Source organism: Convolutriloba macropyga, chromosome 4, assembly GCF_964194025.1.
Source record: "Convolutriloba macropyga chromosome 4, txConMacr16.3, whole genome shotgun sequence".
Lineage (NCBI taxonomy): Eukaryota > Metazoa > Xenacoelomorpha > Acoela > Convolutidae > Convolutriloba > Convolutriloba macropyga.
In genome coordinates this window covers 1,374,636-1,446,724 of record NC_134471.1, presented here as the reverse complement: position 1 = coordinate 1,446,724, position 72,089 = coordinate 1,374,636, and the positions used below count along the sequence as shown (strand labels likewise).

Below are 72,089 nucleotides of genomic sequence, written 5' to 3'. Positions count from 1 at the left end.
TGGACTCAGTGGAATCCCCCGAGAGGGCCCTCATTAGGTCGAAGGAATTGGTACATCTTCTCCATCTAGGTGGGTTCAAGCTTACTAAGTTTGTAAGCAATTTACCAGATCTGGCTGACCGAATTGATGGGTCTGCTCAATCCACTGAACCGAAGGTCATCGTTTCATCAAAGGAGGAATCAATGCACGTGCTTGGGCTTAAGTGGGATCACAACAACGATACTCTTGTTGTGAGTAGGGGCACTAACAGCACCATCACGAAAAGTTTAACACAGCGCTTGGTCTTAAGTCTTGTGTCAAAGGTCTACGACCCAATTGGTCTTGTCGCACCTTTCACTGTTGGTGCTCGGTTAATCTTGAAAGACATTTGGCGTGTCAATGGACAAAGTTGGGATGACGAGTTACCTAAGGACACAGTTGATAGATTCCTTGCCTGGTGTATTGAACTGCCGCGGTTAGCTGAGATCACTATACCGAGAAGTTTCTTTTCAGGACCATTCCAACATCTTGAACTCCACATGTTTGGTGATAGCTCGCAAGACGTATTCAGTGCAGTAGGATTTCTTAGGGCTCAAGTAACTTGCCCCTCCGGGGAGATTATAACAGAGCTGGCGTTTGTCTTGGGCAAGGCCCGTGTTGCACCTATGAAGGTAATGACAGTTCCTAAGTTGGAATTACAAGCCGCTCTCCTCGCTGCCCGTTTAAAAAGGGAAATCTGTCGAGCATTAACGGTTACTGTGGACAAAGTCTTTATGTGGACAGATAGTACCATCGTCTTGCAGTGGATAAACTCAACGAACAAACACCCCATCTTCATTGCAAATCGTGTTAGTGAAATCCTGGAGAACACCAGCGTTGACCAATGGAACCACGTCGCCACTTGTGATAATCCGGCAGATGCTGGCACGCGTGGCATGTCCGCTGAAGTTTTGCAATCAAGTAGCTGGGTGAGGGGTCCTGACTTCTTGAGAACTAAGCAATTCCCTTTTGTACCAAATACCGACGTCGTTGACAACATCAAGCTCGGCGTTGTAACTAAGGAACAAGATGATGACTCCATCTCATCTCTAGCCGCATCCGTAACCAAGCCCCCTAAGGAACAAAGCATCAATCTAATCCCGTTTGATAAGTTCAGTTCTTATCAAAAGTTACTTCGTGTCACCGCATATGTGCTCCGTCTTTTACCATCTCATGAAAGTTACCGTACCGTAGACGGCAGCATAGCCAACCCTGTTGAGCTTGACGAAGCCGAGCGTCATCTCCAGTACTTGGTTCAGGAAGAGTCCTTTAATACTGAAAGAAAGGATCTTCTTGACAACAAATCCTTTAAGAAGAGCAGCCGCATTGCTCAGTTCACTCCGTTTATTGGGCCTCATGGTCTCATCCGTTCTTCTGGTCGACTCCGACGGCTAGTGGAAATTGACTTTGACACTAAGCATCCTATCGTGCTGGATGCGCGTCATACTTTTGTTAAACTGTTTCTGCGGCATACTCATTTGAAAAACCATCACCAGGGCATCGATTACTTACGGTCAAAGGTACAGGAACGTTATGCCATCCTTAAACTACGTTCCACACTGCGTTCCATCAAATCAAACTGCGTCTTGTGTAGAAAGTTCCGTGCAGCAACCATTCAACCTATCATGGCAGACCTCCCAAAGGAGAGACTCGCATACCAGTCTCCTCCCTTTACCAACACCGGGGTTGATTACTTCGGCCCATTCTACGTCACAGTTCGTCGGACTACCGAGAAGAGGTGGGGATTTCTCTTCACTTGTCTCACTACTCGTGCTGTCCATGTTGAAGTTGTCCCGTCCATGGACACTAGTTCTTGTGTAATGGGAGTGGAGCGGTTCGTCTCCCGTCGGGGTACTCCTGCTATGATTTGGTCGGATAATGGTACGAACTTCATTGGAGCGGAGAAAGAGCTCCGTGAATGTGTGGAAAAATGGAATACGCTTAACATTGCCACCGAACTTGCACATAAGGGCATTAAGTGGAGGTTCAATCCACCCAGTGCGCCACACCAAGGTGGCATCTGGGAGAGGTTAGTTCGGAGTTTTAAAAGAGTACTGTACACTATCCTCGATACGGGTCGCCTCACAGATGAGGTGTTGAACACTACTTTTTGTCTGGTCGAATACGCACTAAACTCACGTCCTTTAACGCCCGTAAGCGCCGACCCGTCCGACCTAGGCGCTATAACACCTAATCATTTTCTACTCGGTAACCAAGCAACCAGAATTCCGTCTATCGTTGGCGTCGACGAGTTCGATCATCGTAAGCGATACGCCCGTGCACAGTCGTACGCCAATGCAATTTGGGCACGTTGGCTCAAGGAGTATGTACCTGCGTTGAACCGTAGATCTAAGTGGCAGACGCCTGCCGAGCAGCACCTCAAGGTCGGTGATTTAGTTTGGATCGTTGAAGAAAGCAACCCTAGGGGTTACTATCCAACCGCTCGGATTGAGGAACTTCGGTACGGCTCCGACAGCGTCGCCCGCTCCGCCGCCTTACGCACGTCATCCGGATCGCTCGTCCGCCCACTCCTTAAGCTTGTGCCAATCCTCCCAACATTTTCTTCCGGGCCGGAGGATGTTACCGAGTAAACTAAATGAACAATGCGCTATTTAAATAAAGCAGCGAGAAATCTATCCAGCGAGAAAACTATTACGTAATCTCTTAACCATGTAAGCCTTATAAAAAGATTAAATGCACACAAAATACGTTCTATTTGGCATAGAAAGCTCGGAAAAAGTTCGTTAAACATAATTTTCGTTGAGCCTACTAATATACTGAATCGATTGCGCTCTTTTTAGGCTTAATATTTTTATGTTTCGAAAACGTATCGGTGACCAATCTGAGTCGAAAATCGACTCAGACAAAATACCTGCTAAAAAAGATCGAGCTAGATTTGCCGGGCCATTGAGAGGGGCCGTTTGCCTTAAAACGTTGTGGATTTACAGTTGCTTATCTATATGAATTGAAATTCCGATGAATTAACATTATCGAGCGAAAGAGTGTTTTCCGTCACCTTTACGCGTTGAGTATGTTTTAGTGATTTCAGTTCTTTTGGTTTCTAAAATTGGATAATTTGGATGTTGATAGTTTGGCGGTACAAAAAAAGGGCGGTTTAAAATGGATTTTAAATTAGGACGTCTTTTCAAAAGAACCAGTTTGAACATATCACACGTGATTTATGGCATAAAATACATGTATTAAATATGTTCTACCAGAAACACAAAACGACAAAAGCAGAAAAGCAAAAAAAAAAACAAAAGTGAAAAAGTGAAAAAAATGCAAGAGCCTGATTTACTGAGATTTTTCATAAACCTAGAGATGCTGATAGGAAAACTGTCTTCGAAATAAGAAACTATACTTCCTGATGTTGCAACATTTAGTTTGATATAATAAGCGCAGTTTGAAATAACAGGTTTCATAGCCCGTGCAATACACTTTTCCACGATCAAGTTGTTTTCCAGCATTGAACATGGTGAAAAAGTTGCCACCCAAGTGGGTTTATCGTTTATAAGCGATAGTTTTCTCTTTTTTGTCATGAAAAATCCTGCCATTGTTTTTTTCCTGCAATTCACAGCCACCTTTTAAACTTCCAGCAGAAACAAAAGTGTGCATTAAATATTGTGGATACGCAAATTGTCTCTTTTTTTGAACAAAAAATCACTTTGAATCTAGTTCGAAGCTTGTTCGTGTTCCAAAAGTTTAAAACTATCAGCAAAAAAAGACTATTCAGGAAATAAATGGTTACTTCGTGACAATATTCTACAATGAAAGGCCTTTTTACAAGTGCTGGAAAATGCAGATTTGAACAGGTTTGGTGGACCAAATGGTCCCATTAATTGATAGATCCCAAATGCTATTCAAGCCCGGAAGAGCAAAAAAATCTATTTTTAAGGTTATGTTGGAATCCCGCTGAAGTTTTGCTTTCGGCACGAGATCTTTCGATATGGCTTACTGCATCTTTAGGTGCGTTGGGTTGCACAATCTTGCACTCACGTGATCAGCCAGCTTGGTTTCGGTCGGGGCAAACTCAGGATTGTGGGAGGAAGGGGGCTGACGAAGAAATTTGCCATACCGCCAGTGGGCAAAGAGGCAACAATGTACGTACTGACGGGTTATCAAATTAAAACTCAATTGGCATTCCCCTGGTTCATGCTCTGGATTATTTGTGGAGAAAAGCCTTGGATGTGTCCGGATGCAGATGGCCAGACATCAATCAGTGGAATCAGATGATTTACAAATTATGAAAATAATACTGTTGACTCCTTTACATTACAGTTCATTGATCATTTTTCCAACCCCGCCCACTGCGTGAACAAAACTTTGGTTATCCGTTTGTCAATTTTAAACACTCTATGAGTTTTTGCCTTGTTACCCAGGTCTAAGGTGAAGCAATGATCAGACAATTAGAAACGCACGGGGGGGGGGGGGGGGGTTGCGTTTTTGATCACATTGAAATTAACGCGTATGTGAGAAATTAGAATTTGCATATAATGTAAGCGGCAGTTGAATAATCCGTGTTTTTGTAAATTCGATGTATCTTGTCCGAGCACAGTTTTTATCAATCTATTTTTTTATGTAATTGAGAGCAAAAATCCCTTCAATTTAGCTCTGATGACAACATATTACCGATAACAAAACAAGTATCGATATGTAACAAAAGTTGAATATCTGGGGGGGGGGGGGTGCAAACAGATTGGCTATATGAGGCTGGAGGCGGGCTATAACAGAAAAGAGCCGTCTGATGATGGCTGATTATCGTCTGATTGGTTCTGATCATTAACTTCCACTTCGAACTGGGTAATAATTTTTTGCAGCCTAATAATTGTATGGCTACTAAGAAATCATACATGATCCTTGTATGATTACCAAGAATCATACATCTATTTCTCAAAAATCTTTTTACCATTTGTTTTTTTTTAGATTTTATTTAGTAAGGCAACAACTATGTGGTTCTCCGGCATCACATTGTAATCCGCCAGAATACCCTAACGTACAATATCAATTGAAAAGTTGGGCAAAAAATAAAAGAGTTGTCCAAAAAAATTAGTAAAATTTTTATATTATCTGACGCCGAGAAACATTTATAAGAAACAATTTAAAAAAGTTGCGGATAACCTCAAATTCGTATCGTGAATATGTTCTAATTGCAAAGTTAACCTTTTAGCGCATACAAAGAGTCAAATGTGGATTTAAAATTGCGATACAATCATTTACTTTGTCTGAATTCAAGTTACTCTGCAAACGCTCTTCATATTCCTGAGTTAAACTTAGCAGTGGATTCGCACCGCGTTTCCAATAATCAGAATTCGTAAAACACAATTATTTGTGTATTCGCTCAGCAATCCCTAACACATTCTTGAGACAAAGTATTCGCAACGCAAATCCTAAACTATTCAATAAGATAAAGTATAACATGGCGCAGTCAGCGACAAAGGACAGCGGCAAATCCCCACTTGGAATTCAACCCTTTTGGGAAAAGGCGACACTAGAACCCCCAATTCGCTGGGAGTATTGGAGAATACAATTGAAACTCGCAATCCTCGCCCGAGAAGGAATTGAAGTGGACCTCCTCTTGGTGGACCCTCCAGAACATGTTCTCTTGCCTCCTGAACCAGCATATGAGGACGCAGTTGACAACCCGACGGCACATACAGAGCGAGACCGACGTACCCGCAATGAGCAGGCAAAAACAGCGTGGAAAAATCAGTGTCAACGTGTTATGGCAGTCGGCATACTTTGCGGTGACAAACCGTGGAAGTTATGTGATCGGAAAGCATCTTTTTTGATGTACTTGAGCTTAGGCATGGAAGGGCGGCGCGTATTCAACTCAAAGAATTCGACAGTCAATCTCGAAACAATCTCAACGAAGGATCTTGGGATGTTCTAAATACAACTTTCATTCGGATCCATAAAATAACCTTCGATAGATACCTCTTCCTCACACGAAAACAGCAAAAGGGAGAACCTATTGAGAAGTTCTATGGACATCTCAAAGAACTTTCGGAAAACTGTGATCGAGGAGATAAAGGAGACACTATCATCCGGGACGTTTTATCGCGAACATGCAAAATGAAGACATTCAAAAGGAGCTTCTTAAAGAAACAGTAGACCCGGAAAAAGCATTGGCAATAGCAATTAATATCGAGATGGGTACGCTCAACCAACTAAAAAGGAATGCAAGTAAAACCGAGTCACATTCAACTGTTAACCAAGTGCAACGGATGCGCATCGCGAATGCTACCCCTTTCTCCAATATGAATACAACAGCATGGAAAAAGCCTACAACCTGTCATTTCTGTGGATCTAGTTGGACCTCTGACCACCGTAGTAAATGTCCCGCTCGGGGAAAAAGATGCAATAACTGTGGTATTGAAAACCACTTCGCAAAGGTTTGTCGCAAACCTAAAGATCCCAATTCGTACCCAAAACCTAAGCCGCGGTTCAATAACGTAGAAAAAGATGATCAAAATGAAGATGTCAACCACATTTCGGCCAATTTGGATCCTGATTTGGAGTCAAACTATTCTTCAGATGAAGATAATTGTGTAGCAGTAGTATCTTCAACAGATTCCACAACTTTGGTGGACGCAATCTATCTTCCTGTAATTTTCGGCAATACATCAGCAAATGTTTTGGTGGATTCGGGCAGCATATGCACAATAATAAATGAATCCTTGGCGAACTCCATCATTTCCCATGACTCGAAATCGAAGTGGATCTGCGAAGCGAATCCTAAACAATTGAAAAAATTTTCAAACGAGCCTATTCATACGGTGGGAATTCTCCAAACTTCCATTCAAAGCAGCAATTGGTACGCGAATCCAATAGAAATTCAAGTAGTGGCGGATGGACATCGTTCTCTATTAGGTAGAGATTTGTTTCCAGCTCTTGGACTCTCAATACAACAATCAAATAATCATATAACAATCAATCAGGTAGATCAAGAATATTGCCCAATCAAAAAACAGATTGCTACTGATTATCCTGAGCTTATCTCCAGAATTGGTAAGTCCAAAGTACATACAGTTCGTTCAAAATTCCACAAACATTATACACCATCACACCAAAAAGGCCGCCGTGTTCCGATAAACTTATCAGACAAAGTATCCGCTGAGCTAAAGAAACTTTCTGAACAAGGACACATTGAAAAACTACAAGAATGTTCGGATAAAAACTTCTTTCTCCCTTTGTGATTACGGTCAAAAAGGAAAAATCTGTAAAATTAGCTCTTGATTCGAAAATATTAAATAAAGCGATCCACAAAAACAAGTATCAAATGCCAAATATAGATAGTCTTATCGATTCAATTTCACAACATATTAATAATTCAAATCTGGGAGATAATGTCTATTTTTCAACGATCGATTTAAAATATGCCTATAGCAAACTAAAGCTGCATCCGGATACCGCACGTCATTGTAATTTTAATATCATTTACGGCGAAGCAACAGGTACGTATCGTTTTAAAACGGGATTTCATGACCGTACGGATATGCCGGCCCAGTTTCAAAAGGCAATGGATTACACATTGGTTGGGCTGACTAACACATACTGTTTTCTGGATGACATAATTGTAGTTAGCAAAGGCACCAAGGAATCGCACCTCAAATACGTGTACAAATGTCTACAAAAACTCGAAGCGGATAACCTGAGAAATAATTTAAGCAAATGTCACTTCGCAAAACATCAAATAAATTGGCTTGGCTTCACATTCTCACAAAGTGGTGTTAAACCTATAGAATCTAAAACAGCGGCAATTGCGGAAATCAAAGCTCCAAAAACATTGAAACAATTACGGTCATTCTTAGGTAGCGTTCATCATTTAAGCAAATTTATACCTAATCTTGCCAAAATATGCCACCCTCTTCGGCCCTTATTAAAGAAAAACGAAAAATTTATTTGGAATGAAAATCATCAATTACATTTTGAACACATCAAAACTGTTATTGCAAACGCTACAGAAAATACTCATTTTAACCTAACACTGGAAACGCGAATCAAATGCGACGCATCCCGCCAAGGCTTAGGCGCTGCGCTTGAACAATTAGATTGTGAAGGGTGGAAAACAGTAGCTTTTGCATCTCGTTTTCTTAATAGCAATGAAGAACGCTATAGTATAAATGAACTCGAATTACTTGGGGTGGTTTGGCCATTGAATATTTTAAATATTATCTATTTGGGAAGACTTTCACAGTTTTAACAGATCACAGAGCATTTCTTTCAGTCTTAAAATCACACCGCTCTAATAAATCCTACAACAGTAGATTAACACGATGGATGGACCGTTTGTTACCATTTGATTTTAACATCGAACATATTCCTGGTACTAGAATGGGCTTAGTTGATTATCTTTCGCGACAACCAAATCAAAACGCTAAAAGTGTCAATCAATACGATGAGGAATTCATGGTAGCAACAATTTCCCGTATTCGCGACGCAATTACATCTTTATTTAGTCACGCGAATAAAATTCCTTTCCAAAAGCGGCACATAACCAGTAATTATAAGCAACAAGTAAACAAGACGCACGTCCACTATTTCAAACCTGCTAAAATTAGCACGAATAACTCAAATGCCTCAATTAATCCACTCATTACTCGAGCACAAGTAAACAATTACAATTCCGAATTCATTTCTAACTTTAATTGCCGTGCAAATCAATTGATTCAAAACACTACTGCATCCGCATCGCAAATCCAGTCAAATAATTTTAATTGTAATTTGGCCGCAAAAGCAGAAAATAAAGTAAACCACATAATAATGTCTGCAAAAGAAGTGCCTCAATCTAACCCCCCAACTCCTACTAATGCTCCCAATGTAACTTTCCGCACTCAATCAACCCCAATAGCGACAACTAGCACGAGCCCTAACATTCATACCCCAATTTCATCATCACCCGAAATTCAAGACATTGAATTGTCCAAAGAGGAAGTCTTTGAAAGTAATTTAAATCAACTCTTTACAAAATCATTCCTAGCGGTTCTAACAAGTAAGGACGCAGTATTAAAGGAAATTAGAGATTGTGTCCTCCAAGACGACGAGAACCGCTGTAAAGAAGTCAGCCCTTACATATATTCGTTTTGGAAGGACCTTCACGTGAGGTCCGGTTGCTTGTGTGTTGACGAGCGCGTCGCCATACCCAATTCGATAAAGGAAGCGGTACTGGAATCCATTCACATGACCCACCCTGGTAGTTGGGGCATAATTTCACTATCTCAGTATGCATGGTGGCCATATATGCATAGAGAAATTCTAGCCAAAGCATCAGATTGCGTTCCGTGTACAGACATTGGTAAGAATTTAAAACCTGTTATACCAAAATCTAAGTGGTATCCGCATAAGGCTTGTCAAGAACCAAATGAAGAAATTCAAATTGACTTTGGGGGTCCGATAACAAATGACAAAGATAAAGATATTTACTTTTTGGCATGTATTGATCGTTATTCAAAGTATCCGACAGCTCGAATTTTTGAACATGCAAATGGGACAAATGTGGTAAAATTTCTCCGCGATTACGCTTATACTCATGGAATTCCGCGAACAATCCGTTTAGATCAAGCCACTTGTTTAGTAGGTAAACAAGTTACAAACTACTGTAATGAAAATAATATTAACATTCTCGACGCGCCGGTCAGAGATCATAGAGCAATTGGATTAGTGGAGCGAATGATACAGACAATTAAACGGCGGTTATCCTGTATGAAAACTGAAAATAAAGATTCATTTTCAACATCTAAAGCAATTAAACAAATAATTTCTGACTTACGAATAACAAGACAGAAAACAACACAGATAACTCCGTTTGAAGCTCATTTTGGTCGTCTGGTGAATACTCCTTTGCGCAATATTAGCACATGTCTATCAAGTTTAAACTTAACATATGAAAAAATAATTAATCACAATTTAGATGCTGATACAGTTCCTGTAGACAAATACCTCGATGATGCTGGATGGGTCAATCCTGAGAGAAGCGATCTAGAAATTGAGACAGCGATGAACAAGGCACAACAAGATGCAGGCTTCCGATATCGTGACTCCGACAATAAGGAATCGCGGTTCATAATGCACCCCAAACTCACGAACCCCATTGCGAGAACGGAAAAGTCATTAAATGTGAAGCTAGCGCGAAAACTACCAAACAAAAAGAGGGCGAAAATTCAGCTCGCTGGGCTATACGAAAATTTAAAACCCGGATCATTCGTCACTAAATCCTCCCCCACGACAACAATAATTAACGAACCGGGGCGATCACCAGTTAAAGTCAGAGATAGTGATTTGGCAAAGTTTGGCACCAAAGCTGAAAGATCCACTAATCTCTGGGCATACGCACAAAGGCGTCCTGCGCCCTATGAGCAAACAACAGAAATAAAGATAGCCAAACACAGCAACGACATTAAAAAGCAAAAGCGAGGGGAAATCAAAATTCGACACCGACATCGAGATACTACTTCAGTTGTTTCCTCTGTCAACTCAAACGTTTCTCGAGCCCTCACCGTACGCAAACCTACAAAACCGCAGCCCAAACGACGTCGAAATGCAGCTTCAATCAACGACAATGATAACGCGACAGCTCAGGAACAACAACTGATATCAATAGTACCCGTTCCACAAATGTCTTCTCAAAACCAGCAGACTCATGACAAACATTCCGACCCGCAAAAACAACAAGGAACCCGAAAACGAAATCGGCCCCAATTTTACGGCTTCACAGACGCGGATATTTCACCAACCAGTTCTCTGACCTCTACTAGTTCAGGCAAAGAGAAAAAACGCAAATCGAAAAAAGAGAAGAAGGATGCAGCAAACGCGAATACAGTGGTAGCCATGATTCAAAGTGCGGAACATTCAAGAATCCCCTCTCCCCCAAGACCGGACATTCAAATTGGCCAAGTTTCGCCACCAGATTCAAGAGTTAGATATCACGAATATGAACAAGAAAGAGAACTATCTGTTTGGGATACAGAAAATGAAATTTAAGCTAAAAACTCAGTAAAACTCTCATAAACTACAATCACTTATTTAGTCTTGTTCCCGCTTCTTTAATCTAATTTTAATGTTAACCTTGCTTTTAATTTTTTTACAGTTGCTCTTCAATTGTTAGTCTTAAATTCATTCAAGTATTCGCCCTGCGAAACCATTTATTACTGTGTGTGCACTTAAATTATTCAGTGTAATGTATTCAGTTTACATGTTGAGAATTTTGAAGCGTATTCGCTTTACGATTCCAAAATTATTGAACATTTAGAATTTTATGTGCTGTAATTGTCTGTCAAGTGGTGATAATTTACATTCATTAGCATACACAACCCATGTACGATTGAAAGTCCTCAGACTCATAAGCCTCGCATATACTTAAATTTTAATCGTTTTTATTCTTAAATTAAACATTTGCAGTACCTCTACAATTTTGTTAAGTTATGTTCATCCCACTCGTTTGCATGTTTTGTGTTGATTCTAAAAAATTGTAAATACATTAAATTTTTTTTGTCACGAGGGAAATGTGATACGTATGGATACCTAAATATATATCGAAACCTTTATGTGTACTAAATTAGTTATCCTCTATATCTTAAACTATATCATGTGTTTTTATAACTAAAAGTTATGACTTCTATTTATTCACCTATATTAATATTCCCGTTAGTCTACTAAATTATTTCATATTTTGTTCATGCTAGTTTATTATAAGTAATCATAATCTCACTTAGTCAGTCTGAATTCAAGTTACTCTGCAAACGCTCTTCGTATTCCTGAGTTAAACTTAGCAGTGGATTCGCACCGCGTTTCCAACAATCAGAATTCGTAAAACACAATTATTTGTGTACTCGCTCAGCAATTCCTAACACATTCTTGAGACAAAGTATTCGCAACGCGAATCCTAAACTATTCAATAAGATAAAGTATAACAATGACCTAGTAAGATTTCCAAAAATTTTTTCAACTTCGTTAGAAAAAGGAAATTATACAATTTTTAGGCTTTGAATTTTGTGTATGATCCCTGTATGAATTCTAGGTGATCATGTATGATCCTTGTATTGCTACCAAGAAATTTTACAAGTCATATATGACCTTTTATGACTACTAAGAACTTTGTATGATGAACAACCCGGGAACGGGGGATAACGTGAGCATAGAGCAGTACTCAAATGTATTAAAATTATATAGTCTACACAGATGAGGATTTTATCCTAGGTGGGGAATAGTTCGCTAATAACTTTCCACTGGGACAATATTTGTAACTCTAGCGTTACGTCGACTTGAAATTAACGTGTCCGGACAAAAAATTCACAGACAAAACAGTCCCAGACAAAATAGTCCTGAATTGCAAAAAAAAGTCCCAGAAAAAACAGTCCCAGACAAAGCAGTCCGAAAAAACAGACAAAACAGTCCCAAAAAACAGACAAAACATTCCCAGACAAATTAGTCCCCAATTTTTACAGATTTCGACTCAACGCATTAATTAACGGAACTTAATCCGACATTTAAGCTAAACCAAATTAATTAATCAAAGTATTAAAAATGGACGCAAAACTAGTTCTTTAAGTCAATGACAGGTTTTTTTTTACTGGAGGGCATATAAAGAGTGCTTCACGATGTTAGGCATCATAGTTTTGACGAAAATTGTTAATATGGAATTCTTTCTGACAAACAAAAAATTGGAATTGCTCGTTTTTTGAAGGCTATGGCTGTATTAAGCACCGATAACTTACAGATGGGGCAATTTGTTGGCGCTGCTGTGCTGTATTACAAAATTTAATGGCAGAGTCAGGCTACGCAATGAGCTTAAAGAAGTTATTACAGTTCATAGCCGTTTACCTGATACAACAGACATTGAAAAGAGAAAATTCCGCTCGGCATTGAAAAACAGAGAAGCAATGTCTGATGCGACTCATCGACAAACAATATTTGCAACCCAAAAAGACATCAACAGAGAAACAACAGCCAATATCCTAGCTTACATCTCAAAACAAAGGTCAGTTAACAGAACGTGCCAGCAAAATCGTCCACAATTGAGTGAGCCCTCGTCGCTGAGAGGATCATTACAGATGGCCCATAGTGGTGAGAAGTTAATGTATTATGATTGAGGGCCCCAAGATGACAAAAGAGTTTTTGTTTTTGTGAGTCTGCCAGCCATTGACTTGCTAGAGCAATCAGACAACTGGTTTTACGATGGCAATTTTTCAACAGCTCCGATCTTCTCTTATGAATTCTACTCAATTCAGGCTTTGGTTGACGGCATCAACCTTCTATTCGTGTATGCTCTTCTTCCTGATTAAAAAGAAGACAGTTATCGAAAACTACTCTGTTACCTTCCGGAAACATTACCGAATCCATTTCGAAATTGCAGTTTGGAACGCATTCCTTCGGTGGAATGAAAACATTCAAAGTCATTTTTTTCCTTCACCTTGGTCAGAATGTGTGTAGACATGTGCAGTCAGCCGGCAAAGCTTCGGAATATAACAGAAACTTGGGAGTTCCGAGAGCATATCAGAATGATGTTTTGAACGGCTTTTTTGCCAGTGAAAGATATCATTACTGCATTTTAAAAATTGCAGTGAATTTGCGAAGTGAACTGTGAAGCACTTTCCAACTACTTTGAAGAGAATTACATCGACCGATTCAACTCTACTGGACAGAGACAGAAACCTCGATTTGCAATTGAACGATGAAATTGCTGCTAGCGCATAAAGAAGGGCTATGCCAGAACAAACAACTACGATACCTTCTAAGAACAAACGAATATGGTTGATTTTTCAAGAGGCTGCAGTTATATTATCAAACTTCAACAGGGGTTGCTTTTGTTATTGTGATCCTTTGTTTTCTGTATTTCAAATCATTCTTTTTCTACCAAAATTTATTGAGTTTAAAAATGACGCTAGAAGCGATCTCTTTATTGAAAAAAGTCGATCATGAACTAGCTTTTCATTTTCCTTTTTCTCACGACAACCCATTGCCGGGTCATCCAGATTTTAACATTTTTCCCAGTTTTGCCTTCTTTCGGATCTAATTTACCCTCAATTTTTGATCTTTCGAAAAAGTTTTTCCCAACTCGGGCTGGAAACAGCGACCACCGAATGTGAGTTTAGATCACTATCTAGTGCGCCACGAAGATTTTGGTTTTCTGACTTCGAAGCTTTCTTTCAAGATCAAAGCTGCGCTTTCTTTTTGATCTGTCTAACGAGTGCTTTGAGAAGGACTGTTTTTTCTGGGACTAATTCTCAATTTAGGTTTTTTTTTGTCTGGGACTGTTTTGTCTGGGACTGTTTTCTCTGTTCACTGAAATTAAAGATGCACAAATATTTCTCATCTTTAGGTAACGCCTGTGAAATAAGAACTGTAATGAGAACACTGAATTATTATCATCAATTATTATTATCACTAATTATTATTATCATTAATTGATAATAGCAAAAATCTCGATTATTTTCAAACCTTTTTCACTGCTATTTTGAGAAAAGTTCAAATTCGTAGGTCAGCACTATATCAGTAAATAAACGCCAATGGCAAATAACCCCTATCTGATTGTATGATTAGAAACAGACCCTTACGTGCCTGAACTCCCACGAAATTAAACCCCCATATTAAAATTGATCTTCTGACGTGATAATTTGTTTAGTCAGTATGGTTTCACGTCCAGTCTCAGGGACTGCTCTGGCCAAATGCGTTAAATACAGAGCTATTTAACAGTCAGGTGTTTTTCGTGGGGAACGGGGGTAGTTTCCGTTGGTGTACCGTTTTTCCATGGTATCTCCCATCCAAAAAAAATTTTCTTTTGAAATAGATATCAAAGATTTTATCATGCCACATTTTAGAAAATGTGTGTTTTGATTGAATGTAAGTCAACTCGAGACTATAGTCTGAGCTTGAGGCAAGTCCACGCTAACGCTTGCCAAATCTTCAAAAAAATTAGCCTAAAACTCTATTTATATTTTATTAAGTCTTCTTGGCCAAAATGGCACGACAACTGGCCAAAATGGCACAAAATGGCACAAAGTATTATGTAAGGTGTTAAAATAACACAAACATGAGCAATAAGGAACGATAAAATAAGAATGATTCATAATGAGATATAATTTTGATTACATTTAATAGTTTTATGTACATTTATGAGTTCATAAAGTGTTTGTATAATTTTTTCGGTACTGGCCTATTGGAAACATTGGGAATCTTATTGAATACCAGCAACCAGTAATGTCATAGCTAGAGATGATTGGGTGAATTCAAAATCAATAGGATTTTCTCTTATAAAATTATTTAATGGTTCACACTTAATCAAACCAATTCAATCACTATATCCACCATTAAGCAAAAATCCTTCACTTTACTTCCTAAACCAATTAAATAAAATGTCATAGCTAGTGAGAGATAATTGGGTGAATTCAAAATCAATAGGAATTTCTCTAATAAAATTATTTAATGGTTCACACTAAATCAAACCAATTCAATCACTATATCCACCATTATGCAAAAATCTACCTAAACCAAACAAATAAAATAATTTTTGCCTCCCAGTAGCTATATTAATGGCCATGAATTTATAATTTTTGCAACAAATTATTTTGAATAAAATTGCAGTTTCACTCACTGCAAATAGGTCACTAACTTCTTTCACAAAGAACGCACTATATAACTACGGTTTGCTGGCACTGAGAACTAACTGCTCCATTTGATCCGACGAGGTGTTGGTCCTCAGCCTCGTAAGCCTCTCTCTCATCGTTTCTCTCTGGCCTAAGGGTACTCAACCTTATCTGTCTTTTGTCAGCAAAACGTAACGTGTCCCTCCTTTCCGAACAACTTGAACTAACATATAATGTAATAATGGGCGTAGAATGTTGACCACGGGCTTTGGTTTATCTTAAATAGACGCTTGCACAAGATGACCGCATTTTTGTGCACAACTCCCTTTGATAATTTCAAGATTCAATAGAAGTTGTGTTTCATGTTCAACAGTTCTTCTACAAGTACACGCAATCCATTTTTATCATTTCCCTGTTACTGATAGTTTTCTGGTTTAGCCTATGAATACTTTTGGTCCCCCTATGAGTCTAACAATGTTTCTGTTAACAAACTTTTACTATTTGCTTATAGCCACAATGGTGGAAAATCAAAGGAAAAATTAGATCTTTCTGCCTTTTTCTTTGCACAAAAATCGTCAGCATTAACAGTTTGCAATTGAAACAAATCTTGCCTGCGTTTTTCACGTTTCAATGTTCTTTTTGCTTTACATTTCTGATGCTGGTAAAAATGATGTTTCTTTCATAGAAAACCAGTTTTTCCTCTTTTTGTCTGTTTTTAAAGGCATTATAAACAGCTTTGTGTTACTGGAAAGAGCGCACTCTTGTTCCCAATTCGTATGCAACTGTCCAAAAAGTCACCAGTTAAAATTCCAGGGCATTGAACGTGAGGAAGTAGGGTTTTGAGGACTTGCGGGGGTTGGCGAAACTATGAACTCTTATATATTCAACAGATCAGTTTCTCTCTACCAAAATTCTTGCAAACAAACCATGCGTTCTTTTGTACTTATCAATCTATTCTCAAAAAGATTTCATAGCAATAATTAGTCCTATTTCAAACAACGTTCTCACTTCATAACTCGTTGTTTTAATCCCAAAAGTCCGGTTTAAAAATGTCTGAAATTCCAATAATTTAACCGTTGCTTTTTTGAAAATACTGATTTTTTTACTGCAAGGTTATCTAAAATTTTACTATTGTTACTTTGTCTTGGCTTCAGGTTTCAATTAGGTTCTTTGAATTTCCCAAACTTCATATCATATACTTGACTGACTGGCACAATTTGAAAATACGAACTCAAACGAATATTTGCGTTAACCTCTAAGATCTATAATTTTTTTCTTTTGCAATTGCATTACCCTCTTTTATATATAACTCAACTAGTTCCCACAATAATAGAGTACCAAGCTTGGGTCCAAGAAAACTGTAGGGCAAGCGTTTTTTCAATTTTTTTTATTTTTCGTTTCATTTCTTCATGCATGTCCTTTCAACCACACTTTTGTTCTGTTTAATTTTGTTACGGAATTAAGCCTGTTTAGATTTTGTGCATAGAAGCCAAGCACTTAATGAATTACAGCATATATGTGTCAGTTTTTTTGTTTAAAAGACTTTGCTCTGACCATTTGCAATTAAAATAACTAGTAAATCCTTTTCTTTCACATACAATTTGCTTTGCCTTTTCCAACCATAAAGTTTTTGACAAGAAATTTCTCCTTTTGTTTTCTGTTCCCAATGCGTTTGGGCAATCGTTAGAGACAAACAAATAAATTTTTCTTGAAAAAAAGGCAATAAAAATGTCAGAAAAAATCCTTCAAAACATACTTTTTGTCTTTTTCTTTTTTATGCAGTAATTCTTTCATATTAACATGTCTATTATATCCTTCCCGAAAACACTAAACAGTAACTTCAAAAATGTATCTGCTTACAGCGAATAGCATTAACCTTTGAGTTTCATTCTGGCTATTTACAACTTGTTTACAACTTGACTTTTGACAGCTTGATGACTTTGCGAATCGAGTCTTTCTATTGTTTACACAACAAATAAAGCTTCACTCCACTCAAACTTACATCGCTCCTGTTCTTTCTTTTGTTAACATAGTCAATAAGCTCAATATCAAAGCTTCAATACCATGTAGTTCCAACAACTTTAAAATAGAAATTTCAAAGTGTAACCTTTTTACTTGAGAGAAGGTATGGGATGCTTTTACTACTGCACAGTCTCCTTTGTTAACTCTCCAAAAATTTCGTGCGTATCAAAAAAAACTCAATAATATTTATGGCAAATTTTTGTCACCTATTTTTGCTCGCAGTTTTGATATTTTGGAAGAAGACTTTATTACATGTAAGAGGTTAAAGTTGTCACAATTTGCATCTTTCAGTATAGGCCTTGCGTAGTTTTAAAACTTGCCTAATATCAAATAGTGAATTTGCCAGTCAAAATAAACGCTTTGCTATTTACCACGTATTCTAAGATGAAGATTGATTGTGAGCTATCCGCATCAACGGATTTGAAACAATAGGTATTTTACAACCTCCAATCTGAAGTAAAAAGTAAAAGTCAAACATTGGAAATCTCATATGAGATACCCGTCTACTGAATTTTACCCTTTTTTGACATATTTTGGAAACATATACGAAAGAAATAAATAATAATTTACAACTTCCAAACTAAAAAGAAAATGTAAAACCAAACATTTTAAATCTCATGAGATACCCGTCTATTGAATTCTACCCTTTTTCGATATATATTGAGGAAATAATTAATAGTGTTGCTGGAAAAAGCGCACTCTCGTTCCCAATGCGTATGCAACTGTCCAAAAATTCACCAGTTAATGTTCCAGGGCATCGAATTGAGGATGTAGGGTTTCGAGGACTTGCAAGGGTTGGCGAAACTATGAACTCTTATTCAACAGATCAGTTTCTCTCCACCAAAACTCTTCAAAACAAACCATGCGAACTTTTGTGCTTATCAATCTATTCTCAAAAAGATTTCAAGGCAATATTTAGTCCTATTTCAAACAACGTTCTCATTTAATAACTCTATTTTCAATCCCAAAAGTCCGGTTTAAAAATGTCTGAACTTCCAATACTTAAATTGTTGCTTTTTCGAAAATATTGATTTATTTTCACTGTAAGGTTAGATAAAACTATACTATTGTTACTTCAGGTTTCGAGTAGGTTCTATGAATTTCCCAAACTTCAGATGATAAGTTCACTTGACTGACTGACAAAATTTGAAAATATGAATACAGACGAACATTTGCGTTAACTCCTAAGATCTATAACATTTTTCTTCTGCAATTGTATTACCCTCTTTTTATATATAACTCAACTAGTTCCTACAATAATGGAGTACCAAGCTTGGGTCCAGAAAAACTATAGCAATACAAGGCAAGCGTTTTTTCTTCAAATTATTTAGTTGTTGTGCATAGAAGCCAAGCAATTAATGAATTACATCATAAAAGTGTCGGTTTTTAATGTTTAAAACTCTTTGCTCTGACCATTTGCAAATTAAAATAATTAGTAAATCTTTTTTGTCACATACAAATTGCTTTGCCTTTTCACACAAAAAGTTTTTGACAAATAATTTCTATTTTTTGTTTTCTGTTCCCAATGTTTTGGGCAATCGTTAGGGACAAACAAATAACATTTTTCTTGATAAAAAGGCAATAAAAATGGCATAAAAATCCTTCAAACACAATTTTTGTCTTTTTCAATTTTTTTGCAGTAATTCTTTCTTTTTAACATGTCAATTATATCCTTCCCGAAAACATTAAACAGTAGCCTCAAAATTTTATCTGCTTATAGCGAATAGCAATATCCCTTGAGTTTCATTCTGGCTATTTACAACTTGTTTACAACTTGACTATTGACAACTTGATGACTTTGCAAAGCCAGTCTCTCTATTGTTTACACAACAAATAAAGCTTCACTCCACCTTACATCGCTCAAGTTCCTTCCTTTTGTTAACATAGTCAATAGGCTCAATATCAATGCTTCAATAGCACGTACATCCAACAACTTTGAAATAGAAACTTCACAATGTAACCTTTTGTAAGATATTTTAGATATAGTTACCTTTTAGATATTTTGTAAGAAACCTTTATTAAAAGTAACAGGTTAAAGTTGTCACAATTGAAATCTTTAAGTATAGGTTTTCCGTAGTTTAAAAACTTGCCTAACATCAAACAGGAAATTTGTCAGGCGAAAGTTGAATAAATTCTTTTTAAAGCTTCTGGAAGAGATTTAAAGAATCAAAGTTATAACACTTATTAAATACTTTGCTATTTACCACGTTTTGTAAAATGAAGATTGATTGCGAGCTATTCGCATCAATGGATTTGAAACAATAGGTATTTTACAACCTCCAATCTGAAGTAAAAAGTTAAAATCAAACATTGTAAATCTCATATGAGATACCCGTCTACTGAATTTTACCCTTTTTTGACATATTTTGGAAACATATACGAAGGAAATAATTAATAGTAACAAGTTTACGGAAAATAATTGGTCCTCGCCGTTTGATTAATTGTCAAATAACTACAAGTAACAACTACCATTGCAACGTTTTAAAAGTTCTGAAGTGAATATTGGAAATGGTGATGGAAGTTTGAGTTAGACTATATAAAATGAGTACTGCTTTTAAAAATGCATTGGAATTGAATTGCAAAACGACCTCTTGAGTTGATAAAACTGACAAATAACCATTTGGTCAACGTAGGTTGCATTGTGTTATGCTATTCGAACTTAGCAACTAACTCCCACGTGCTTTCACGGTAATTAACTGAATGTTAAATTGAATTTACCAATAAGAGCTGGTCTCAGCCGGAGCTCACGAGAAACTTACAATCAGTCATTCGACTTGCGAGTTCTTCCAAGTTAACCAATTGAATTGAAAATTCTTACAAGTTAATCATCTTTTGCAAGAAATTTGCAGGTTTTTATAACTTAACCATTCGGCCTTGACCCGGACTCATGTATCACTTTTGAGTATTTGTCGACGGAATAATTAATGAGAACGAAGTTTACAGTAAAATACATGATTCTTCTTAGATTAAATTAGTTTAAAAATATATGAATTCATTATAACAGCTAGTGGTATTTAGTGCTGCATTGTTATCAAACAGTTCCAGACCACAGTTACCTCTGATTGGACCTTCCAGACTCAAAGGGACTATGATCAGACTTTTCCGACCGAAGGCGTTCTGATCAGACCATCTTCAGACCACGGTCCACACTCAAATTCATACCATTGACCGGACCTTAATCAGACTATGACCAGACTCAAGTGCGCTCGAAGAGATCATTATCAGACGCGGTTGCGCTCGAAATACTTATGGCAATTCCCAGTTGCACTTCCTGTCATTTATGATCAGATTTTTCATACCATCTTCAATACTGACAAGATCAACTCTAGACCATGGTCCAGACTGTAGTGCCCTCGAACTTCCGTCCAGACCCTGTATTTTAGGTCAAAATTCATTTCATAAAAACGGATGTTTGCAGTATTTAACTCATTTAGGTAGAAACCCATTATAAAAGTATTGCTAAAGAAAGCGGCATACATCTGTTGATAACAACCTTATTTAGTATGCCGTTCATTGTAGATTTCTTTGTAGATTTCTTTGTAGATTTCTTTGTAGATTTCTTAATGAATGAGTTTAAAAAGCTTTCCATAAGAAACATTGTGGTCTTTAGGGAATCAAGATTTCCTCTGAAGGGGACCGGTGTTTGCTATCAGCTGGACTCCTTTTTTCAGATCAGGTCTATCGGACTTTAGATGAGTCTCTGATCGGAACGCTGCTTTATTGTTGCCTCTTGGCAGAGCGAACAACTCTCAGTTAAAAAAATAAAGAATAGGGCTTTCGCAATGCTCCTGATCAGACTCAAGTGCGCTCGAATGCGTTTTTGATGACTGAAAGACCAACATGCGCTGGATGACTGTTTATGACTGTTTATGATCACACTTCTCAGACCAAATTGACCTCTGACCAGAACAACTCCAGAAAATGGTCCAGACTGTAGTGCGCTCGAACTTCGGTCCAGACCCTGTAATTTCGGTCTCGGAGCACACTGTTATGATCATAAAGCAATTTGGGTCTGCACCTCAATTTATTTGATTTTGCTGGATACTCGTATCATTAAAACTTTTTGACATTTCTTTGACATCTGTTTACTCTCGTATTTGGCAGAACTAATTAAGTTTCGGTTGGAGAGGGTTTTTGCTGGTTAAACTTTTTCTTCCGGCAAAGAGGAAGTAGCAGTTACAGTAAAATTTCTTGATTGCATCTCAGGAAACAGAAAAAAAATCACAAATTCTGCTAAAACTTTAAAAACTTTTAAAGTAATTCCTTTTATCGTAACCCAAGTTGAAGTCCAGACCCGAATTTTGGTCTGATCAGACTTTCCAGACCAAAATTAGCAATGATTAGACTTTCCAGAAACAAAGAGTCTCTGGTCAGACGTTTCAGACCGAAAGTCTTCTGATCAGACCATCTTCAGACAATGGTCCAGACTCAAATTCAGACCTTTGACCGGACCTTAATCAGACTATGACCACACTCAACTGCCCTCGAAGAGGTTATGATCAGACCAAGTTGCGCTGGAAGCCTTTATGGTCAGACCCAGTTCCGCTTGTAGCCATTTATGATCAGACTGAAGCGCGCTCGAAACCTCTTCTGATCAGACTCAAGTGAGCTCGAAATAGTCTGATCCGAGACAAAATCTCTAAAAAATTACTTCTGAAAAAATCTCTTAATTTTGATACAATATATTCATTTCATAAAAACTGATGTTTGCTTTATTTAATTCATCTAAGGAAAACTCAATTATAAAAGTATTGCTCAAGAAAACGAAACCCCACTGTCGAGAAAAAATTTTCTTATTTGTACCGTTTAGTGTACATTTCTGACCCAATGGATGAGTTTAGACAGCTTTCCATAAAAAACATCCTGGTCTCCAGTTGATCAAAATTTCCTCTGAAGAAGACTGGTCTTTGCTATCAGCCGGACTCTTTTTTCTGATCAGAGCAATCGGATTTTAGATGAGTCTGTGATCAGAACGCTGCTCTATTGCTGCTTCTTGGTAGAGTCAACATCTCTCAGTGAAAAAAAGCGAAAAAGTGAAAAAATAAGCCGCTCGAAATGGTCCCTGATGAGCCCACTTGCGTTCGAAAACATTTCTGATCATATCCAAGTCCGCTCGAAGAGGTTATGATCAGACCCAATTGCGCTCGAAGTCGCCTCTGATTTAGACTTTTCAGACCAAAATGACCTCTGATCAGGCCATCTCCAGACCATCAACCAGACTGTAGTGCGCTCGAACTGCCTTCCAGACCCTGTAATATCGGCCTGGGACACAGGTGTGCGCTCGACTGGGTCTGATCATAAACCAATTTGGGTCTGGACCTCAGGCTGGGAAGGAAAACATCCATAGGATGTATTTTCCAATAATTAGTGGTAGGCTACTTTCTTTTCTTTTTGTATTACCCAAAATATCCGGCCCTGCGGCGCTTATAGCTATCACTAGGGCTAGGCAAATAATAAAAGATATCGATGAAGTCGGATAGAAAAAAAACCGTGAATTTATTGGGTTTGAAATGTGAGTTTCCGTCGTCTTTTTCTCATGTTTAATCATAGTAAAGATATTATAGCTGTCTTTTCATTGAGAGCGAAAGGTATCAAAAAAGCTTCGTATAAACCGCAGGCATTCACAAACTTCTTTTAAAATGCAAAGCAAAGTTTATGCCAGGAAGATTTTCTCCCATGTCATCCAAATCCAATTCACTACTTGCAATAAAAATCGTTGGACCGTATTTTTGTCCTGTTTCGTCGTTTTCACCGTTTTTCAGTACTCTCACTACTTTCGTCTAGCTTTTTCACGAATCATTGTAGGCATGTACCTGCAATTGCGGAGAGTGAGCCATAAACACCGCCAATAATTGTTACCTTCAAATGGCGTAGGAAATTTTCATGACATTTTTGCAACTGAGAAGTAATTTTGTGAACAAATTTTAATCAAAAATTTTACAAATTTTAAACGTGGTCTTTTTTACTTTAACTGAAGTTCTGTGCGTCTTCGTGCGTGTACGTGTTTGTGTGTGTGTGTGTGCTTGTAAATTTTCAAATTCAGTTGATTAATTTCGTTTTTTTTTTCGAGTTGAGCCGTAATCGATTTGAGCTGTCAGTAAAAACTCTATTTTTATCACACTCAAATGATGCTCAATAATATTTAATTAGCATCATTTAAGTGTGTTAAAAATATACTTTTTACTGACAATTTGCTTCTTTTTGAGAGAATCAGTTCGGATTATATGATTTCTTGTGTGAGATCTCATAAAAACTCATGTGCCAACAGACGATTTTATTGAAAAAAGTGAAATTTGACGTATGCGTTCTCGCGTAACATCACATGTGACTCTCGGGCTGGCTTTCACAAGATGTGATTTTTTAGATGAATTTTCATCTGAGTCTACAATAAATTTCAGGACCTTTTGTTTGAAACTTTCTCATATAAATCAAGTAAATTTACGTGGAATTTTCTGGAAAAAGATATAAAAAGTACGTGTGAACTCAGAAAAGAAGTGCAAGTTTACAAAAAAATTCAAACGGAAACTCGTTTAAATCAAATGAAAATTCATGCATGACAAATCTAGAGATTCATGTGATTTTACGCTGAGAAAAAGTGTTTTGCAGCTGCCAAGTTTGTAAAATTTTCCCCGAAAAATAATCTGGTGCCGACTATTTTTTAAAGACCACTGGAGTAAAATTTCAATTGTACAAATACAATTTTTTTCTTCTTGATGGCCAACAAATAAAGACTTTCTCGAACAGTAAAAAACCGCGCAGAACGACAATGCCGAAGAAACAAAACGTAAAACGTCCACCCAACTTAAACGACGAACGCTAAAATGCGAAATTATAAGAGATTGGTTGTCATTGAGTTGAATTTACTTAAGATCTACGCTTGGGGAGCTAAAAACAGTACTGTTGTCTCTAAGCGGAGGTTTTGCGCTTCTAAGAATAGGTCTTACGTATTTTTCCGTTGAGTTTAGCGTGAGTTTTAGATAATATTGCGGTTGTTAGCGTAGATCATTCATACTTTTGCGTTGAGTATAGCGCTGATTTTGCATCAATTCAACACTTAAATTTAAATTTTGATCATGCTAACTTTAGGTTTTTAGCGTTGTCAATATATAAATTCACCATAATCTTACAGATTTTAAGAGTTTAGTTTAGAGTTTTTTAGATTACATACAATCAACACTTCAATTTTTGTGTTGATATTACTCAAAATACGCCTTAGCTAAACTTTTTTCTTAAAAAATTATGTACTTAAATGTTGCTTTTATTTTTTTGTGTTTTACAAACAATTGTTGTATTTTATCAAAACAAAAATTGGGTTTGTTTTAAAATTTTTTTTAGACATTCAAGTGTTAAATTTGTGCACCGACTGCTAATCAATAAATTGAGCCGTTTCATTTGCCTATCTCATCCTTCCATCAATATGGTTGAAAAGTTCTGAAAACAGCCCGCCGAAAAAATTCCGTTTTCATTTGGAATATTTCTGAATTTAACGACTTTTAAAACTAGGTACTTTTTATTCGGTTAGGTAGTTACTGATTTGCAACTAAATTTGTTATAGGCAATCCCAAATGTACTTAGGGTATCAATCGGAAATTGTTTTTTCATGTAGCTTACGCAGGAAAAAATAGGTTTTTGTAGAAATTTGCGAACAACGAGTCTACGAATTACATAGTTATTATTGGGTCAAGTAGTTATTTAAATACAACTAAAATAGTTATGAGCTATACCCGGGTCGAATGTCCTCCCTAAAATCCTCCCATTTTGATGTAAGAATGGGGGGTAATTGGTCTATGAGGGGTAAAATGATATAAGAGTGTGGGGTAATTTGTTCAGAGGGGTAAAATGATGTAAGAGTTGGGCTGCAATGGGAGGACTTTAAAGGAATTACCCCCTCTGACCGAAATTGCCATATAAGAGTGGGCTTAAATGGGCTGCAATGGGAGGACTTTTAAGGAATTACTGCCCATGACTGAAATTGCCATGTAAGAGTGGGCTGCAATGGGCTGCAATGGGAGGACTTTTAAGGAATTACCCCCTGACTGAAATTGCCAAGTAAGAGTGGGCTGCAGTGGGCTGCAATGGGAGGAACTTTCAGGAATTACCCCCATGACTGAAATTGTCATGTAAGAGTGGGCTGCAATGGGAGGACTTTTAAGGAATTACCCCCATGACTTAAATTGCCATGTAAGAGTGGGCTGCAATGGGCTGCAATGGGAGGACTTTTCAGGAATTACCCCCTGACTGAAATTGCCATGTAAGAGTTGGCTGCAATGGGCTGCAATGGGAGGACTTTTAAGGAATTACCCCCCTGACTGAAATTGCCAAGTAAGAGTGGGCTGCAGTGGGCTGCAATGGGAGGAGTTTTCAGGAATTACCCCCATGACTGAAATTGTCATGTAAGAGTGGGCTGCAATGGGAGGACTTTTAAGGAATTACCCCCATGACTGAAATTGCCATGTAAGAGTGGGCTACAATGGGCTGCAATGGGAGGAGTTTTCAGGAATTACCCCCTGACTGAAATTGTCATGTATGAGTGGGCTGCAATGGGCTGCAATGGGAGGACTTTTAAGAAATTACCCCCCTGACTGAAATTGTCATGTACGAGTGGGCTGCAATGGGCTGCAATGGGAGGAATTTTCAGGAATAACCCCCTTGACTGAAATCGCCATGTAAGAGTTGGCTGCAATGGGCTGCAGTTGGAGGAGTTTTCAGGAATTACCCCCAATGACTGAAATTGTCATGTAAGAGTGGGCTGCAATGGGAGGACTTTTAAGGAATTACCCCTATGCCTGAAATATGTGACGTAAAATGGTGTAAGAGTGAGGGGGTAATTTGTTCAGAGGGGGTAAAATGAAATAAAAGTTGGGCTGCCAAGGGGGGTAAAATGGTGTAAGAGTGAGGGGGTAATTTGTTCAGAGGGGGTAAAATGATGTAAGAGTTGGGCTGCCAAGGGGGGTAAATGGTGTAAGAGTGAGGGGGTAATTTGTTCAGAGGGTGTAAAATGATGTAAGAGTTGGGCTGCCAAGGGGGGTAAAATGACGTAAGAGTGGGGCTGCAATGGGAGGATTTTTTAGTAAAATAAATGCAGCTCAAAACTCTTACGTCTTTTTGGGCTGCATTGGGCTTCCAAGGGGGGGTAAAATGGTGTAATAGTGAGGGGGTAAAAGACAAATTACCCCCCACTCTTATATCTTTTTTGGTCTGCCAAGGGGGGTAAAACGACGTAAGTGTTGGGGGTAATTTGTCTTTTACCCCCTCACTCTTACACCATTTTACCCCCCTTGGAAGCCCAATGCAGCCCAAAAAGACGTAAGAGTTTTGAGCTGCCTTTTCCTAAAAAATCCTCCCATTTCAGCCCCACTCTTACATCATTTTGGGCGGAAAAATTCAACCCGGGTACCGATACCCCTTGTTTATAAAATTTGTAATTTTTGCGATTAACGAGTTTTAGAACAGGTATTTTGAGAAATATCTGCGCTAAGAAACGCAAAATGATGTAAGATAAGCGGTAACTTGAGTTGATAAGTTACAAAACTCACAGCAATTTTCTTGCATATTTTTGCGGTGAATGTGTTGAATCTATTTCTCTAAACACAACGCATTCATCGCGATGTTACATTAGAAAATTGCGTTGAGTTTTCTAACTCAAGTCACCGCTTATCATACATAATTTTGCCAAAATTCCTCGGTCCGGGTAGACTTTTAATGATGTCACGGTCGGTTTCTTACATCAGCGTACTAACTACGTTAGGTTTTGTTAGTCGATAGACTGGTTGAACCTCACTTCGAATGAGATTAAACTGTAAACTTTGCTATAACTACAGATTGAATATTAGGCGACGAACAAATATGAAAAGTAATGTTTCGAACAAACAATGGTAAGCGAAAAATGAATCGAGTAAGGTTAACAAATACAGCTTTACAGCTTATACTGTTACAGGCCGAACTCGGTAAAATAGACTATAACAGACTAATACTTTCATTTTTGATTCGAAGAATTTAATTATGGGGCGGAAACTGCTAAAAGTTTTTATTGCAATTTTGTTGCTTCAGTTATCGCACAACTCAACTTGGGGTGAGTTTTGAGTTGGAAATTTTGTGTGCACTTTATTGCTCAGATCCATTAACAATATTGGTTTCCAATGGAGAAACCATGCAATTTGAACACTTTTTCCCACAGAATCACAGTTTTAGAAACTTCACTAGGAAGGTTGTTCGTGATCATGTTTTTAAATTCGAATGTTTTATACAAAAAAGCTCTGCCCATTTGCTTTCCTTTGTGTGTGCCGTAATGATCACTAGAAATGTAACTTTCTGTCGGTGGTTCTACGGGATTAAAAGATTTAGGAATTAAAAAGATCAGCTTCAATGTCAAAATTTCCTATTACCTGGGTATAGGTATACGCGCACAGAATTTTTTAAAATAAAATTCGGTGTTGAGTAAGTTGAAAGTATGTCAGATCAATGCAAAGATGAGCAAAATATCACAGTATTTAAGCGTTGATCTTCTAAAATTTTAGCGTTTCAAATCTTAGATCTTGTATTTTTCAAAGCGTTTATCCCAAACAAATTTTTGCATAATTATTGTGTTTCTAAGAGTAGGTATTAATTAATTTGGCGCTTCTAAGAGTTGATCAAAGATAATCTCGGAGTCCCTAAGTAATGATCTAGCATAATGTATACGTTACATAGAGCACCCAGGCCTAGGCCTCGACTTATGAGAAGACTTTAAAAGTTTATTGGGGGGGCAATATTGACTATAATTACACGGTCGAGCTTCCTAATTAAAGTCGAGCTAATATCTTTTCAGGGGCCGAGCTGAAGTCTTTTCATAACGAAGAAAGTACAGCTAACGAAGAAGGTCCACCATGAGTCATTTCATAACCAACAAAGTCGAGTAAATGTCTTTTCATGGGTCTACCATTAGTCTTTTAATAGGTCTGTTTTTTTTTAAAACCCGAAATTTTTCATTTCTTTCTGTTTCTGTACATACAGAAGCAGAGCCGCAGCAGGACTGAATAGCTTTGCACCACAGCAGTCCAACTTACGAAACAGTTGGAAAACTTCCAAAAGCCTTAAGATCTTCGTCAAATCTTACGATAAAGAGTTTTGGAAACTCGATTATAATACCACATTACTTTATTCAATGAAACCAGCTAGCTTAAGTGTATTGGTCGTAGTACCATTAGCCATGGCAAAATTTTGAAGTTATTCAGTTTGTTTTCCCCTCCAATATTATGAACTATCTTTTTTATAAAAAAAATGCAGGTTTTTGAGGAATGAAGGAGCATACAGGCTGACCACGTTGTAAGCAATATTGCATGGAAAATTTCAATGCCAGAAAAGCAGACTTTTGAAAAGAACAATGATGGACCCTTGAGAAGACTTTAACTCCACTTTGTTTGCAAACATTGTGTCGAGCTTAAGTCCAGGCCAAATATTGGGTCGAGCTAAAACCTTTTTGTAAAATTTTGGGCCCAGGTAAAGTCTTTTGCGAAAAAACCTGAGTCGAGCTAAAGTCCAAATTGTCTTAAAGTCCAGCAAAAATTTTTTCATAGCTCAAATGAGTTGAGTATGGTCTTTTCATAGTACAATTGGCCAGAGGATTGTCTTTTCATAAGTCTGTACCTAGACCTGGCCATTTCTTAATCAAATGAACATTTAAAATTTAGCGCGGATTTCATAAAATATTTGTGTTTTCTCACAGGTGCATATGGGAGCTTTTCAGCCCTGAATCAGTAAATTTTGCATCAAAATTTTGAGGAAGATCACTATGAAGTACTTGTCACTTCATGTAATATACAGTCTTTTTCATATTAATATACAATTTTTGATATGCGCGATTTTTCTCCATTTGGCTTTTAGAATGGATTGACGCCTGCCGCGAATAGAGATGGGTCACAAAACAAGACGGGCACTTGAACCTGCTTTTAAGTGAGCAGAAATAGAACCAGAACTTTGCTGGTGCTCATTACGATGCTCACAGAGACAGTCTTGGTTGCCTTCGCCAAAAGAAATGGAACCGTAGAAAACTGTAATTTCGTTGTTCTTGAAGATTTTTTTATTACTTCTAACTGTATGCAGCGTCGTGAGTTTATCTCCTTCAAGATGTACCTGCAGTTGGGCTTACATGAATGGTTAGTGAACCGCGTAGAACCCAACTTGACTCGATCAAAACTGCAAGAATCTGTTTTCGGAAAATGGAAATGTCCTTAAAACTCGATAAAGCCTCCTTAGATATTTTCTCAACGAATCCAATGACTGAGGGAAGCACTTTAACTGGATGTGAAATTTTTGGCGAGATCACCTCCTTTCCTACGTAAAAAAGACCACATCCACCAAAAGAATCCTTTTTAAACTCAAAATTACTTTCTCTCTCGGCACCAAAATTTTAACGCAATAAGCGATCAAATTCTTTTAAAACGGGATCAGTGCCCAGCGCCCTTCGATATTCGCTATGCGAAAGCATTTCAACTAACGATTGAACTTGAACAACTTCAGTCTCTAACAACTCTTTGGTTACATGAGCATCGGCCTGCGCAAGGCTGACCCACTTGAGCATCTCTGAAAAAGAAATTAGTTGCGACAAAAATTTTAGGATTCATTTAAGTTTTTGAAACAATGAGTCAACTTTTGTTTAACACGCCAGAGCCATTAGAGCATTGAGAAAAAAACAAACGAGAGTTAAGTTAAATTACGACAAAAACAAAACACTCAAGATTGAAAAACAAGAACAATCACCTTCTTATTTTCATGCTTAAGTCCAGATAATGATGAAACTAACAGCACTCAAACTTTAAACTTGGCTGCAATTAAATTACTCAGTAGAAACAGATTGTTTTCATTTCCGATATTAAATATCTAGCCCCATTTGGTTAGCTCCATGACGAGCTTCGTTATAAGCAGTTTCTGGAAATTTCGGGAACCTTCGACGCACAACACGTTCAAAGTTCTCTCTTTCGGTCTCCGGAACTGGCGTTTGAGTATCTTTTCGTAGCCTCTGGGCCCCTATTAAACTTCTGCAGCTTGCAGTCTTCATCTTTTCCGTACATTATTCCGCCAAGATGCCGACCAAACTTAGCAGCACTCGCTCCGGCAGGAATTGCATTAAGTTTATGCCATTGTGTATCACCAGTGGATAATGATTGGTGTTGTCGGCTGATGGCAGCTCACCTGTCTGGTTATAGGACACTAATGCGAAAAATTCTTCGTTGTCGGCTCGTTCTTTCTGTCGCAGTCTCTTCAGACAATCTTTATGCTCTTCAACCATCCGACATAGTTTCTCTTTAAAGACATTGAAATTACTATTTTGCACCAAAACTGACGATTTGCGGGAACAAGTTGAGCTGCTCGCAGGCATTATAGTTGTATCTAGAGCATCATCATCATCATCGCTAGTGTCACTGCCAGTCTCGTTGTCTGATGCCATTTGATTTTCGGGTGACCAGTTGACACTTTTGGGTATTTTTCTCTTTAGAGTTACTTCGTCATCGGAAGATGAGTTGGAATGAGAATAAGACATTTCTAACATGAAAAAAAATAAGGTGACAGTTTAAAACGAAACAGAATATCTATTCACAACAAAATTGAACCATGTATTAAATACGGAACCACATTTGTATTGTTTGTATAGAGAAAAAGTTTCAAGAGCGTTCAATGAAGGGCTGATAATTGATAACTTAAATCAATCTGATCGCTCACGAATTAAAACCCAAGATCATACAGAATTTAAAATATAAGAAATGAAAAGAAAGAAGCTAGATATTCTTGGTTTTTGAAAAGGAAGCGCTTTTTGAAATATGAACTAGGTAAAGATAAGCAAACAGAACTTAGCGAAACTAACGCTGCACACTTGTTCGAAAGTAATAACGATAGCTACAAAACTTGAGCGGAAAGAAGCAGCTTCAATGAAAACAAACAATGAACAAATGAAATTTAACACCGTCAGGTTAAAACATCGAAATTTAAAGTCAGGATACTTTTCAATCTTTTTGGCTGAGCAAAAACATAAACAAAAATGAATGAATCTTGGCATGAGAGCTGTGCCTGCTTCTTAACATCCCATATTGGAGACAGTATTTTGATTTCATTTCTGCGCCCTATTGGTTTGAACCAATTATAGCGCGTCTAACGGCCTCCTCAGCATCATTACTGTAATTTCTCCGAACGCACAACTGAAAAATCTCTTCGAGTTTGTCGTCGCACGCAACTCTCGAATTTCGACGGTTAACCTTCCAACCCATCCGCTCTTTAATAAGTTTGCAAGCTTTTTCTGCACCAAAAACTTCCGCGCAAGATTTCGCCAAAAAACTGAGGGTCCCTCATCTGTCGGTTTGATGTTCATAAGGTTTTTTCCCGTTAAACCTCAGAGGTTCTTGTTCAACTCTGTTTGCTTGGATTGCTTTCTTGACTTTTTTGAGGCTTTCGGGATTTTCACCGTTTGGCACAACCTCCAGAAACTTCTTCCTGAAGGCAGAATTTTCTTTCATAATTTTCCTCATATGGCTCTCCTTTGCATCCATAACCTCATTGAGTTTACTATTTAAAAATCCATTACATCATCCATCGAGTAATGCGAGTTATCGACTGTTTCCGTATTAGATCGCAAGTTACTTGGCGTTGAACAATTGGTTTTCGCCAAGTCATGAGTACATGAGGGATTTGGTGGTTATCGTCTATTACATCAAGATCCCTAGGGAAATGGATCTATCGTCTTACTGTCCTCTCATTTGCCTCGGATGTTCACTTCGTGACCACTTTGTCCGGAACCGCGTTTTCTTTACCGCTTAGCAAAACAAACATTATATTATATCGTAAGTGTTACGATAAAGGTTGTTTGACGTTTTGGAAAGTACAAGACTAGGACCGTCTACTCATTTTTATATGTACTACTCAGTCGCCTACTACTCTCAGATGATGATTTGATTAAACGCTTTTCGTTAAGCTTCAAAAAAACTAAGCAGTTGTTGCTAAAAACAACCACAGATTAACTTACCCAGTAGGATCAACTGGTTTTTGTGAATGTGGGATGTTCTCTCTGCCATTGTAGTGAAAGCTCGTTTCACTGAAAAAATATTCAAGTCAAAACAGTTCTGCAAGCTTTCGATCCTATTAATTATCAAAAACTAAAACAAGTTGGTTTCATTAAATGTTTGAGATATCCAAGAAAAATAAGACCTTTCGCAGCAAATCGAAAGGCTAGAAGAAAAATGTTTCGGCTGATACATTGAGCAAGCATGTGACATAAGGCAGAGCCGTTTAGGTTATCTAAAATTTATGACTACTACCGAATTGTGAGATCAAAAACCGAGCAGAGATGAACTTACGCAATAGAACTGATATCCGACAAGTTCCTACCTGTACTGGCAATTTTTGCAGTAACGCTAGTGAATTAGTCGTCAGACTCCTTAGCCGGAACAATATTCACGAAAGACGCTCTAAAGCTACCGATCTCTGAGTCCTTGAAATTTATTTTTCGCGGTTTTGTCATCGAAAGTTTGTCAGCTAACGTAATTTCAACCGGCCAAGCAGAATGATTGTGCACTAAGACATGATTTTGCTTTACTCAGTGAAACTTTTAGTGAAGTATTTTGTCCACCGTCGAAGGCAACTTCATGAAAAAATCGCCTACAATGAAAAAAATTGCCTACAAAAAAATTCCCACCCACCGCACTGGAGGGTTGGAAAACAAGTTGCAAGACAATCGGATAAGATTGACCGAATCAATCAAATCGAAATTGCCATAAACAGTTTGGTTCAATTTTCTTCAACATTTTAATGCAGCAATTCCATTTTATCTGCCACGTATCATCTGACTGTTACCTGAAGCCTTATTTGCCACACTTAAGCTAAATGGCAGTTAAATCCTAGCGGCCACACCTCGGCTGAATTTAAACTTAAATCTTATTAGACATATATCAACTGACTGATATGTTAAATCTTATCAGCCACACGTCAGCTGATTGCATTGCTTTATATTATCAGCCACACTTCAGCTGATTTTTACCGCAAGCCTTATCAGCCACATGTCAGCTGAAAGACAATTTAAATCCTAGCAGCAACACGTCAGCTGAACTTAAACTTAATTCTTATCAGACATATATCAGCCGATAGATATGTTGGTTCTTATCAGCCACACATCAGCTAGTTGCCACGCTTAATAATATCAGCCACATTTCAGCTGATTTTTACCCCAAGCCTTATCAGCCACACGTCAGCTGGAAGACAATTTAAATCCTAGCAGCCACACGCCAGGTGAACTTAAACTTAAATCTTATCAGACATATATCAGCCGATAGATATGTTGATTCTTATCACCCGATTGCTATGTTATCTTTAATCAGCTGCATATCAGTTTATTGTCATGATTATTCTAATCAGCCACAGCTCAATTGAAAAAATGACAGCAAATTTCTTTATTTGCAAAATAAAAAAACGACAAAAAGCAAAGCAACAAATTACATGTTGGAGGCTCATATTAACAACATACAAGCTGCTTGACAATTCAGTAATTTTGCTGAGAATCTTTTCCTTAAGTAGAGGCCATAGTTCTTCATATCCTTCGGGATAAAGATGCACACCATCACTTGCATTCACAAATATGAACGGAGCAAAACCGATATGCCGAGTTTTATATCTCTTTTGTAACCTATGGTTTGCATGGTCAGTCCCCACCAAATTTGCCATTCGAGGTACAAGGTCACAACTCAATAGCACCATTTTATTCTCCTTACAGAAATTGTCGATTTCCTTAAAACTTTCGCACAGTTCACTGAGCGATGAGAGGGCATGTTCGCCAAGTCGACCAGTTATGTCGTTCCCACCCATAAACACAACAAGGAAATCATTTTCGACCATAGCATTTTGATAGTTACGCCAGTTGAGGGCCATCTCGCCTCCTTTTCCACAAATATTGAACTCCGGTCCGTTAAACTTGGACATTCTGATTAAATGTGAGTCGCCTAGTAATCCAATTTTCAGATTCGTATTCATGGTAGTCTTAAAGAAAAACACTCTTCCCGCATTTAGAACTTTTATTCGGAATCAAGTTTGATGAGGGTACTATACATTAATCCTAGCCTACTAATTTATTGCCGTTCCGGTCTTCGACCAGCTTTTTTAGGCGCTGCCTCGACCCGTGCAGCAGGGGTTGACACTTACCGCTGAAAGAAAAGCATGAAACAAACAGCAGAACACATAAATTGCATCATTAGGGAAAGATCCCGTAACATTCTCGAATAAAGGTTTTTCCAAAAATTTCAGTGTAGATTACATGAATACATGACCAATATCAAGAGTCAGTGGGTTCATCAACAGACCCAAAATTGACCCCCTAAAACTGCGAAAACGCTATATAAACTATATATGGGGAGCTTTTCTATTAGACATGGAGCTCGACGCACCTATTCCTGTAACCAAAATCACTTTTTTTCACTATTTGACAAGTAGAAACGTGAAACGTACCGGTCACTAAAATGTCAAAATTGGGGTATGTGTCGGGGCAATTTTCCCGAAAACCACTGAAAGAAAAACCGCCACTTACAGGGATGAAATTACCGCTCAATGTGAGTTCAAATCAACAAAGAGATCCAAAATCGGTTCACTATACGAGGAGATATTTCAAAATTAAGGTACCGTACCAATGACCGAAATTGACCTAGTACGACTGACTAATACTACTATATCTACTACTAGTGCAACTAAACTATGCAACAATCATATATGGGGATACTCCCCACTAACTTGGGAATCTGAAACACTAAAATTAATTGTCAAATGCTGGCATATGAAAGCTTAAAATGGTCATCAAATTAGTGTATCTCTTCTCAGGAGGTCAATCTGGGTTCAAATTTCCTGGCCAATTTCTCAAAAAAAGACTGAATAAAAGACGCCCTTAGTACCGTGTGCAGCACTGCTTGAGATACGCATAATAATAAAAACTGAGCCCAATCAGTGAATTCTTCAAGGCGTTATAGCAAAAATAATTTACCGTATCAAATGACCCTGGAGGAGAGATAGACCACCCTCAAAGCTAAAATTGAACACCTAAATCTACAAAAAACGCTATATAAAGTATACATAATCGGAATCTACGTTAGACGAGCTGTTCAAATCACTAATTTTTACACGTACAGTCATGAAATTCAGAGTTCAGAAAGTGACCAGAACTGGCCGTCATCCGCTTCAGGGGTCAAAATGGGGTCAAGTTCCCTGGCAAGTTTTTCGAAAATGGCTGAACAAAGAAAACACTCTTAGTACAGTTTGTAACACTGCCTGAGATACGCATCATATTAAAAAATGAGCCCAATCGGTGCTTTCTTCAAGGAGTTATAGCAAAAATAAGGTACCGTACCAAATGACCCCAGGAGATAGATACGCCATACTCAGAGCTAAAATTGACCATCTGAACTACATAAAATGACCAGTAAAATATATATGGGGACAGTCCCCATTATTGAAGGCATCTAACGATCTAAATATCGAGTCTAAAATAGCTAGTTTTGATGGTGTAACATGTAGATACACGAAATGTACCGGACACGTATTGGTCAAACTGGAGGTATGTGTTCTGGCCATTATCTCGAAAACGGCTGAAAGAAACAAAACGCCGTTTACAGGGATTCATGTACGGCTCACGTGGAGTTCAAATCAACAAACAGATCGAAAATCGGTTTACTTTACGAGGAGATATTCCAACCTAAATGTACCGTACCAAATGACAGAATAGGACAAGTAAGGCTCACGTTACGCTAAAATTCACCAACTGAACTAAAATTACATACAAAATATATATATGGAGACTCCACACTAACTGCGGATTCTAAAACACTAACATTTATTGGGTAAATTGGGTGTTTTGTAGTACCGAAACTTGGGTCACCCAGAATCGCCCGAAAATTCGACTTTTTTTTCAAATTTAAACATTAATAACTTTTGATTAGGCCTATTTGAGAAACCAACCAAACACTGCAAGCAAGAGGGTTTCAGTGCTAACAAAATGCTACTACTCTTGCTTAATTCCATTCAGTAATTTAGGAGATATTAACAAAATACTGTTTTGTACCACGTTTTTTTGGCTAAAAGCGAAGCCAAAAATCTCCTGAACTGACGTAAAACAACGTGAAATAGCGTTGCCGGCGTATTTGTGTGTGTGATTCTGGTCCACTTCGACCTTCTGTGTCACGGAAAACTTTCATGGGTAGGTGAGAAAAAATTTCCCATCTCGCCATGAAGCCTATGATGTTTTGTGTGTTTTGACACAAAACAACAATCACAAAAATTTGCCGAAATCTTGAAAAAAGAAAAATTGTTGAGTTAGACCCATTAGAAGATACAATTAGCTTCCGGAACTTAATTAGTGGCTAGAAACCACAAAAAACACACCAGAAAACTGGTTCAATAGCGCAAAACACCACCTAGCCATTAAACTTGAGAAAATATTTGTTTTTCCGCGGTTTGGCACCTACAGGTCAAAAATGGACTTTCAACCCCACAAAACTATACAAAAATATGTATGTGGATACTTTCCACTATCCGAAAAGTCTAGCGAACTCATATATGCAGGGTTGCTTTGTTATTTTGTGTTTTGAATTTTGGGTGATACCAACACGACCTCATGATTCAGCGTTTTTTTTTAAACTGAACTTGAATCACTTTTTCTCCGTCCCGGTTAAAAAAACCACTCACTCGGCACGCAAGATAAGTTTCATACCAAAAACCGCGCTCTTGATTTATCAATTTTGGTACTGTGGTTTTGAAGAAACCATCAAAAATTTTCGCCATACCACATTTTTTGGGTTCCTGATACACCTAATTTTTTCACAAATTCTTGGAAAACTAATAATATCTGGACCTCGGTCGTAATTTTGGGAGCAATCTAAGTTCAATTGGTAGCTACAGGACACAGGAAACCTCTTCCGTGAATTGAGAAAAAATTCCCACCTCACCATAGAAGCCAGTTTGTTTCAGAGAAAAAATTGGATTAAATCATTATATATCATAAGCTGGAACGTACTGGATGCTTTTTTATGATCTTTTTAGTGCTTATCACGTTGTTCACGTTCGGTGTGAACAGATTAAACCATTGAAAATATCATTGTAATATATTGGTGGAAACGAGCATTTCAATTACGTTATCGACGGCAAAGTTTATATGAAACTTTCTGTAAAGAATCGGGAGAAAAATTATTCTCAGGCAAAAAAGTTTTCAACCCCATTTCTGTCTTTAACCTATTTTTGTCTTCCATAGGAGACTAAATAGCAGCATTTGTATGCATCTGTAGCACACTGAATTAGTAAAACATCAGAAATGCTTCAAAATCTGTCGGATGACATTTTTTTGAAAGCTAAGTGTCGAACTTAACATTTTGTCGGCGCATTAAGTGAAGCAAACTAATTAGACAAGCTGGTCCAGCTAACTAGTTGAAAAGCACGTCCTTTTTAAACCTTTTTGGTCACGAAGTTGAGGCGAAACCATCAAAAACGAGAAACGGACTCCTAATAGTTGTCATTACTCTGATCTTTTGCTCAAAGAAATTAATGTGAAATAGCTTCTGTAATTGTCTTCAAAAGTGTTTTAGTGTTTTTGTCGGTTACTTAGATGCATTGTTAGGCGAGGTAAACACTCAAACGTTTATACTGAATTGGATGGCCACTTTTCACATCGATAGATGTGTCAGACTATTTGCAAGGAAAAAAAATTTTCATAAAATTTTCGAATTTCATAATGAGAAAAATTGATGAAAAACCAAATTAAGGGAAGAAATTTATAAAGAAGATATAGAATGTTTAGCGAGCTTTGTGATTAACTGCATAAAGTAGTTTTTACTTTCTGAAAACTCTCAGAAACAAAGAAAAATCAAATTTTCTACAAGAAATTAGACGAAACATATTTTTTTTGCATTTTGAAGTCGAATAAAGTTTTTCCTCAGCCTAATAGACAAAATTCCGTTTTTGCTATTTTTCCCAAACATGTGAACTGAGGTTGTTTTACTTGGAGATCATGATGACCATTTTGAATCCGTATTTGAGAAAAAATCATTACAGTAATAAAAGAGATCTCTTTTTTTTCAATTGTTTGGGACACGTTCTCGTACAAATTCATTTGAAAAAGATTCCGAAAGACTTTCAGATGTAATTCTGAGTTTAATTGGATGTGACTTGAGCCGAGGCAGACAAAAATAGATTTAATTTAAATGAATGTACTTTTCTTACATCGACACAACTGTCAGACCACTTGCAGGCCATTGCAAAAAAAAAACAAATAAGATGTTCCAAATTCATCGTGGTAAAAATTGATCAAAAAGACCATTTTGGACTAAAACGCAGATTGTTGATTGGGGTAAAAGCCCACTTGATGATTGTTTATTTGCGCAAGACGCTCAGAAATGATTAAAAACAAAAACTTCATTAAAATTAGCCTGAAATATTTTTTTTGCAATTGTGAAGTTTAACGAAAATGATAACCGCTGAAAACCCAGAATATGCTTCGAAATCCTCTCATTCCTCAAAAAAACCATGTGTTATAGCAATCGGTCTTTTCAAGAAAGAGTTTTCTAGATTAACCGAAATTGTGTGTCCAATTAACCCAAAAAAATTTCTTGTGAGAAAACCTATTCTATGTTCTATCGAGTTTTCAGTTTCCCATGATTGCTTTGTGCTATGAGCTAGTTGTACACTTCTGGAGATGAACCTGAGAGGAGGATCACAACTAAAGCATTTTAGATAGTGACAGAAAATAAAAAATCTTATTTGGATATATTTTGTAAGCTAAAACATTGTGATGGGGTGGTTCAATTCTCGATGAGGCGAATTTTTGCTTGATTTTAATTGAAAACACAAAATGTGCTTCAAAGAAATTTGGTTCCTCGAAACAACTCATTGGCAATAGCATTTTGCCTTTTCAAAAAAATTAGCTACTTTAAACAAAATTTTGGGTGTCAGATTTATCCCAAATTTTTTTTTCATTGTACCCATACTTTTTTGTGCTATACGCTAATTTTACACCAGTGCACATGAACTTCAAACGCGAAACACAGATAAAACGTTTTATACGGTGCCAGATATTGGTAATATGAGAAGGAGTAACATCGAAAGACAAAACAGTGATCTATTGCTTTCAGTTCGTTTTAATATGAGTTTTTGCTTGTTATTAGTTCAAAAACACAAGATACGCTTCAAAAGTGGTCTGTTCTGCACCAAAAATTTGAATGGCAAGAAAACTTTTCTTCGTAAGGAAGAAATTGGTTCTTTTACGGAAATAATTGAACCAAAACTGTTCTATGAAGTTCTATGACTACAACTTTTTTATTGTTGTTTGCTAATTGCGATCTCATTTGACGCAACGGCTTTTCATTGAACAATTCAGGGCAGGCATGGATTTTTATAACTTGAAAAAATGTTTTTCACTTTTCTCCAATTTTTTTTCTTTTTCAAAGAAGTTCTATGGCTACGACTTTTTCATAATTCTCTGTTCGTTTAAGACTCAATTTTTCAATTTTTTTTCAAGTTAGTTTTTTGAAACATATTTTTTCCCTCCATAAAAATTTAATTCCATAGAACTCCGTTTTATGAAATTTCTATGACTACAACTTTTCATAGACGCCATAATATGAAGTTGTAATTTAATAAATTTTTGAATTATGGTGTCAACCCGGGAATATTTACCGAGGAATCAGTGCTCCAAAATTATTAATTTTCTATGAAACAGTATCTGTTGAAAGTTATAACAATATAGGTAATTGACTGTAAAACTCTCTTTGTTTTTGCGGCTCTTCCCATTACTAGAAGGGCTGCAATGTGATACCTATGTTGTTATACGTTGATGCTCTGACATCAACTCTTTCAAAGAAACGTAACGTGTTCACAATCAATATTTTTTTAGAAAAAAAACGTATTTATGGCAAGAGTTTTAAAAAAGAGACGGTTACCTTGCAAGAAGGATGCTTGTCTGGCAACATTTTTCTTAAAATTTTGTCATCACGCAAGATATTGCATTAATATTAGAATATTTTGGTAAGAATGTTTTTTGTCTTGCAAGAGTCTTAAAAGTTTCTACAAGATCTTGCAATATAACGCCTTCATGTGATTTAATTTCATGTTCTGGTCTCAGGTTGAATTTTTGTTAGTTTCAGTTTTTGCTTCAGATTGTAATATCATTATCATAAATTTGAAATGGTGTAACAAAATTCAATATTTTGGTGCAACAATATTTAATACCTTGTGTCTCATTCTAGTTGCTTAACTTCTCAATGCTGCATTTCCAAGTGATTGTTCTTTCCCCTGCTTGGCTCATGTTAGTTCTGACAAAACCAAAGCGTGAACACATACTTCGGAAAGGCTTTGTATATACTTGATAATATTTTTTTTCCCTAACATTGAAACTTCCCTGAATCATTTTTGGAAAATCTGGCTTTTTTAAACTTCATTTCTAGAGGAATTGTAAACTGGCACTCTTTGACTAACTGAAAATTCTGTATTACAATTATGTTGCACGTTGTCTGGTGATTTTGCATTGTTCGCTAAACAAACAAGTGAAAACCGTTTTGTCACAAGAAATTGTAATAAGGTGAAAAAAGCGTGCACTTCTAGAGCTCAAGATTTGCATGAAGACATATATTACAGCATTAAGCAATAAACATCGTAGTTTGAATTGAAGGCAATTGAGAAGAAAAAAAGTAGATGAAGTTTCCATTGATATTTGGGTGTAAATTAGATATCAATTTTGGCATCTGCAACATTCGAAACTGAAGTCTTGCTATGAAAAATTGATCAATTAAATTGTCTTTTTAGGGGTGAAGAAATCATTTATAACTCTTCATAAATCAGATTCTGATCGACAGTCTCTGGATTTCATTCTGCCCGATCCAGCAGACGAGCTGGGTGCTCAATGTCTTCAACACAGGTTAGTTATCGATTCGGCAAAGATAAATACATGAGACCAATTTGGATCCATTACTTTGAACTCAATGGCGTGTTGCATCGGTACTGCTTCGGTTGAGTTTCTCGCGATCACTTTTTCTCTCTTTTTTATTTGACATCTAGTAAATTTGTGAATGCTTTCACTTGAATAAGTTCCCCCCAACTTGAGATTTTTTTCAAAATGAAATACAACTTAAGAAATGCAATTTTCGACGAGAGTGGTGCAAAGCAATTAGAGAATGCAGGCACACAAAGCGAACCACAAAATCCTGAAACCAGCAAAGACATGCATACGGGTTTGACCCAGGAGTTAAAAAATGTATGCGTTAAAGAGTTTTTTCACGTAGCTCCAGGCACAATTCTTTTTCTGCCAGATACCGCAGAAAAACTCTACAGAGTTCAAGTACTTGAAGTACACCAAAATAAGATATTTTGTTTGGGGGTCAGAGCACGACGCTTGGTTCAATTCCAAATCAATTTGGGCGTATTCAAAATACAAAGAGCAGTTGTGCAGCCGTCGAAAAATTAACACAGACCTCTCAAATAAAATAGACAATCTATTGATCTCCTGTGACTCCACTCATTCCAGTCAGTTGAATAACTCATTTTTTGAACGTGTTGCTCTCTCAATAAAGTCCGAGAGTAACAAATTGCCAGAAGTGTTGACAATATTGAGTTCGTACGTGCCAACCTGTCGCTTTGTTCCTATCAAATTCAGAGCAAGATGGTCTCAATTGATATCAGGTATTCTTCTTGAATGTGTTGAGGCTCCAGACAACGAGACAAATTGGCAACACTTTTTGTGGTTTCAAAATGCGTTCTACGTGCTTGTAACCGCCGAGGCAAAAGGCAAAAGCGCATTCAAGACCAGCGTCTCGCAGAACGTTATGATCGTTGGAACGCCGGTGAATATGGGAAGCTTTGGTCAGAAGCTGTCTCCTTGAGACAGTTAAAAAGACAGTGAACTAACAGCATTGATGAAATATCGGTCCGAGCGAAAACGTTGTGCCTACAAGGCCAATTTGGCCGAGCTGCTAAAGTTTTAGCTTCTGAAGGTCTTGCACCCGATAACAAATCTACATTCAAAGCACTGGAAGATTTACACCCAAAAGAACCGTTACCTTTTGCCAGTTTACCTGACGATACTGCATCTAATGCGTTCCAATTTAGTGAAAACGTAGTTTAAGAACAACTGAAGACATTCAGTAAGCACACTGCAGCCGGTCCCTCTAAGATGTTTCCAGAACATCTTCAGCACGCAGTAGACTGCACTGCACCTGATCGGTCCGAGTTTGCCCTGAAAGCGGTAACAAAGTTTGTAAACTTTGGTAGCAGGATACTTTTTCCTGCGTTTATTTCCAAAGCACTCTGCTGCACTTCACTGACGGCTTTCTCCAAAAAGAAATGTGGGTGCGTCCGATAGCAGTTGGCGAAGTGTTGCAACGCCTCATAGCAAAATGCTTGGTAAGTGAAGCTAAATCAGGAGCAATTGAGCTATTTGATAGTTTGCAATTGGGAGTCGGCATTAGTGGAGCCGCTGAGGCAATCATTCATTCGTCAAAAATTACATAAGATATCATAGTTAGTGCTCAGACGGACGAAGGCGTGCTTCGAATTGATTTCCAAAACGCTTTTAACTCAGTCAAGCGTTCACACTTATTAAAACAACTTATGAATTTATTCCTGGAATTGCCGCCTTCACCAATTTTTGCTACTCTACTCCCAGCACACACCACTCTTTAACAACAATGCAATCATTCAAAGTGAATCGGGTGTTCAGCAGGGTGATCCGCTGGGACCGTTACTGTTTTCCTTGACGTTATGGCCAATCATACAGATGATCAACACTTCAGTTCCGGGTTGGTTACAGCACACTTGGTACTTAGATGATGGGTTTACTGCTGGGTCTGAAGACCATTTCAAACAAACGGTTGAAATCCTAGACAATGAATGCCCTGAGAGAGGCCTAATCTCGAGAAAAGACAAATGTGAGCTGTGGTCAATTAAAGATTTACCCTCCGTTGATCAGGCAGAAAAAAGAAATTTGGGAAACGGTTTTGAAGTTCTGGGTGCTACAGTTGGTTCAAAAGACTTTGTCGCTTCTTGTTTGAAGAGGAGAGTTCAAAAATTTTTATCTATGCTGGACAATTTACATCACCTCAACGATCCTCAATGTGCACTGGGTATCCTTCGTTACTGTTTGGGAACTCCGAAACTAGTATACTCTTTACGAACTAACACTCCATCAAACTAGATGCTCGAAGTGTTGAAAAGTTTCGATGACGGCCAAAAAGAAGTGTTGGATCAATTTTTTGGCTCAATTATTGCTGATGACGCATAGAAACAGTCTTCCTTACCTATCGGTTTTTCGGAACCAGGCATCAGACAGTCACAGGAGCAATATAAAAGTGCGTTTGTGGGCAAAATTTTAGCCTCAGACGAGCTGGTCAACAAAATAACCAGTAGAAGTCCCTCAGAAAGTGACACTTTTAGAGAGTTACACCAGAGTTTGGAACCGTTCAATCTACTTTCGCACACAAAAAAGAAGATCCAAGAAGCACTTGATAAAAAAACACTTGCTGCTCTAATAAGAAATCGAACGTCAACCAGGGAAAGAGCAAGACTCCAATCACTATGCCTGCCTCATTCCGGCGCGTGGCTTGCCGCGCCTCCAATTCCCGCTATAGGTCTACAATTTTCGGCTAAGGAATTTCAAGTCAGTGTCAAGTACAGGCTCGGAATCGCGGTTTATGAACAAAAAAGAAAATGTCCTTATTGCAAGTCAGGTATATTGGACACATTTGGTGACCATGCAGTTGCCTGCCGTGGACGCGATTGCAAGGCACGATAGAATTCGCGATAGTATAGCTTCCGCCTGTTCAGCAGCTAATTTGTCTCCAGTAATTGAAAAACGCAATCTCATTGCGGAAAACAACTCACGCCCAGGAGACGTCTATCTGCCTTCTTCGAAATCGGGCCAATCTGCTGCTCTAGACATAACCGTGACTTCCTCTCTGCAACCGAACATTATTTCTCATGCGGCAGAGAAGTCTGGCTATGCAATTGAAGCTGCTGAAGATCGAAAATATGCTCAGTATGAAAATAGCTGTGCTCAACAAGGAATTTTGTTTGTCCCTCTGGCGATCGAAGTTTTGGGCGGTCTGTCGAGGACTCTGATGAAGGCCTTACTGTGCATGTGGTTGTTAGCTGATAGCAAAAATTATCAGTCAGTGGGACAATCCATTGCCTTCGACAGAGCAGTTCAGTAACTTTCAGTTGTCATCATACGAGGATCAGCTAATATTCTGTTGTCGCGAGCCCCATAGTTGAACGCAGCAATTAGTTGAACTTGTCCGATTATCATCAACCCGATTGTGTGGGACGCAATGTGAAGATAATTTTTCCTAGATGCTTCTGTTGAGCTGAATCAATCTGTTGATGAGTTAGAAACAAGCCCGACTTTTTATCGATTTCACCCAATGAGAGCGGAGTCTTTTCGTAAGCAATGCCATCCAATAGTAGGGTACTTGAGCTCAGTTCATTAATGCGAGGAAATTAAAAAAAAAGAAAATTAAAAGGCTGAGGTAGAGAGGAAGAAACGTCAGAGATCAGAGAAATCATTAAGATTGGCAATAAGAAATAATCAGCAAACAATAAAATTTTAGATCAATATAAACCAAGATTATTTGATAATGGAGACCACGCAGATTGCAAGAATTCATATTTTATATTGCCATAAAAAATATGTTCTTTCTACAAAATACTACCTTTGATTACTTTTTTGAAATAAAATGGTTAACATTATTATGGTGATAAACGGTTAAACAGTTTAATGAATCACATATCAGCAGCTCATCTCATTTAACAACTCTTGCCCTGAAACTTTTACGTAAACACCACATTTGTTATTGTTCTCTTGTTGTTCAGCCAAGAAAAAAAACTCATGATTCGAGGAAATAAGTTATAGGTTACCAGCTTTTTGTTTATTCCAAGACTTACAAAGCAAATACTATGTAAATTTTTACCATCACCTGGAATAAAATCGCATACATCGCATTTTCTTTTTTTTCTAAATTGTCCAGATTCAATGGTCTCTAAGCAAGTGGATTATTTCATTCACCTTTAAAAACATATAACTAAAGTGTGAGAGCAAATTTATCACGAGTGTGAAATAAATGAAAACTTCATTAGAGTGTATCTCCATTCTAAACTAAATATGGAAGGTCTGAGACTTGATTTTATCCTATTATCATTGTTATATGGATACGATCATTAGTTCATTTATTTCAATGTCATACATATTTGAGTTTATTTTAAATTTACTTCAAAATTGTTTCCACCTAGACAGTTGATCATTTCTGTTCATCATATAAGACACTCAGAGTGCAGTAGAATTGTTTATTCATGTTATCAACCAACCCTCGTTCACTAACTCCGACTTGATCACAAAGTTGTGTTCACAATCCAATTTTTAGTTGAAATATTACACTCTCATTAACGCTTATAAAATTTAGTTGCCTATTCAAATTTGTCAAATGCTCTATGTTTTAAGTAGTGAGATAGTAAAAAGCAATTTGCACCTCGATAACCAGTCAACAGAATTAACTAAAACTGTACTAACTTTATTGCAGTCAAATCCGACGAAACCTTCACCTAAGTATCGAAAATTGTGTTGGTATCACAAAATCTCAAAGCATATTCTCTAGTAGTATCAAATGGCGCAGCCACCAACAAAATCTCAAACTACCCTCTTCATGTTGACGCTTTTTGGGAAAAGTCTACAGCGAACCCTCCACTCAAATGTGACAAATAGATAATTCAGTGGAAAATAGCCCTCCTTGCTAGCGGAAACATACATTTGGCAGAATTACTAAACGATCCACTAACAGGCGCAACCTTACCTTAAGACCACATATAAAGAGCAGGTCGAAGGCCATACTCAGCAATCAGAAAGAGATAGGTTGACTTGGAAGGCCTAACACAAAGTAGCGAGCGCAAACTCGATGTAAAGACAGACAAAATTGGCATGCTGTGTGGAGAAAAATCGTGGGGATCATGCAGCCTCACTACATACAACAAAAGCAGCCAATAGATGTATGCTCACTTTTTGCTCAAATCCTTTGCTTTTTCACCAAATTGTTAAAACTGATCAGTTACCTCATTCTTCAATACAATTGCGTCAAACAAGTCGGTAAATCAGAACCAGCTCACAATGTCTCGTCCGAAGTAATACAAAACATTAACAACATCAAAATTTACAGTTTCAATCGAACCCGACTTGGAGTCAGAAACCTCTAATTACTTCCAGACCCGGTACAAACCAAAGCAGCTCTGCCTCACCACGAACACCCTCGTCAGCAAACAATTCATTAAATGAATAAGAGTACAGACAATTCTATTAAATGGTGGGCCAAATTTTCATCATATCTCTTGTAGACATTTTGAGTGGGCAAGGATGTCATTTTAAAGGAAGGGTGAGACTGCGCATTGAGGGACGACGAACAACGTCTGAGGACATAAGTCCTTATAGTCATTCTATGTGGCGAGACTTTAGCGTAAAGAGTGGATGCCTATGCATAGACGAGCGGATTGCCATACCCAAAAAAAAAATACAGAAGCTGTGTCCTGGAAGATATCCGCTATACTCTTCCTAGCATTTTTGCGATGCTTGAAATTTATGTCGCATTTTATTTATTGCGACATATTGGCTAAAACTAGTGAATACAAAGTGTGCACAGGAATCGCTCAGAACTCAAAAACTTTCATTCCCCACAGCAAGTGATCATATTTATTAGAATGTAATCAACTTAATGAGGAAACACAGACTGATGTTGCTGGTCCCAAAATTAAAGAGAAATTTATTTAACAATATTTTCTGACACCAAAAGACAAATATTCAAAGTACCCCACTGTTGAGATGTTTAATAAAGAATTGATAAGGATTTTTAAAATCATATTTTTCAATTAGTCTTTTGTTTTGAAGTAGTCCATATGATTAAAACAAGTAAAGTGTGTGACTGGTGAAAGCTAGAACATTTTGGCGAAAATAACAACAGCGAACTAATCGTCGCTTCTGCGATTGATCATGAAGCGTTTGGCTTAGTTGAGAGATTAATACAACAATTAATAAAAGACATTGTTAATCTTGCAATATATTCAATTGTTTATCAATTGAGAATACATAAACAGGAATAAAAACAAAAGTAACTGCATTTGAGGCATATTTTAGAAGATCATTTAATCCATCAATGTCAAATGTTGCAACAACGGCAGATAGTAAAGACCTAAAGATCGTCAACCATTATTCACATGAAGATACTGTCCCTGGAAAAATTACCTGACAGAAAAACAGTGGACGGACACAAGCACGTGTAGTGATGTTGGAGTGGAGAAGATCATTTGCGCCAACAAAAAAAAAGCGGCTGAGAGAAAGCAACCAGCACAAGACAATCAACTATGACTTTTCTGGGCTAATAGCGCACCGTGAGCCAGTCTTTATTATAAACGCTGAGTGCATGTGAGGCTAGCCTGCAAAATTAACGCAATTAGCAGACAAAATAAGAATTTGGATCGACTATATGAAGTACTAGCCCCGTGCAGTACATTTTGTCAGACCAGTCAAACAACGAGCATAAATCAGGAGCCAAATAAAAAAGATGTTAGAGTTCTGAGTTCTGATATTGCAAAATTTGGGCATCTTGAAGACCAAACACCAAACCTGCTAAATTTGCCCTGAGTCATCCGCCAAAAATCACTGATAAATCGTTAGAGCAGAAAATATCTTTGCAAGGAGAAAAAAGATTTCTGCTGCAAGGAGAAGAAAAGATGAAGCGCCTTAAAAAAGCCAGAGTTAATGTGAGAGTTATATTTGGACGATTCTGCTTGTCACGCCACTCAAAACATGACTGCATAGGTTACAACTGCGCAGTAATACCGATGCCAACTCAAGCCCTTCCGTTTCAACTATTGCGCCACAGAACACATACGACAACAGAGTCGAAAACTCCCCTAACAAGTAAAACGACTAAACATGCTGCGGAACCCTCAAGAGACAGTTTAGGTGACTCCGGAAACTCCTCGACTCTCAGAAGGATCAAACGTCGACAAATTCGATTCGTGATAGGACACCGCGTATTTTGGACAATGTTCGCCGCCAAATCTCAATAAGAGTAATTTGTGCAACCCTAACCTCAATTTTGCCGACTGACTGCCAGTGTTGTAGGCTTAGCAACGAAGTATTGATAGCTAGGACTTGAAACAAAACTTGAATTGTAGTCAACCACATCTCTAAATTTTATTAATTTAATTACTGCAAGTTATTGTATAATTCACATAACCGGTGAATAATTACTAATTTTCGTATTTTATGCTATTCCCTTTTGTAATCTTCCGAACCTTTCTAGAGAGAGGGAAATATTTTGGTTTTATGACACATTCGTGGTTCAATTATTTTATTTGTTTCAATGTCATCGATATTTGAGGTCATTTTAATTTTAGTTCAATTTCTTTCCACCTAGACAGTCGAACAATTCTTTTCACAATAATAGAGACTCCAAGTGTAGTTAAACTTTTTATTCTTGTCATATATAATTTCATTAACTTCCGCTTAATCCAAAATTATGTTCATGTTCCAACTTTGAGTTAGAATTTCATGAAAGCTTATAAAATTCAGCTGAACAATTTAATGTTGTCAATTGGTCAGCGTTTTGACAAGTGAGATAGTAAGAAGCCATTCGCAGCTCAAAATCCCGTCAATGAACAAAGCTTACATTTTACTGCTTCTAATGCTGTGAATTGCGACACAACTTCCACTTAAACTACAAAAATTGGCTAACGTACAACAAAAACTCAAAGAATATTCTCTAAGAGAACATACAGGAAACGTGCAGTCTCATTGTTTTGTTTATCTTTTAATATCTCGGGAAAAAACGAGAAATTACTTCCATCCAGCAATGATATACAATTAAGAAAATTAGAATTGAAGTCTCCTATATCAAAACTCTTAAAAAATAATTATAATTTTTATTCGCTCGCTATTTTTTCAGTCATTTGAATTGATTTTTATTTTATCATTTCAAATATTTGGTTATCCTCAGTGTATGTATCACGTTGGCAAAAAAATACAAAATCTCAGCTGCTTTTTCAAAAAATAGAATAAAATTATTACTTCGCTCTATTTATAGTTTAAATTAAGATAATTACATTACAGATCACAAGAACTAAATTAAACGTTCTAAACACATTTCTATTCGTTTTTTGCAAAGACCAGTTCAATTTCATAAACGTACAGAAGCACAACTATCACAAATTAAAATTACCCAAGCTTGGAAAAACTGGCGTCGAGAAAGCCCTGATAACAATTTGTCAAATTGCCATCTATTCAATTTTGTTGATCCTGTTTCTAGCAACGGAGGCATTTTTCTAAACTTCATGCTGGACAGCCTTAAAATCAAGTTGAACAAAAGTTCAAAAGGGCTCTTCATTTTTCCCATAGTCAGACATATTAGAATTTGATGACTTTGAGTCGATAAATGTGAAAAATATGAAAAAAAAACTTTGAAGCTCTCTTGACACCGTGGTTCGAACAATTATCTATGAACATTTAATGTTACTTGTAAGGCTGTCATATCAGTTTTTGTATGCAAAATTGTGTGGATGGGTAAAAACTTATTTTAGTGCCTACTTCTGCCTGATGGGATACAGAATATACAAAAAAGAACGTGAACGTGAACCACGCGAAGACGACAAGCATCAGTTCGAGATCTTAGTTCGTGACAGAGCACACCGACTGAATTGGTTCTCGTTCAAAGAAGAGGACAAAAATACAGGTCTCAAAGACAATTCCAGTTATTTTTCCTATTATTCTAAACTGAATGCCAAAAGTAAGAGATTATCCTCTTGTGTTGCGACGTTTTCGAGCAGTTCAATAGGATCTACTCTGTCCCACCCCCAGCCTAGTGGGCAAATAATCTCTGCGCCCCCTCCCCACCGTGACGCACGTGCTAATTTTGTACATATTAAAGTACTATATACAAATCTTCAATTCTAAATGGGAGGCACAAAAAACACGGGGGAGGGGCGTATATCTGTTTAATCATTGCAATTAAAATTGCAATTGCAGTTCATAAACCCCATCTAAGTATCACAGAGGAAAACATTTTGCGAAAGGTGAAACTTCAATTTTTTTAACTATCGTTTCAGTTTAGGTAGCAAGATCATTGTGAGATTGCTGATGCAGTAATTTTTTCCAAATCTGATCAAAAGCTGGTGATTAAACGATTGAATAAAATCGTATATGGTTAAAAAAACGCTGATATTCATATTTGAAAAGAGTAGTGCTAATGCAGGGTTTGGAAATTTTAGAAGAACGTGCTTGCAAATAATACAGAAAAAATTTCTACTTATTTTTACCTTGTTATAATAGAATAACGGATTCAGATTGAACATTATTGGATCTTTTCCGTTTGTGCCCCCAGTACGTTATGTTCCTTCAATTACAGATCACGTGTCATTACGTGGTAAATCATGTAAAAATATTGCACGTGCTTCTGGGGGGTGCAAAAAATATGCACCCACTAAGCTGGGGGGGGGGCAAACGGAAAAGATCGACATTATTTAACACTTGTTTTTCAAGAATGTCAGCTGCTGAAAATAATTCTCACATATATGGGAATTTATTAATTATGCGGCTTCCTACCTAGACCACTTTTAGGCCCCTAAACGCAAGTGCTATTTTTTACATAGCGACGTTCTATATAAAACATATATTTTGTAACGGGGGGGGGGGGTATAGAACACAGGGGGCGGAGGGGTGGAGAGAACAGATCCTCACACTATATACATACATTACTATTCGCGCCATGGGCGCACAATTTCTGGTCAAAAATTGGAAATCCCTTACAATAAATAATATTGGAAGTGAAGGTCAACAACTTCTGACGTCTTCAATAAAAACAATATCAATCAGGAAATAAAGTTCTGATTTACAAAATTGAGAGGATTTGGAGGACGGAAAAATATAAAGGAGATTGATATCTTTATTTCCCGGGTTGAGGTTTGGGGGTGAATTTTCGTCAGAAATGCGGTGAAATTCGCCGCCTATTTCTCACATCTTTTTGCGGTGAATGCGGTGAATCGCGCTGAATTTTTTATTTTCACCGCGTTCTCGGTATTCTTAGAAAAAAATACACTTCCATACACGGGTTCGAACCTATTACCTCCTGCATGTCTTCAACTTCTTATTCAACATCGTCAAATGTCACTTACTTCTATGATAATTTTTGTAAATAAAAGTAAACGTTGGAAAATAAATGCATTGAATTTTTGTAAGAAAGGAGGTGAAATTCTCGGTGAATTTTTGTAAGAAATGCGGTGAAGTGCGGTGAAGTATTTTTTTCACTGCATTCACCGCAATCACCTCTTTTCTTACAAAGATTCACCCAAAGACCACGACCCGGGTTACAAGATCCTTGTTCCGGATTAAATTGTTGCCAAACTTCCTTCAATTTTTTGGTTGAGATTCTTTTTCAGATTACTGCTGCACGCATCAGGTTAACATGTATGTGGAACATGGACAGCGAAATGGTCTTTCACCGGAGGAATATTTGAGCAAAGTGTTTGACTTCCATTTAACTACCCAGAAAGATGTTGTATTCATTAAGGCTAGTAGTAAGCAGTGATGGCAATTTCACGTCACCCTTTGGAAATTATACAATATTTGGTTAATGGGGAAAGAAAATGCGATCTCTGAAGCGGAAAGTGATCGAAGGGGTTATCCATGTTTTTTCAATAGCTTGAAAACTTTTGAGTCTTTCCTGAATGTAACAAAGTCTCTTGGCGAAACTTTAGAAAAAAATGCAAAATCTTATTTTTGCACAAAATTGATTTGCTGATTGATTTTAGTAATGACAAACAATATTAAACATACTGAAATTTGTTACTGTATTACGTCAAAAATCTGATGACGTTATACAATAAAAGAGCTGTACATTTAGCAGATGGAACGTAAATTTTCGAGCAGAACAATTTTAATTTTTTGTTTGGGAAAAAATGATCTTTTAAAAATATGATCTAAGAATTCACTTCTTGAAAACATATCTCTTAAAAAAGCCCTTGTTAAGAGCAATCAAAAGGTTATTTTTTCTTAGCATTTTTTTAAATAGAAACAACCAATCTATAGATACGTCCTCTTAATGCATTTGACAACCAAGCCTTCTAATATAATGGGTTTTGAAATTTAAAAAAACTCTACCTGCGACGTTTTGACGACAGCGCATTAGGTATATACACCCAATTACCCCAATCCAACCAATGGGCGAGCCAATTTTGACCACATAAACCAAAAAAAAATGTCTTTTTTAAACTATGCAACGCAGTTTTTGAAAATTAGTTTAGAGCTCTGAACAAATATGATATGAACAATAAAAAACGCACGTGCAAGTTCTAAAGAACCAGATCTCTCAGAAACTGGAAAGCCAGATTTTTTCGGATCTTTTCCGTTCCGCTTACACCCCCTTCCCCCTTCCAAATAAGCTATTCACTCATTGGTTACAGAAAACGTGTCATTACATAGTAAACCATTATTTAGAATATGCCACGTGCGCCTGGGGGTTAAAGTATTGCGCACCAATTAAACTGGCGGGCACAAAGGGAAAAGACCCTTAATTTTGTGACATAGAGTACACAACTTTAAAAATCGGAGCTTTTTAAAACCTGCAATGTTTTTGTTTTTACAAAGATTATGTTGTTTTGCTAAAATCACATGAATTACAACCTATGCCTATAAAAGCATTTCGAGGTTCCCGATTAAAGCGAGATTTTCTCATTGATTTCAAAAGCGTCGCGTAAACTGTTTATGATTGTCACTGTGAAATTGAGCAACAAAGAGGAAGCCCGGTAATGGTAATGTGCTTTTCGCAACTAATGTTCCGAAACAATCAAACACGCACGCGCAAGTTTTAACAAGCCAGATCTCTCAGAAACTTGAAAGTCAGATTTTTTCGGACCCAACCTATGCCTAGAAGCATTTCGAGATTCACAAATAATGCGGGATTTTCTCATTGTTTTCGTTAGTGTCACGTAATTTGTTTATCATTGTCACTATAGTTTTCATCAACAAAGAGGAAGCCCGGTAATGCGCTTTCGCAAATAATGTTTCAAAACCGTGTTTTTGACTAAATTGTCTACTAAATGAGGAAAAAAGGGAAATCTTGCAAGAATTCATATAATTTTGAAAATAATTGGTGTCTCTATTTAAAAAAATGTTTTAAGCTGTAACCACTAAACGAAATAAACAATGCCTCTCAAAGGGCCAATGATACCTGGCATTAACGAGTCCATGAGAAAAAAAAACAAACATCTAAATTAAATGAAAACAAAAGGCAATAATTACGACAAAACTTCATGGTCATCTATAATTTTAATAAAAAAAACTTAATAATTAAGTCAAAAACATTTAAGATAAAAGCTAAACAAGCAAATATGAACTGCATTTCATCAGTGAATATCTGGGATCTCTTTTTATCGAACCTAATTAGCGCGTGGATATTTATGAAACAAAAAGTGCAACGTTAAAAATACATACTTTTTGAAAAGAATTAATTTCGAAATCATCAAAACAATTACCTAACAATTGAATTAGTAAATGGCTTCATTTTTACTTCCATAGAAGACCACTGAGAACTGTCATTATGCAAATGGTCAAGAAGCTTCATAAAGAACAAATACTGTAATACAGAATAAAATGTTTAAAAACTCTTAATCTCAAAGCTACAAAATCCATTTACGAATGATAAAACAGCAATAGAGACGATGTTGCCATCCACTTGAAACAGAAGCGACATTTTTTCTCAGAATACACTTTAATTCAACATTGACAATTCTCAACAAACGTATCGTTTTTAGAAACTTTTTAAAACCACTATTCGCAACAAACGTAAGCTTTTAACCAAAAACGTAAAAGGCTATTGTTTTGTATATTGGGAGCCAATTGATCTTTTTCCAGTTGATTCCAAATCCAACCTCTAAAAAATAACAACGAATACAAGCTTAACTAAAAACCTCAAAAACATTACGCGAAAGCAGTGTTCAAGTCAAGTGGCAGCTTTTCGCTGAATTTATTTTGTTTTTTCAATGGCTTTCATTTTCTTCTAAAATTGTCAAAAAAAAAAGTTTTATCATGACAATTTTGAAAATTTTCTGGTCTATAAATAATATGAAAAAAGAAAAATAGCAAAAAATTTTTTGAATTAAGCAAGTTTCCACATTTAGGCCAGAACTAGTCGCGCTGTTAGTGCTCGTCCATCATTAAAATAACTGTTTTGAACGATACCGAAAAGGCTATTTCGAAAAACTGAAAAACAAAATATCAAAATTAAATTATTAAATTTGGCTAGCTATCGACATATACTAGCAAAAGCCTTATTTATCAACTTAAAAATTTAGAAAATTTCAATAATAGCTCCTTATATTGCAAAACAGACTTTTGAATAGCACAACTTTGTCCTAATACAACAAAAAAGAACAAAAAATGCTGGCAAAATTTAAGAATTCGTGAAAAAAAACTGAGAAAAACTCATTTGAGCCATAAAAAATGCGCTTAACTCGTAATACACAATATCTGTTTGTTGGGCATCAATTACTTTATAAAATGGAGCTCTGCTTGATTGAACCTGCAATTGAAAAGAGACTTTGTTGTAATTTGTTCAAAATTATTGCAAAGGTATTTTAATATTTTTTGAAAAGGGGATAAAGCCAAAATACAATCCGAATCCTTTTCATTGCACAAACTAACGATGAGACCAAAAATGGCCAGCTATTGCAGTGTGGAAGCTATAAACCATCATTATTTCGACAAATATTGGGTAATAGTTTTTCTGACAAACGAAGATCTTAACGTATCAAAAATAATTGGTACAATATGATAAATATAGGTTTAAAATAGGGAAAGGCCGCCAAAATGTTAGTTCCATAGCACTTTCCTAGGATTCGGACGTAAAAATAGCGGTCATCTGAGCAAACGAATATATTTTATATAACTGCACTACCGGTAAATTTGGACACAGTGAGCTAAAGTATCCAATTTGGTGCCATTTTTCATGAAAAATAATGGTGAATTTTCAAAAACATTTGTAAAAAAATTGTTGGTTCAGCAATTCAGTAACTCTCTATGTTCCATAAACGTATGATAAATGAGACGATTGCTAAAAGTGTTAGAATTGGTTTTTGCCAATTTAATGAAAATTTCAGCAAAAATTACGAAAAACTTTAACAAAACATCGGAAGTGAGCATAATGTTCACAACGTTTTGAGCCTCGTAAAAAACGTAAGCCACCGTAAAAAAAACAAAATTCAAAACGAAATTTTGTTAATTCGATATTCTGCGTTTGACAAGCTCTCCATTAATACCACTCCCAACCCTGTGAGGTGAATATATCGGTCCACAAAAACTGACTGTACAAAAAACCAGTTGAGCATCAAGTTCCTCCCTCACTAATGAAGGCCGGAGCAAACTTAAAAATGCCTGTTAACAATTTTATCTCTCTAAAATCAAATGGAAAAAATCTTAACAAACTGCAGCTTCTAAGAAAATGCAGTATATGCAGAGAAAATTGTGACCATAGTTGCCTATACGATAGTTGACAAAGTGCCGTAAATTTTTTTGCAAGGATGTTTTTTGCTAACTATTTAAGATCATTGGCAAGTGTTGAAGGCAGTATATTCTTCTGATCAACCCGGGATGTTCGCAAAATTGTCTTACGAGGTTGATATAACATCCCAGGTTGAATACCCAGAGCGAAAATCGATATGTCCAGACCCAGATGAACGCACGACTGGGGTGTCGTGCGTTAAAATTTACATAGTCTGGAAACACGGAAAAACTCTCGAAAGTCTGGACATGAGCGCACAAACATTTGTGAAGACACGAAAGTCTCAAGTCTAATTAACGCACAAATTGACATGAAACCACAAACGGTCTGATGAACGCACGAAAGTCTGGACATGTGCGCGCACGAAAGTCTAGTTGAATGCTCAAAAGTCTTGACATAGCCAGATTCTGCCTGGAACGGTCTGGACATAGCCGCATTCTGTCTGGGACGGTCTGGACATATCGACTTTCGGTCTGGGACCTCAACCTGGGATATAATACAGATCAAAACTCCTGCATTAAGCCTGATCCTCTTCAGGTGCGTTGGGTTCCAGAAGCATGCACTCACGTGATCAGCCAGATCGGGTTTGGCTTGGGCAAACTCAAGATTGTAGGAGGAAGGGGGCTCACGAAAAAGTTTGTCCTACCACCCTTGGGCAATTCACAGAAAATCCAGATTCTCACGGGTTACCAAATCAAAACTAAATTAGCATTCCCCTGGTTCGTGGTGTGGGTCATTTGTGGAGAAAAGCCCTGGCTGTGCCCTAATACAGATGGATTTGCATCGAGCAGTGGAGGAAGAAATTTATAGTTTTCACAGTATTAATGAATAACTTTGACGCCTTTGAAATCATCCGCCCCTTTGTGAACCAATAAAAATTCGTTTCATTATAATTCTTGAACAATAATCATTTCATTACAAGAAGCGTCTACGATTACCAAACTTGTAGGACTTTAGTTAAGCTCGCACTAAATAAAGTGGGCTTCATGTTGAATCGGAAAACAAAACTTGATATAGTATGATTTAGAAATATGCATATTTAATTTGACATTTCTACACTGGGACTAACCTCATATTAGGTCAGCAGGTAGTGGTGGCCTATTTTTTTAAAGTAGGTTTAATTGGGAACCGGTGGGCGCAAAAATGTATAGTTAGCCTTGTTCGTAAGAAGTTGGTTTTGTCAACTGGGAACGAAACGATTAGAGGCTTAAAGAGAGTAACTACAAATGATATTATAAACAGGACGGTTACCATAATTTATTTCCCGTTAATTTCCAATTGCGAGAATAATTGTTTTTAAATTCAATCTTATGCTCTGGAAATAATTGAGATGGATTATTGAAAAAATTAGCATTTAAAATAAGTTTTAATTTGAACCGAGTCCGACTTTGACAAAAAATAATCTACGAAGTACGTTGAAAAAGCATAACTTTCGCCACAACAAAATACATTTTTAAAGATGAATCATATTTGGTTAGGTAACAAGGAAAATAAAATTCCTGATATCATAGTTTTCACTGGCATAAGTTTCCATTGCAACGCCCCTTGTAATTTTTCTGTTTTTGTTTTGAATGTTTCGAAGGAAGGTTTACTTTTTGTTTTATTTCAAAAGGAGGTTTACTTTGTTGTCGTGCGAAGCAGCGGTGGATTCTTGAACCAATTGAGGCTGATTATTTTCAGATACCTCCCTTGTAGCAGTGAATTGTTTTTTTCACCTCAATGTAGGTAGCGGTCAATATGTGAAAGTCAAATACAAATTAGATCTTCTTTAGATCATGCCCCGGTTCGTTGGAGAAAAATTATCGTAAAAGGCCGAAGTTCTAGAAGCAGTAAAAGCATAATATTTTTGCAAGAATACCACAAAATTCAATGGCATAATTTTACTTTCAAATGCATTCAGGGTAACTCTAACAGAACTTTGCACATTTTATCAGCTTTGTGTCATGTTCTCAAAGCTATCAGGTAGATTTCAGCCATGACTCATCGCATTTCACAACTAATGGTATTTAAATGATAGTGTTCACTTTCCACTTTCTTATGTTCTTATTCGAATCCACGGTACATTCGATGATAAACATTTTCGATGATATTTCAGTTTCACCGTATGTCTTACTCTATTTTACTTAACTTGGTGACATTCTGTTTTCATCAAAGATATATGTCATAAAAAATCATTTCTAATGTATGACAAATTTGTAGTAAACTCAGACCAGTGCAAAAAAAATCAGATTTTTTGGACAGGAGTATGTAAAGTTCTTTTTCAAGGAATCAAAAAGAAAATTTTAGAAACGGTTGAATGTGAAAACTTTAACCAGAATCCCGAAACATGCTAAAAATTGATACTAGAAAGAGATTCGGAGCAGCTATAGAACAATTAACGCAATAAGGCTGGTAAAGGGTGGAAGTTGCGGCGCAATTTTTAAATTCTGCTGAGGAATGATGCAGCGTCAATGAATTAGAGTTTTTGGGGCACATTGTGGGCTATTAAACAGTTTATATACTATTTGTACGACAACTTTTTCAAGTAATTACAGTTCGTAGAACTTTACTGCCAATTAGGCATGAACACCAGTCTGATAGTTCATAAAACAGAAGATTAGCGCAATTGTTTGAAAAACTAATACGGTTCAAATTTTCAATTGATATTTTACCAGTCTCAAAAATTGGATTAGTTGAATGCATTTTGCCTGAACATCAGCAAAAGGCTATCAATTTCTCAACATTTTTTGAAAAATTTGTGATGTCAAAAACATACTCAATCGGAGAATACGTGAAAGGCTTTCTAGTGATTGATATAATTTATACTGAATTCGTATTGCAAAAACAAGCAATTACAGAGGAAAGTTCGGAACTTGAGAATCAATACACCAAAAGTGTCAAATTCGTACGGTGAACACAAAAGTCAGTAAAAAATTTTGTACATAGCACGACTGTATTATAATAGCTCAGTATTAAATTTCAATCATTCTAATCTAATTTACAGCAGTCAATTTTTTTTAAAGGAAATGAGCAATCGCCTTCATTGTTTTGACAAAAAAATTTTCCTTGGCAAAACTAGCTCAGCCTGCTTTGCTCTGCATGCAAGCTTTAGGGTAAATAACTGTAATGAAAATTGGCAAAGAACATATTTTTCCGATGTCAAGGTTTTAGTTCCCTGATTGATGTTCCCTTTTCTTACCGCAAATATGAAATTTTTTCAGAACATAAAAACGTCAAGATATGTCAACAGATTGCGTGCAAACTTCAATTTGAGCGGTGTTTTCCGATGGAGTCTTGAAAATTGTCGAGAACTAGAAGAAGAGCTTAAAACCCGTTAAATCACAGCAGTTTGTTCATTAGCCATACCCAATGTGGGTTATACCAATTCTCTTCCTTGGATTATAATTTTTTTGTAAAAAGGATTGGTTGTTCCGTATCGAGCCTTAGATTAAACAAGGAGGCTCAGTAATGTTTGTTTGCACATAAAGTTCCGACCCCGCTCATCCATATATTTGGCATAAATGTCTACCAAATGAGGAACAGATAGATAGAAAACCCCAAAAATTCAAGTGTACTTAAAAAAATGCGTATGAACAAAGATCGCCTCTTACAGAAATAACTCAGTGGAGTAAAAAATGTCGCATTAGATTCAAGATATCAGTCAGTATTAAGAAAGCTAGTCAAGACGAACAACTAAATTAAACAACAGAAACAACAAACATTAATTGCATCCGAAACTTTATGTCCACTTAAAAAAGTTTAGTGAGAAGCTCAAAATGGCGTTGAATAAAACAGAAACTATGCAAAATGATTTATACTTCATTGGAAAAGAAATGGATCAACTCCATAAAATAGCTCGGTAACAATTAGACAAAAAGAACAAAGAAGAGCAAGGATAAAAAAATAGCGTTCATTTTTAAAAACAATTAATTTCAAAGTAAGGAAAGACATTAGATGGCAATTGAAAACATCCAATATGTTTATGATAACATACGCTTCTATATGAGGGCATTAAGATGTGTCATCAATCAATTTTTTATGCGGTTAGAAAAAGAACAACAAATAGAGTCAACAAACAAAAATTCAATTGAAACTTGCGAGAAAATGCTGTCGAAGCTCGAAAACCATATTTGGCCCCTCAAATATGTTCAATTTAGCCTTCCTCGAACGCCAAAAATGTAGTTTAGGCCTTCTCATTGACGAGAATAGGTAACAAAAAGACCAAAAAAGAGAAAAAAGTGCAAAATAAATAACGATTTTGTTTTATTTTTTCTAAATCAATTTTTCTTAAAGCCATGAAAGCCATTAGCTACAAAATGAAGTAATTGATTAGTTTCGACTGTCCATTCGAAGAAGGGCTTGGGACATGTAATTAGTCAAAATATGTCTTAAGTCTACAAAAATAACGTTAAAAACAGATAGAATTCCAAAATTAGTCTAATTTTTGCGTGAAAAGCCGCGTCGAAGCCAATAAATTCAGAACGTATTCTTTAAAAACATTTAATTTTGTAGATTTGAACCTTCCCTCACCAAAAATTGTCATATATCACTTGTAAAAACGAGAGTAGGTAACAAATAGACAATTAGACAATGAAGAACAAAACTGAGAAGTCAAACACTGTTAAAAAGAGTTTTTTTTTTTTTCATTTTTGAAAACAATTGATTTCAAAGTCATGAAAGCAATCAGCAATGTACTCAAATCAGAACAAAAGCTCATTTACTTACTCCTTCATGAAAGATCACTGGGACCTGTCAATATCCAGGTAATATCATACGACTAAAAACAACTGTAAGAAATTCAGATAATTTCTTCGAGAAAGCGGTGCCGAAGCCGTTAAAACCATAACTTATGCCTGTCAGCACTTTCATAAGTTTATCTGTTTCTTTATTTAACACCAACAGTGTAATATGTGAACTGTCCAAAATGTGATAATGTGACAAAACGAGGAAAAAAACAGGAAAAAGAGGCTAATATCTAAAAAAATATATAAAATCTATAAGTATCAAAGCAAGAAAACCAAAACTTGACGCGTAAAACAGCAAAAAAAATAGATTTAGTTCCAAAAAGAAGAGAATGAGGAAGCATTCTTTCTTTGGTGACATTAAGCTACAAGTTGACCAAATTAATAGAAAGATTGTGGCAAAGTACAATAAGCCATTTTTTATTTAAAAAGCAAACTTTTTCAAAAGTCAAGAGGACCATAATCTTTCGAGTAAAAAAAATAGATACATTATTTTGGATCATCTTGGGAAGGCATTTGGAACTATCATCATTGATGTTATTTGTTCTGTACTTTAGTTAACATAAAAAATCTCGATTTCTAAAAAAAACACTGACTGATTACAATCCGGAAAATTTTTCGATTGTAACAGTCCAAGATTGAACCCAAACCAGCCCCTATATTGCTGTATGCCCATATAGAACAGTCAATTGTTTTTGAATGCTATACATATAGATAATTTGTTATAGTCAAAATTACATGCTGCCTTTTTGATAAACATAGGGAAAATTAAAAAAACGGCTAAGTTTTGATTCTAGACTGCTCTCAATAGAAGTAGAAGTAAAACTAGCTCCCTTTGTAGTTTATATGGAATGTGTTTGTTTTCTTTGTGGTGGGTACTTCCGGCAAATTTGATCAAAGTGGACTAAATAAGCTTATTTCGGGCAGTATTAATATAATAATGAAAAAATCTGAATTTTTAAATATTTAGCCAGAATTTTTGACAAAAAAATAGTCGACAATAGTTTGTTTGTCTTTAAAAATAATTTCAATAACACTTTCTAAAAACGTTCTAACAAAATTTACGAAATTTTAGTCAAAATGCCTGAAATTGTGAATAAAATCAACGGATTTCACTCTATTTTCTCAAAAATTTAAACCTCGATAACTCCCTTTAGAAAATGAAAATAAAAAAAAATTAATTCAATATTCAAAGTTGGATGAGCTTTCTAATGATACGTCTCAACTCTACGATGAATATGGTACGATGAGTCGGCCAAAACTGTCTGAACAAAAAAACCCATTTGAGTATATAGTTCCTCCCCCCTCAAGAGGGGTCGGAACAATAAGTGTAATTAATTTTGACAGTGATTGAAACTTTTCGTTGTCAAGGTTGCGGTCGCTTGATTAATTCTCACTTTTCCGACCTCAAATGCAAAATTTGTTCTGAATGTAATAATTTCAAGAGGTATTAATAATTTGCGTAAACGTCGATATTGAGCAGTGGTTTCCGATGAAATCATGAAAATTATCGAGAACTAGAAAAAGAACTTTTTAACCAATTCTTTTCCTTAAATATTTTTTTAAAAAAAGCGAGTTGTTCCGCAAAAAGATTTGTGTGAACACACTGATACGTTGAACTCTCAAATCTAAGTCATCAATCATCTGAGTGTTAGCTGAATCCAGCTATTTTAGTTCTGGTATTTCTCAGTCTCATGTATAAGTGGATTCGGATAGTAATTCCAAGAGCTATCAAGAATAGATCATTAATTCGACCTGTCTGGAATAATAATTCCCACGGGTAGATTCAAAAAATTCAAAATAAATGATTGCAAATTATTTGATAACGACGCAAAATTGTGAGCTTTCCCAGGTTGAGGTCCTCGCTCAAAATGATCTATGAAAATATATATACCCATCCAGACTACTTTTGCTTATGAAAATACCCAGGCAGACCAAAAATGCCTATGATCCAGACTTTGCCTCGTTCAAAACTTTGGTGCGTTTATGTGCTCGTTCAAAAACGCTTATGAAAAGACTTGTACAGACAAAAATGCGATATGATACAGACTTTGGCTCGTTCCATTTATGAAAAGACTCAGAAAGACCGAAAAACTTTATGATCCAGACTTTGGATCGTTCAATTTATGAAAAGACTGGAGCTAAGAAATACCGACAAAAATGGCGTACGAAACGTCGGTATTTGTCGGTTTTTGTCGGTTTCATCGGTTTTGCATGTATGAAGCGTTCGTTTTTGTCGGTATTGTAAAAATCATCCCAAGTTGAGGATTCCGCTCAAATTCCGCTCAAAAAATGCAAGAGATGACCTGAATGAGCGGAAATTGACCGGAATTAGCGGAATAGATAAAAAATACTCCATACCCAGTATTCTCCATACCCAGTTTGGATCGATTTGGACAACTCGTCAATCTAACGAAATAGACCTAATTTTGAAATTTAAATAATCGAAATATTTGAAAATTTCCGTATGAAAAGCTAACTTTATTCCTAGACAAGCTATAGGAAAAAGTCTTTTTGTTTTACGCTCTAGGTACCCGTGGTATACTCCATACCCAGTTTGGTTCGATTTGATCAACTCCTTGACCCTATGAAAGACATTTTTTTAAATTTAGGTATTGGAAATATTGTTTTATAGTCATTTATCATTTATCTTTTATCATTTATAGTCATTTAGCGATTTATTATGCTTTGTTTTGTTTGGGAGTAGAGTTTAAGCTTGGTTTTTTACCTATAGCTCTACTCAAAATCTCCTATAGTTGTTTGTTTGTAACTCCGCCTTAGCCGGTCCCCAGCCCGGTTGAGAGAAGGAGGAGGGGAACACACCAAAAACATACTGGAAAATCTCAAAAAGTTGTTCGTTAGTCCAAACACTGGCTACATTGAGGTTTTGGCCAGAGAAAGACATAAAGTCAAACTAATAGGAATCAGCAACAAAGCAATTCAAATTCCAACTATTTATTTTTAAGAAAAGCAACAATTAGGCTCCGCTGGTCAGCCGGCAAAGGTCGGCATGGACTTTTGTTATTGTTTAGCATGTAAGTTGAACCAATTGGACCTAATGACCTCAAATAAAACAGTTATATATAATATAATGCAAAAATGTCACTTTTCATAATGTTATCAAAGCTGTAAGTAGATAGAAAACATCTTAAAAGCTAGCAGAGAAATTTCAATTGTCGGGAAAAAAATTTTCGACCCCAGTTTTATGCCCCTAGCTATGGATTCACTTCAGCGCTAAGGCCGTTCTGCTATAGGAGCTCCCTAAAAAAGTTTGGAACCTTCATAAAAGTGCCACTTAACAATTTTTGCGGTGACATATTTACACATATAAAAACGTTTAATATCACATCATAAATGTTACCATTGCAGTGTATACATGATGTTAACGTGTGACTGGTCTCCAAATACTACCTACATTGAGGTTGTGGCCAGAGAAAGACATAGAGTAAAACTAATAGGAGTCAGCAACTAAGCAATTCATATTCCAACTATTTATTTTTAAGAAAAGCAACATCTAGGCTCCGCTGGCCAGCCAGTAAAGGTCGGCATGGACTTTTACTATTGTCTGGCATGTAAGTTGAGCCAATTGGACCTAATGAACTCCAATAAAACAGTCATATATAATATAATGCAAAAATGTCACTTTTCATAATGTTATCAGAACTTTAAGTAGATAGAAAACCTCTTAAAAGCTGGAAGAGAAATTTCAGTTGCCGGGAAAAAATTTTTCGACCCCATTTTTGTTGCCCCTAGCTATGAATTCACTTCAGTGCTAAGGCCGTTCTGCTATAGGAGCTCCCTAAAAAGTTTGGAACCTTCATAAAAGTGCCACTTAACAATTTTTGCGGTGACATATTTACACATATAAAAACGTTTAATATCACATCATAAATGTTACCATTGCAGTATATACATGATGTTAGCGTGTGACTGGTCTCCAAATACTACCTATATTGAGGTTGTGGCCAGAGAAAGACATAGAGTAAAACTAATAGGAGTCAGCAACTAAGCAATTCATATTCCAACTATTTATTTTTAAGAAAAGCAACATCTAGGCTCCGCTGGCCAGCCAGTAAAGGTCGGCATGGACTTTTACTATTGTCTGGCATGTAAGTTGAGCCAATTGGACCTAATGAACTCCAATAAAACAGTCATATATAATATAATGCAAAAATGTCACTTTTCATAATGTTATCAGAACTTTAAGTAGATAGAAAACCTCTTAAAAGCTGGAAGAGAAATTTCAGTTGCCGGGAAAAAATTTTTCGACCCCATTTTTGTTGCCCCTAGCTATGAATTCACTTCAGTGCTAAGGCCGTTCTGCTATAGGAGCTCCCTAAAAAGTTTGGAACCTTCATAAAAGTGCCACTTAACAATTTTTGCGGTGACATATTTACACATATAAAAACGTTTAATATCACATCATAAATGTTACCATTGCAGTATATAAATGATGTTAGCGTGTGACTGGTCTCCAAATACTACCTATATTGAGGTTGTGGCCAGAGAAAGACATAGAGTAAAACTAATAGAATCAGCAACTAAGCAATTCATATTCCTACTATTTATTTTTAAGAAAAGCAACATCTAGGCTCCGCTGGCCAGCCGGTAAAGGTCGGCATGGACTTTTACTATTGTCTGGCATGTAAGTTGAGCCAATTGGACCTAATGAACACAAATAAAACAGTCATATATAATATAATGCAAAAATGTCACTTTTCATAATGTTATCAGAACTTTAAGTAGATAGAAAACCTCTTAAAAGCTGGTAGAGAAATTTCAATTGTCGGGAAAAAATATTTCGAACCCAGTTTTATGCCCCTAGCTATAAGTTCACTTCAGTACTAAGGCCGTGCTGCTATAGGAAGTCCCTAAAAAATTGGAACCTTCATAAAAGTGCCACTTAACAATTTTTGCGTTGACATATTTACACATATAAAAACGTTTAATATCACATCATAAATGTTACCATTGCAGTATATACATGACGTTAACGTGTGACTGGTCTCAAAATACTACCTACATTGAGGTTGTGGCCAGAGAAAGACATAGAGTCAAACTAATAGGAAACAGCAACAAAGCAATTCATATTGCTACTTTTTATTTTTAAGAAAAGCAACATTTAAGCTCCGCTGGCCAGCCGGTAAAGGTCGGCATGGACTTTTACTATTGTCTGGCATGTAAGTTGAGCCAATTGGACCTAATGAACTCAAATAAAACAGGCATATATAATATAATGCAAAAATGTCACTTTTCATAATGTTATCAGAACTATAAGTAGATAGAAAACGTCTTAAAAGCTGGTAGAGAAATTTCAATTGTCGGGAAAAAAAATTTCGACCCCAGCTTTATGCCCCTAGCTATAAGTTCACTTCAGTACTAAGGCCCTTCTGCTATAGGAAGTCCCTAAAAAAGTTTGGAACCTTCATAAAAGTGCCACTTAACAATTTTTGCGGTGACATTATTTACACATTTAAAAACGTTTAATATCACATCAAAAATGTTGCCATTGCAGTATATACATGATGTTAACGTATGACTGGCCTCCAAATACTACCTAAATTGAGGTTGTGGTCAGAGAAAGACATAGAGTCAAACTAATAGGAATCAGCAACAAAGCAATTCATATTCCTACTATTTGTTTTTAAGAAAAGCAACATTTAGGCTCCTCTGGCCAGCCGGTAAAGGTCGGCATGGTCTTTTATTAATGCCTGGCTTGTACGTTGAGCCAATTGGACCTAATGAACTCAAATAAAACAGTCGTATATAATATCATGCAAAATGTCGCCTTTCCTAATGTTATCAGAGCTGTAAGTATATAGGAAACCTCTTAAAAGCTGGTAGAGAAATTCCAATTGTCGAGAAAAAAAATTCGACCCCAGTTTTATGACCCTAGCAATAAGTTAATTTCAGTTCTAAGGCCGTTCTGCTATAGGGAGGTCCCTATAAAAATTTGGAACCTTCATAAAGTGCCACTTAACACTTTTTGCGGTGACATTATTTACACATTTAAAAACGTTTAATATCACATCAAAAAGGTTACCATTGCAGTATATACATGATGTTAACGTGTGACTGGCCTCCAAATACTACCTACAATGAGTTTGTGGCCAGAAAAAGACATAGAGTCAAACTGATAGGAAACAGCAACAAAGCAATTCATATTGCAACTATTTATTTTTAAGAAAAGCAACATTTAAGCTCCGCTGGCCAGCCGGTAAAGGTCGGCATGGACTTTTACTATTGTCTGGCATGTAAGTTGAGTCAATTGGACCTAATGAACTCAAATAAAACAATTATATATATAGCATAATGCAAAAATGTCACTTTTCATAATGTTATCAAAGCTGTAAGTAGATAGAAAACATTTTAAAAGCTGGCAGAGAAATTTCAATTGTCGGGAAAAAAAATTTCGACCCCAGTTTTATGCCCCTAGCTATGGGTTCACTTCAGTGCTAAGGCCGTTCTGCTATAGGAGCTCCCTAAAAAAGTTTGGAACCTTCATAAAAGTGCCACTTAACAATTTTTGCGGTGACATATTTACACATATAAAAACGTTTAATATCACATCATAAATGTTACCATTGCAGTGTATACATGATGTTAACGTGTGACTGGTCTCCAAATACTACCTACATTGAGGTTTTGGCCAGAGAAAGACATAGAGTCAAACTAATAGGAATCAGCAACAAAGCAATTCATGTTCCTACTATTTACTTTTAAGAAAAGCAACATTTAGGCTCCGCTGGCCAGCCGGTAAAGGTCGGCATGGACTTTTACTATTGTCTGGCATGTAAGTTGAGTCAATTGGACCTAATGAACTTAAATAAAACAATTATATATATAGCACAATGCAAAAATGTCACTTTTCATAATGTTATCAAAGCTGTAAGTAGATAGAAAACATCTTAAAAGCTGGCAGAGAAATTTCAATTGTCGGGAAAAAAATTTTCGACCCCAGTTTTATGCCCCTAGCTATGGGTTCACTTCAGTGCTAAGGCCGTTCTGCTATAGGAGCTCCCTAAAAAAGTTTGGAACCTTCATAAGAGTGCCACTTAACAATTTTTGCGGTGACATATTTACACATATAAAAACGTTTAATATCACATCATAAATGTTACCATTGCAGTGTATACATGATGTTAACGTGTGACTGGTCTCCAAATACTACCTACATTGAGGTTGTGGCCAGAGAAAGACATAGAGTAAAACTAATAGGAATCAGCAACTAAGCAATTCATATTCCAACTATTTATTTTTAAGAAAAGCAACATCTAGGCTCCGCTGGCCAGCCAGTAAAGGTCGGCATGGACTTTTACTATTGTCCGGCATGTAAGTTGAGCCAATTGGACCTAATGAACTCAAATAAAACAGTCATATATATTATAATGCAAAAATATCACTTTTCATAATGTTATCAGAACTTTAAGTAGATAGAAAACCTCTTAAAAGCTGGTAGAGAAATTTCAATTGCCGGGAAAAAATTTTTCGACCCCAGTTTTATGCCCCTAGCTATGGATTCACTTCAGTGCTAAGGCCGTTCTGCTATAGGAGCTCCCTAAAAAGTTTGGAACCTTCATAAAAGTGCCACTTAACAATTTTTGCGGTGACATATTTACACATATAAAAACGTTTAATATCACATCATAAATGTTACCATTGCAGTTTATACATGATGTTAGCGTGTGACTGGTCTCCAAATACTACCTATATTGAGGTTGTGGCCAGAGAAAGACATAGAGTAAAACTAATAGAATCAGCAACTAAGCAATTCATATTCCTACTATTTATTTTTAAGAAAAGCAACATCTAGGCTCCGCTGGCCAGCCGGTAAAGGTCGGCATGGACTTTTACTATTGTCTGGCATGTAAGTTGAGCCAATTGGACCTAATGAACACAAATAAAACAGTCATATATAATATAATGCAAAAATGTCACTTTTCATAATGTTATCAGAACTTTAAGTAGATAGAAAACCTCTTAAAAGCTCGTAGAGAAATTTCAATTGTCCGGAAAAAATATTTCGAACCCAGTTTTATGCCCCTAGCTATAAGTTCACTTCAGTACTAAGGCCGTGCTGCTATAGGAAGTCCCTAAAAACTTGGAACCTTCATAAAAGTGCCACTTAACAATTTTTGCGTTGACATATTTACACATATAAAAACGTTTAATATCACATCATAAATGTTACCATTGCAGTATATACATGACGTTAACGTGTGACTGGTCTCAAAAAACTATTTAAATTGAGGTTGTGGCCAGAGAAAGACATAGAGTCAAACTAATAGGAAACAGCAACAAAGCAATTCATATTGCTACTTTTTATTTTTAAGAAAAGCAACATTTAAGCTCCGCTGGCCAGCCGGTAAAGGTCGGCATGGACTTTTACTATTGTCTGGCATGTAAGTTGAACCAATTGGACCTAATGAACTCAAATAAAACAGGCATATATAATAGAATGCAAAAATGTCACTTTTCATAATGTTATCAGAACTATAAGTAGACAGAAAACGTCTTAAAAGCTGGTAGAGAAATTTCAATTGTCGGGAAAAAAAATTTCGACCCCAGCTTTATGCCCCTAGCTATAAGTTCACTTCAGTACTAAGGCCGTTCTGCTATAGGAAGTCCCTAAAAAAATTTGGAACCTTCATAAAAGTGCCACTTAACAATTTTTGCGGTGACATTATTTACACATTTAAAAACGTTTAATATCACATCAAAAATGTTGCCATTGCAGTATATACATGATGTTAACGTGTGACTGGCCTCCAAATACTATCTAAATTGAGGTTGTGGTCAGAGAAAGACATAGAGTCAAACTAATAGGAATCAGCAACAAAGCAATTCATACTCCTTCTATTTGTTCTTAAGAAAAGCAACATTTAGGCTCCTCTGGCCAGCCGGTAAAGGTCGGCATGGTCTTTTATTAATGCCTGGCTTGTAAGTTGAGCCAATTGGACCTAATGAACTCAAATAAAACAGTCGTATATAATATCATGCAAAATGTCGCCTTTCCTAATGTTATCAGAGCTGTAAGTAGATAGGAAACCTCTTAAAAGCTGGTAGAGAAATTCCAATTGTCGAGAAAAAAAATTCGACCCCAGTTTTATGACCCTAGCAATAAGTTAATTTCAGTTCTAAGGCTGTTCTGCTATAGGAGGTCCCTAAAAAAATTTGGAACCTTCATAAAAGTGCCACTTAACCATTTTTGCGGTGACATTATTTACACATTTAAAAACGTTTAATATCACATCAAAAATGTTACCATTGCATTATAGACATGATGTTAACATGTGTCTGGCATCCAAATACTACTTACATTGAGGTTTTGGCCAGAGAAAGACATAGAGTCAAACTAATAGGAAACAGCAACAAAGCAATTCATATACCTACTATTTATTTTTAAGAAAAGCAAAATTTAGGCTCCGCTGGCCAGCCGGTAAAGGTCGGCATGGACTTTATTATTGTCTGGCATGTAAGTTGAGCCAATTGGACCTACTGAACTCAAATAAAACAGTCATATTTATTATAATGCAAAAATGTCACCTTTCATAATGTTATCAGAGCTCTAAGTAGATAGAAAACCTCTTAAAAGCTGGTAGAGAAATTTCAATTGTCGGGAAAAATATTTTCGACCCCAGTCTCATGTCCCTAGCTATAAGTTCATTTCAGCACTAAGGCCTTTTTGCTATAGGAAGTCCCTAAAAAAGTTTGGAACCTTCATAAAAGTAACACACAACAATTTTTGCGGCGCCATTATTTACACATTTAAAAACGTTTAATATCACATCAAAAATGTTACCATTGCATTATATACATGATGTTAACGTGTGACTGGCCTCCAAATACTACCTACATTGAGGTTGTGGCCAGAGAAAGACATAGAATCAAACAAATAGGGATCAGCAACAAAGCAATTCATATACCTACTATTTATTTTTAAGAAAAGCAAAATTTAGGCTCCGCTGGCCAGCCGGCAAAGGTCGGCATGGACTTTGTTATTGTCTGGCATGAAAGTTGAGCCAATTGGACCTAATGAACTCTAATGAAACAGTCATATAAAATATAATGAAAAAATGTCACCTTTCATAATGTTATCAGAGCTGTAAGTAGATAGAAAACCTCTTAAAAGCTGGTAGAGAAAATTCAATTGTCGGAAAAAAAATTTTCGACCCCAGTTTTATGCCCCTAGCTATAAGTTCACTTCAGTACTAAGGCCGTGCTGCTATAGGAAGTCCCTAAAAACTTGGAACCTTCATAAAAGTGCCACTTAACAATTTTTGCGTTGACATATTTACACATATAAAAACGTTTAATATCACATCATAAATGTTACCATTGCAGTATATACATGACGTTAACGTGTGACTGGTCTCAAAATACTACTTAAATTGAGGTTGTGGCCAGAGAAAGACATAGAGTCAAACTAATAGGAAACAGCAACAAAGCAATTCATATTGCTACTTTTTATTTTTAAGAAAAGCAACATTTAAGCTCCGCTGGCCAGCCGGTAAAGGTCGGCATGGACTTTTACTATTGTCTGGCATGTAAGTTGAACCAATTGGACCTAATGAACTCAAATAAAACAGGCATATATAATAGAATGCAAAAATGTCACTTTTCATAATGTTATCAGAACTATAAGTAGACAGAAAACGTCTTAAAAGCTGGTAGAGAAATTTCAATTGTCGGGAAAAAAAATTTCGACCCCAGCTTTATGCCCCTAGCTATAAGTTCACTTCAGTACTAAGGCCGTTCTGCTATAGGAAGTCCCTAAAAAAATTTGGAACCTTCATAAAAGTGCCACTTAACAATTTTTGCGGTGACATTATTTACACATTTAAAAACGTTTAATATCACATCAAAAATGTTGCCATTGCAGTATATACATGATGTTAACGTGTGACTGACCTCCAAATACTATCTAAATTGAGGTTGTGGTCAGAGAAAGACATAGAGTCAAACTAATAGGAATCAGCAACAAAGCAATTCATACTCCTACTATTTGTTTTTAAGAAAAGCAACATTTAGGCTCCTCTGGCCAGCCGGTAAAGGTCGGCATGGTCTTTTATTAATGCCTGGCTTGTAAGTTGAGCCAATTGGACCTAATGAACTCAAATAAAACAGTCGTATATAATATCATGCAAAATGTCGCCTTTCCTAATGTTATCAGAGCTGTAAGT

The 72,089-nt window shown here is 36.6% G+C and overlaps 2 protein-coding genes across 2 annotated transcripts in view; both read left to right on the top strand.

Moving 5' to 3' along the window:
* Nucleotides 1-4,416, top strand: part of LOC142338196 (uncharacterized) — a 59,983-nt gene extending 55,567 nt beyond the window's left edge. The window contains exon 5 of the mRNA XM_075387842.1: nucleotides 3,985-4,416. Within this exon, the coding sequence (XP_075243957.1) occupies nucleotides 3,985-4,251 (267 nt within the window). The 3' untranslated portion in view covers nucleotides 4,252-4,416. The remainder of the gene's footprint in view (nucleotides 1-3,984) is intronic.
* Nucleotides 4,417-27,562: 23,146 nt separating this feature from the next.
* On the top strand, nucleotides 27,563-57,042 carry LOC142338195 (uncharacterized). Its single transcript, XM_075387841.1, has 5 exons — nucleotides 27,563-27,693; nucleotides 41,409-41,520; nucleotides 50,214-50,365; nucleotides 52,068-52,198; nucleotides 56,723-57,042. Exons 1-5 carry the CDS (start codon nucleotides 27,624-27,626, stop codon nucleotides 56,993-56,995), a joined length of 738 nt encoding a protein of 245 aa, XP_075243956.1. The 5' UTR covers nucleotides 27,563-27,623; the 3' UTR covers nucleotides 56,996-57,042.
* Nucleotides 57,043-72,089: the final 15,047 nt, after the last annotated feature.

Coding starts and splice junctions, on each gene's coding strand:
- LOC142338195 (XM_075387841.1), top strand. CDS start 27,624: ATGGGGCGGAAACTGCTAAAAGTTTTTATTGCAATTTTGTTGCTTCAG. Junction 41,521..50,213: donor GCTCAATGTCTTCAACACAG/GTTAGTTATCGA, acceptor AACTTATTTTAG/TGCCTACTTCTGCCTGATGG. Junction 52,199..56,722: donor AAGATGTTGTATTCATTAAG/GCTAGTAGTAAG, acceptor GATCCTCTTCAG/GTGCGTTGGGTTCCAGAAGC.